We start from the raw sequence: 70,875 nt of genomic DNA, 5'->3' as shown, positions 1-70,875 counted from the left end.
CTTTAGTATGGCAATCTCTTGACTAAAGGCTCTTTCAGTAAGACTGGTGGGCAGCATCAGTGGGGGAGGGGACGCTGCAGACCCCGAGACAGTGAACAGACAGAGGAGCCTACCTGCTCATCACCTCCCATCCTTTTAGTCCCCAGCCCACCACTGCCATATCTGGTCCTCCTCCCACCTGAGACTCTGTGCTTGGCCCTTATTCATCAGCCCTGTGGTCTGCCTTTACTTTGAGCTTGACCTTTACTGCTTTGTGTACTGAAGGCCTTCAGCCCAGATTTTCCTGGGCCATGTGATTTTTGACTAGGAAACTATGATGGGGCCTCCCCACTGCCCCTGTCCTCCCAGATAGTGAAATTCAGTTAGGGCATAATTTTAGAAAAAAAAATGAGAGGTGGGGAAATGAAGTGGGAGTGGGGTGGTGACATTGTCTTTGGAGCAATTGAGCAGCACAAGGAAGAGTTTAAAAGGTATCTGAAAGGGGCTGTGGTTGTAGCTCAGTGGCAGAGAACTTGCCTAGCATGTGTGAGGCACTGAGTTTGATCCTCAGCACCCCATACAAATTAAAAAAAAAAATAATAAGGTCTATCAACAACTAAAAAATATTTTTTTTAAAAAGGGGGGTGTGTGGAAGGATGAGGTAAGAGGACAGGTGTGGCCAATGGAGACAGAACAAGGATCTTGCACAGGGAGGCACAGGATGATGAGGAGCCCTGAGAAGGCAGGAGAAAGGAGTGCAGTGTCAGCACTGTCTGCGGAGAGCTGCTCACAAGTGGGTCAAGGGAGGTCACTCTTCCTAGGAGCATAGGAAGGCAGGAGGCCCTGGGTCACTCTTGGGCTCCCCTGCCCTTAGAATCTTGCTCCAGGCCTGGGCTGAGCCCTGGCTAAGCTGACTGACTTAGGAGGAGTCACTGGGAGATGGCCTTGCCCAGTCCTGCTGATTCTGAGCTCCTCTTCCCATCCCCATCTCCCTCCAGGACAAATCACTCCGGAACAACAACCCCTTCGACCAGGGCTGTGCCAACAACTGGTATTTGACCATTTGTATGCCAGTGGGACCCAAGTGAGTTGGTAAACTGAAGGCTCAAGTGGTGGATCTCTGGGGCTGGTGGGAGTGGGGTGAGATAAAGCTGGGTTTTATTCTTTGGTCCCTGACCCCAGCTCCCAGGCCCTGTCACCCATTGTCCTTTCCTTTGGGGTTTTCTCCAGGGCACTCTGGGAGCCTCTGGGAACGTCCCTATTCATTGCCCTTCTAGGTTCTTGCCCTAAGAAATGGAGTAGAGGGGAAATGCAGCCTGGATGAGACTCCTGGCTGGGAACCCTGGGCTCTGTGCTTTCCAAGCTGAGGGTGAGGGTGGTCAGGGGGACCAGGCCAAGGTGGGTAGTGACTCCCTGCATTTGGTCTATCACGCCCCAGGTACATGTCTGCAGCTACTTGGATGCAGCAGGCGGAAGGCATGGAGTGGGACCCTGAGCAAGTGGACCCAGTGCACACACGGTTCTCGCCACAATATTCCCGTCAACACCGTCCCACAGAGCCCCCTGGCCCACATCTCCAACACATGGGCAGGGCCCCCCAGGGAGTGGCGAGGCTGCAGCTTTACAGGAGGTGAGGAATAGTGGGTGTGCATTGGGAGAAGAATGTCTGTGGGTCACACATGTGTTGGGGGAGGCTCCTGAGGTTGGGCTGGCCCTGAAGCTGAAGCACATGGAGCTTAAGGAACGGAAATATGAACCTGAGTGTGCGGGTTCCAGGTTTCAGAGTACTCCCAGGTGTTGCTGAATAGCAAAGAGAAAAGACTGCACCACTAATTTGCTAGTTGGCCTTGGCCAGTCCCTTACCTTTCTAGGCCTCAGTTTCCTCAGTTATTAATGAGGACTGAGACTAGTAATTTATGTTTTAAAGGAGATTCTTTTTTGTGGGGGAGGGGGACAGGGAATTGAACTCAGGGCACTCGACCCCTGAGCCACATCCCCAGCCCTATTTTGTATTTTATTTAGAGACAGGTTCTCACTAAGTTACTAAGTGCCTCACTTTTGCTGAGGCTGGCTTTGAACTTGTGATCCTCCTGCCTCAGCCTCCCAGGCCACTAGAATTATAGTCATGTGCCACTGTGCCTGGCCCTTTATTTATTTTTTTTTATGGAAATTTGTACTTGAAATCCCATGTGAAATGTATGAAGTGGAGCATTAGGAGTGCAGTAGGGTAGATAACCCATGGTGCCCCCAAAGGGCCCTTGCATTACTTGGGGTACCAGCCCTCTCCTTTGTCCTGTCTCCTGGGGCCCAGAGCCATGACTGTGAACTGCAGGGTAGAAGCTAGAAAGAACACCCATGTATTGACTCATGTGTTTAGATTTCCATCAGCCCGATGCCGCCACAAAAAGCCCACAGAGAAGACTTGGCCTCCCATCCACGAGCCTCTCACTCACCCATTCACACTGCTGGATACCAGGACATCTGAACTTCACCTTTTGAGCCTCCATGTGGAGGCCTCTCGTAGCTGAGCCCTCAATCACTCCCCTATTGGGAGTGCTAAGACTTCCATTCCTGTTGTACATTTGTAAATAGTTTTTACTTCTTCCTATGGCTGCTCTGTCTGTTTGTTCTAGGTTTAGAGAAGCGGTGTTTCCTGGGGATGTAGGGAGGCTCTGAGGGGTTGGAACAAAGCCCTCTTGGAAGGGAAAGATCCTTGCTCTCTGAGAACCCAAGCTAGGGAACCAACATTGTCTAGCTCATTGACCTTGAGCAAGACACTTGTCATTTCTCTCATCCTTAAAATGTGGCAACAGTAATAATCACAGTGACTGACCTGGCTGGCTTCCTGGCAAGGGCTGGAGATGGGAGGAGAGAAAACCCCCAGCTAGCACTAGGGATGGAGCAAGCCCTGTCCTGCAGCATCCCTGTCTGACTACAGGGGGTGCCAGCTGCCCAGGAATTTGAAAACCAAGTCTGGCCCAGCCCTCTAGTGGGAGGTGAGCCAGCCTGAGTCAGTCTGGAGCCCCCTCCTGGGCGCCTCCTCCCCAGATGTGGGAGGGTGGGGGCATTCATCCTGCATCTCTCCTGCAACTGTGTCCCACCCTGGTCCCTTCCCCCTGGGGTGCATCAGGTGCTGGTTCTGGTCCTGTCCCTGGGGTAGACTCAGGAATTTTGAGTCTGCAGGCCCCAGAGTGTTGGGCATGGGGCACATCAAACCGTGTGTCTATTAGTCTCCAGAGTGTGATCTTGGGACTGGGAATAATATCACCTTCTTAGTAGGTTGTTGGAGGAGGAGGTGAGGTGTTTCATCTAGTGCACAGCAGGCAAGCAATGGATGCAGCTGGAATGATTTATGGTTATTTTCTCCACTAGTTGGGCGACCCAACCATGTCAGAATTTCCAGAGTACTATTAGTGGTTGTGGGGCTCTCTGAATTTGTATCAAGGACCCCATATCATCTTGCCACATGAAGCATCAGGACAGACAAACTATACTGCTTCTTTCCATACTAGTATCTGGGTGAAACCATCTTGTGTGATAAAGGTGGAGGCAAAAGGATGTCACCCAAGGGGTCAGATGCATGTCCCTAGGGTGTGTGTGTGTGTGTGTGTGTGTGTGTGTGTGTGTGTGTGTGAGAGAGAGAGAGAGAGAGAGAGAGAGAGAGAGAGAGAGAGAGAGAGAGTATGCACATGTTTGGTATGAGTTCATCCTCGGGGGTGTGTTGGCCCAGCCCCTTATCCTTTCTGACCAACTTTAGGAGGTCGGTGACCTATGATGCAGGATGTGTCTCCAAGTCTCCAGACCACAAAGTCCCACGACAAGACTGCTCTTCCCTCTTCCTTTCCTCCTCAACCTCTCCTGGGAAGCCCAGGCCCAGCCCCACCCACCTGCCCTGGCTTGAACTCCAACACTTCTCATCCCCTTTCCCTGTCCCAATATCTATCTCCCTGGGCTCAAGTCCTTTTGGGGCTTAAGGCTTTTCTCAAATCTTATTCCTGCTCACTTCCTCTGTCTGGGAAGCCCAAGTTCATGGGCACATGGCAGAGAAAGATGGGAGGAGTCCCTGTGCCCAGGTTTTAGTGCCTGTGAACCTGTGTGTGCAGTAGGGATGGCTCAACCCTGCTGACCAACAGGGGGAAAGGCCGAGTGGGGAAGCCAGATGCTCCCAAGCTCATTCCCAAAGGACAGCCCTCCAAATAAACTGGATCTGAGTGAGGGAGGAGAGAGGTGGTCCAGGAGCCTGGGCCAAGGCCTGGATGTGCATCATGGAACTGCCTGGGTGGGGGAGTGCTGGAGGGAGTCCAGCTCCAAGCGGGGCCCAGAAGGCCAGGCCCCAGTCTCTGAGGAGTTCATGCTGCCTCCTCCAGCCCCGCTGGCTATCCCCCTGCCATCCTGCCTATCCCCCTGCCATCCTGCCTGGTTCAGGTCTGCACTCATTGGCTCCCTGCCTTCAGGTATACAGGGCCTCACTCATTCTCAGGCAAGGGCCTTTTAAGTCCTAAGCTAGATGTGACACATCTCCTTGACAATCTGGTCCTCAGTTTCCCCACTAGAAAAGGATGTAATTTCCCTCAGATTCTCAAAAGAGGACATGGCCTTTCCAAAGGCAAAGACTTCCTGCTCTGGGATGAAGATTTTAGGTGTGTCCGCGCCCTGCCCCCAGCCTAGGATTCCTAGGATTTCCTTAAGAAAGACCCTTGGATCAGGCTCATTGCTTCTTGAGCATTAAGTGGGACATAGAACATTACTTCCTTTGACGTCCTCCACCATACCCTCTACCCTAAGCCTTGGGCCAGTCTTGTGACTCCTTGCCAAGTTGAGAGGACCCAACTGGGCTGCACCCCCTTCCCTTTTTGCCCCCTTCTCATTTCTGCTGAATGTGCCCTTGATTCTCAGACATGCCCCACCCAATCCTTGGCCCATGGATAAGGCAAGGGGTGTTATAGGGGACCAGTTATGGGGCCCACTCTCCACCTACCCAGGAAACTCTGCCATCCCTGGGCCAGAGCCAAGAAATGGCCCCCACGCCTGCAGGGCTACCAGGTGCCCACAAGCTCCTAGAACCGTAATGCCAGATTCGTGGGACCCCATTAGACCTCCAGGAGCCGAATCTGATGCAATTACACAAGAGTCTTTATTGCAGGCTCGCGCCTGGACTCTCAACCATTTACAATACAGCGGTCCTGAGTAGTGAGTCCCAACCCTTAGTTAGTGAGAATTTATAGGTTTTGGGGGGATACACTATGCATCACAACATCACACAGAAAATCATTTTATAACACGGGAAAATCAAACAACAATTCTTAACATTGATGAGCACATTCACTGGCCGGAACAAGTTGGGTAAGGGTAGTGGGTGAATTCAAATGGTGGATATATTTGAACTGATTGGTTTAGACCCGGAAGGGTTGCAAGAGTCTCTATGCCAAACTGCAGGGTTGCCTAATCATGTTATACATCACGGAAACTACTGGGAGGTCACCAGACATTTCAGATATTTTTCCTGTCTCCTGCTGATTGGTGGTTGCTAGGGGGTTGCTATGGGTCCTCACCTAGCTTAACTGAGTCAGGGTCACCTAGCACCACAGATCCCTTTTGTTAAACAACTCAGCAGGGTGGGTATGTGCCTAAGAACCTTCTGTGGGTTTTTCCAAGGACAAGAGTCATGCCCCCTCCCTCTGGACAGGCCTTGAGGTAGAAGCTGATTTCTCAAAAATGGAGTCACATCAGTTTCTCAGAACCTGGGATGGAGAGCCTAGCATCTCCAGACCTTTCCTCATGGGCCTCTTGGGAAGTCAGGGCATATAGGATGAGACTCAACCTAGTCACCCAGCTCTGCCGCCAACTAATGTGCCACAGGAGCATCCGTCTTCCCTTTGCTAAAATTTGGAGTCCTCAAGGTAATCATAGATATCACACTGAGGGTCACAGACTCTTAAGTCTTTAGGGAGGGTAGGGACTCAGGGATACCTCATCCACCTGTCTGCCACCCCCAGTTTTGCAGATGGGGCTCTTAGGTCCTGCAGAGGGAAGAGTTTGCCCAAGATAACCTGGTGGCATCAGCCTGATGGCTTTCTCTGGTTCCCAGGGGACCACTCTCATTCCTGCTTCCAGGGCCATTCCAGCAGGGGAAGGGCTTGGACAGTGACCACAGGGCCCCACTCTCGAGGCAAACTTAGAGCTGGCAGTGAAGTTCAGCACAGGGCTGTCTACTGAAAAGGCGGCCAGTTTGAACCCCTCTCCAACCCTGCACTGTGCCCATAGTGCTCCTGCTGCCTCTGGCTCAGCCCTGTCCTGCTCTGCCCTGAGGGCCCCACCCAAGAAGGCCTGCAAGTGGCTGAGGGTGAGGCAAGGCTAGGACCCCTGGGGCAGAGGAGCTGGTTGTCTGAGGAAGTGGGGGTGTCCTGCCCCTTTTACACACTTTAGAATTCCTTTGTTCTCATGCCTTCACTTCCTCACAACCTGCTTACTTGACCTAAAAGATGGAGTGATCCAAGGGTCAGAAGGAAGTGGATCAGGGGTCCTGGCAAGAAGGGAGCAGCCTAGGAGGCATTCATTAACAGCCCCTACAACTCCCTGCAGGGAGGAATAATCCCTGGAGGCTGGTAACCTTGGCAACAGGTGGAAAAGGGGAAGTGCTCTAGAGGTATTAACATTTTATTACTTTTCCTTTCAAACCAGCCTCCATCTTTCTGATCTGACCCATTATTTATTACTTGCACTGTCCTTTTGTCCCCACCAACAACACTTTCTGAATATGTGTCCTATGAAGACAATGAAATTTGATTCCACGTGTACAGACCACTGATTACTTCAATTTTCCTTACTTCCAATCACCTCTCCCCGTACCTTCGACCTCCCTGCTTCGTTATCATAAATATCCCTAAACCTTATGGGGGAGAGATCTGAGACTTGATCTGTCTTCTGGCTTGGCTGCCTCCTAAATAAACCTTTTCTCCTTTGCAAAACTGGTCATTTTGAGAAAGTAATTTGGGAAGACAGAGAGACATACTAAGTGTCAAAAGCAGCGCCATAAACCGCTAAATGTGAAAGGCTCCATCCAACACTTGCAACTTTGAGGGCAATGTGCAAAGGAGGGTGTAAAATTGTATAGCTCTACCCTGCCTCCACCTCTAGACCAGCCCCTATCTATCCTCCCTCTGCAAATACTAACACCCCATACCAACAGGTTGCTGTCTGTCTCTCTGGAGATAGCCTGCTTTTCCCCAAAGGGGTCTCTCTCTTAAGATAAGCCCCCATTCTTCCTTGAATATGTATCTACTTCACAAATAAACCTCTGTCTCTGCCTTTGACTGGTGCATGGTAAAATTCTTTTCTGTCATGTCTGCAAGAACCCTGCTGGCCCTGAGTCAAGTTCTCCCTTTCTCTGGAAACTTCTCAGACCATTCTTCAGAGAAATATCTTCTCCTGTGACAGGTTCAGTGATTGGCATGCCATCTATGGGAGGCGGGTGGCCAGGACCATGCCTAATTCAGTAACTGACTGTCATGGAGAAGAGATCTCTTCCAAGAAGGGCAGCAAGGAATTTCAGCATGAGTCTGGCAAAGGCAGAGACAAAGGTTTATTTAGAAAGTAGATACACATTTAAGGGAGAATGCCATCTGTCTCAAGAGTGAGAAGCCCCTCCTTGAGTTGGAGGTCCAACATTTGTAGAAGGGCCATAGTCAGGGACAGGACTGAGGTGGAGACAGGGTGGAGCTGCACAATTGTAAGCTCAGTTTTCCCTGAGTTTATGTATTTCCCTCATTTTACAAGGACATGAGCCAAGAGCCTGTCAAGATTTTAACACAGTGACTCCCACTGCTTGCCTGTCCTCAAGCTTGTCTCTTTTGTCTAAAGAAAACACAGAGACCAAGCTAGAATTTCATAGGACCAAGCAAATGGGGAAAGGGCCGAGAAAGGAGTGCAGGTTTGGGGTTTGGGGAGGGAATACTGAGAAGATAGCTCTGGCTGTCTCCCTATTCATTCGTACCTACTCCCTTTCTTGCAGTTTTGGAGAGAATACAGGTATGGGGGGAAGGCTGCAAAAGGGGTGGGGGGAGGCTTTCTTTTTGCCCCAGTGGTATCTGAAGAGCCAAAGTGGGCAGCAGGACAGAAGCTGACTCTCTTGCCTAGCTGACTCACAGTTTTTATTATGTGATTGCTTGTTTTCTTTTGGCTGACTATACCTACCCTCAATTTTGCCTAAACACACACACTGGCTCATTAATTTAGAGGCATATGCTGAATACCCACCAGTGACAAGAGTAAGATGTGACCCCGTGCTCATTGTTCACAGACCTAGAAAGGGAGATGGACACTTAAAGAGTTAGTAAAAAAGATGAAAAGTGCCAAAACAAGTAGGACTGTCTGTGAATGTATTAATCATACCTTTATATTCTGCTTTTTGTTGTTATTGTTGTAGTTTTTAAATAAGGGACTGCTTCTTTGGGGTTATCCATTTCCTACAGACAGTAAAAAACTGCCTAAGGCACACCTCTTATATGCATACCAACCACTGGGGGTGGGGGCTATACTTCTAGCCTCTTCTTTTAGCAAGCTCTTAATGTTCCCTTTACCTAATTGCCCCAGGGCCACGTACCAGATTGCAAGAGACATTCCTAAATGCTGCAGCCTGTTGGAGTTAGTCAAACCAAACAATTCAAAACTTATGCTCCTTTACCCAGTCCTTCCCTTTAAAACCACAATAAAAGCTCTGACCTTGAATTCTGACTGACCTGGTATTTCCCTGTGTGCTCCCCATTCACAGCCTGCAGTGCCTTCTCTTTGTAGGGATCAGTAGTATAAGTCCCTTCTTCCTTCATGACAGTACTTTCTTTGTCTATGTGACTTAACACACATTTCAAACAATCCTGGGATTGGGTATAATGGTGCATACCAGTAATCCCAGCAGTTCAGTAGGCTGAGACAGGAAGATAACAAGTTCAAAGCCACCTCAGCAATTTAGCAAGGCCCTGTCTCAAAATGAAAAATAAAAAAAAAGGCTGGGGATGTATGATATACTCAATGATTAAGTGCCCTTGGGCTCAATCCATGGTGTCCAAACAACCAAGGAAAAAAAAAAACAACCACCACCATTTCTGGTTACACTTAAAACAGTGAATACCTATATCTCCCCTACTATTTTGTTTAGTATAAACAAACATAACTAGATAAGAGTTTGTTCCCCACATGGGTTCTGTTTCATCATTCTCATAGCAAAGAGTCTACGTATTTGTTTATGAACTACCTTAGTATTCCTGGGATGCTAAAATAAAAAATAACAAATTTATTCCTCACAGTTCTGGGGACTGGAAAATGTAAGGTCATGGTACCAGCTTTCCTGATTCATGAATAACTTCCTGCTGTGTCCTCACTTACTGAAAGGGGCAGATAAGCGTCCTTGGCTTATTTTGAAGAACACTATCCCATTTTTAATGATAGTAATCTCTGGCAATAGGCATGCACTGTATACAGGAATATAGGGCTCTGCCCTCATGACTTCATCATCTCCCATAGGTCCCACTTCCTGATGCCATCCCCTTGGAGGCTTAGAAATTCAACATATGAATTTGGGGGTTGGAAGTAGGAATACAAACATTCAGACCATAGCAAGAATTTTTGTTTAAGAAACTGGGTGGGGGCCTGGGGCTGAAGCTCAGTGGTAGAGCGCTTGCCTCACCCGTGTGAGGCACTGGATTTGAACCTCAGCACCACATTAAAAAATAAATTCATAAAAAAAATATTGTGTCCATCAACCACTAAAAAAAAAGAAAGAAAGAAAAAGGGGCTGGGCATGTGGCTCAAGTGGTAGCGTGCTCACCTGGCATGCTCGGTGCCCTGGGTTCGATCCTCAGCACCACATACAAATTAAAGATGTTTTGTCCGCTCAAAAAAAAACTATAAAATAAATATCAAAAAATTTTCTCTCTCTCTCTCTCTCTCTCTCTCTCTCTCTCTCTCTCTCTCTCTCTCTTTAAAAAAAGAAAGAAAGAAACTGGGTGGGATTTGGAGGCGGTTGCTGGGGAATTTTGAGGAATTAGGAATATTCTATATGTAATGAATTCTTAGTAAGTTTCAAACAAAAACCAGGTAGTCTGACAACTTCTGAATATCAAAGAAAACTATCCATTTCTAGAACTTCAATTGTCAGGCTCCTCTGTTTTTGCAAAGTATCTTTATAGCTAATCTGTCATTACTCACATTACTGATAATAGTTGAGAGATGCTATAAGACTCACTTGGCTTGAAATACCTTGGCCAATAACCTGGGTTTCCTCCTACTCTATTTGGTATAAATTGCCTAGTTATAGCCTCTATCAAAGGGTAATTTAAGTTATCTTTCAAGGGAGAAATGTCTCTCTTTGATGATTTGCAGCTGTTGAAGATTTCTAGTAACTAGCTTGACATAGAAATGTGGGGATGTTTCTCTAGAAATATCAGCTTAGAGGGCTGGGGTTGTGGCTCAGTGTAAAGTGCTCGCCTAGCATGCAGAAGGCACTGGGTTCCATCTTCAGCACCACATAAGTGTAAAATGAAGATATTGTGTCCACTTAAAACTAAGAAATAAACATTTTTTTTTTAAAAAAGAAATATCAGCTTAGGGTTTAATTCTGCTAATTCTGGGTATTCTTAGATGACCCCTAAAGCTCAAGTGTTGAAGAGTTGGTCCCCAATGCAGCAGTGTTCAAAGATGGGGGTCTTTGAGAACAGATTAAATCACAAGGACTCTGACTTCAACAATGCATTCATTCATTTATGGTTCAGAGTTTACTGGGTTTTGAGTGAGAGGCTTTGTTATAAAAGCAAATTCTCCTTTGCTTCCTAGGCACCACGAGGTCAATAGCTTTGGTCTACCACATGCTCCCTCAGTGATGTTCTGCCTCACTATAGGCCTAAAAGCAACAGAATCAGCTAATCAGAGAATGAAACCTCTGAAACTATAACCCAAATATAAATATTTTCTCTTTTCTAGTTGTATATCTTAAGTATTTTGTCAGTGACACAAAGCTGATCAACAAACTGAATTCCAATCTTTTCCTTGGACATATTACCACAAATCAGTTTGGATAATCACTTTGGCAGACACTGAGACTGACTGGGGCAGGATAGGTGTTCAATAAAATTTATTGCATATTCAGTTGAATGAATGGAAGCTTTACTGCATCAGTTCCAGCTGTGATTTGCATAGAACAGGGTCCAACTCTAGTTATACAAAGCAAATAGAGAAATTCCTGGAAGGGTATCAGGAGTTCATAGAATTAAGGCAGTTATCTGGATTGTGGCAGATTGCAGAATCAAGGCAGTTCCAGGGAGCTGGCACAAATCCACAGGTTCATGAATAATCTGTCCCTAGAATTGCCATTAGCCCCACCTCCAGCATCCCTTCTGATCCAGGATTCAAATTCCTGGGACTTCAATGGTCTAAATTACCTGTTTGAAATAATTAACCCAAAGGAGATAAAAGAAGGGTCTTCAACTCCCAAGATGGGAGGCTGCAATGGAAGACACATACTAAGAATTGTTCCAATAAAGCCTTCACACAATAAGAAAAATTTCAAAAAAGAATATGGTGGTAACAGAAGAGGGGAATTAGATATTGCACTGTGAAGAAAGACAAATGTCATTCACATTGATACTAAAAGAGAGATGGGCTGGGTGGGGGGGGGGGCGGCAGTTACTGGTAAAGTAGGAAATATAAGGGTGTAGTTTCAGAAGAAGAAAAAAGTGACCATCACAGTCCTCATGTAGCTGGCCAGACAGCTACAAGAACCTGGACAATGGGGTACAGAAAATAAGTATTTCATGGAGTTCCCAGGCTAACATAGGAGCTGAACAAATATTTGTTCATTGAATTCACAAGAAAATGGAAACCTAAAACATGCTATTTAGATACAAGGAACTGAGTTTCCTTCTGTTAGCTCAGTGGGGAATGTGTCCCCATAGACAGTGACTCATCCTTAGAACCAGTTGAGACTTCCCATTTACTCTTAGGCCCTTATCAAAGATACTGGGTTATCTTTTGCCTTCTGTGTCAGAAGTATGGGGTCTCCATGAAGTTAGTCTTGGGCTTTCCCAGACTTCAGCTACACTGGAATGACTGCTTGCATGCTCCCAAGAGACATGCTTCTCTTTCTGGGTTTTCAGATAAAGAATCAGCCCTTAACCAGGTGAATGAGAAGTAAAACTCTATTTATACATGTTGTGTCAAAATGCATTCTACTGTCATGTAGAATAGAACAATTAAAAAAAAAATAATCAGCCGTTAATTCCTGGCAATTATTTATCTCTTTTTCTATAAGAATCTCTTTTCTAGCCAATCGCAGTGGTGCACAGCCAGTAATCCCAGTGGCTCGGGAGTCTGAGACAGGAGGATCGTGAGTTCAAAGCCAGCCTCAGCAATGGCGAGGTGCTAAGCAACTCGTGAGACCCTGTGTCTAAAGAAAATACAAAAAAGGGCTGGGAATGTGACTCTGTGGTCAAGTGCCCTGAGTTCAATCCACAGACCCCCTCAAAAAAAGAATCTTCTCTGCTGCACGCTGCCCAGTCATCTGGCCCAGCTGACGGTGACCTGTGGACTCTCTGACAGAAGAGTCACCTGGCCCTCGATTGCACCATGTCTTGTTCCTCCAGCGTTGACACTATGAAGAAGGTGGTTCAGCAGCTCTGGCTGGAGGCCGGACTCAACCACATGAAGGTTTCCCAGGCAGTTGCTGACTTGAAAAAATTTTGTCTGCAGAATGCTCACCATGATCCCCTACTGACTGGAGTATCTTCATGTACAAGTTCCTTCAGACCCCAGAAAGTCTATTCCTTTTTGTAGTCATCTTTCTGAGGTTTCCCAAACCCACTGCTCAAGAACCGGTGAATATTCAAGAGAGCTTAATTTGAAGCCTGTACAAAAAATTTCCCTGTAACACATGTACCAAAATACAATCTTCTACTTTTGTCAATCCTTAACATCTACCTCTCTGAATTTTCATGAATTTCTATTTCACAATGGTAATTATTTTATATACACTGGCAGCAACATACAATAAAATATTTATTTATTTTTTAGTACCGGGGATTGAACCCAAGGGCATTCAACCACTGAGCCACATCCCCAGCCCTATTTTGTGTTTTTATTTAGAGACAGGATCTCACTGAGTTGTTTAGTGCCTTGCTTTTGCTGAGGCTGGCTTTGAACTCTCGTTCTCCTGTCTCAGTCTCCCCAGCTGCTAGGATTACAAGCACGTGCCACTACACCTGGCTCAAAATACTTGGGATTAAAAAGAAAAAAAAAAAAACAACTTTCTTCTTCCTCTTGCAGAGAAGCCACATAACCCAGATATTGAATCCTGGTGTACTATAAATCTGAATTTCAATCTTAGGTCTTTCCCATATTTGCTGGTTGTCTCATCTTGTTGAATATGACCAGAGCCAGTTCATTACTCTGCGAAACTCCTGTCCTACAGGAATTTTGAGTGAAAATATACTTAAAGTTCCATACACATAAAATACTGGATTTCTCATGATACCCAGCCATTAGGTCGTGTCCAAAAGATAGACCTATTAAAAATAATGCTCAAGGGCTGGGGATGTACCTCAGTGATAAATTGGTTGCTTGCATGAGGCCCTGGGTTCAATTCCCAGCATTTAAAACAAAAGAAAAGTTCAAGATACCACCTCCCTTCACTCCAAAAGAATATGTTAGACAGGTGTGGTGGCACCTGTGATCCCAGTGGCTTTGGAGGATGAGGCAGGAGAACTGTGGGTTCAAAGCCAGCCTTAGCAACTTAGTGAGGCCTTAAGAAACTCAGTGAGACTCTATCTCTAAATAAAATACAAAAACATGCTGGGGATGTTGCTCAGTGGCTAAGCACCCCTGGGTTCAATTCCCAGTACCAAAAAAAAAAAAAAAAAAAAGAATATGTTAGCTGGAACATGAGACTGATCAAATTATGTGCATGCAAGGACATGGTATAATGAATCCCAGTATTATGTAAAATTTTACTAATAAAAATAAATAAATAGATTGCAATTTTTTACTTTGGGGAAAAAAAGCAATGTATTTTCTTATCAACAACCCCAGAGTAAATCTGTAAATCAGATGGCTGGCATCATAAGTGTATCTGGTGGGTACAAATAATCATTTTCTAGAAACCCATTATTTTGTCAAAAAGCAACATTTCATTAGGTACTATCAGAGCTTGAATAAAATTTCCCAGTAAAATCTCTCCATTCTGGTCCAACGGTGTCATTCAGTGATGGAGCAATTGCCTAGCTCATGTGAGGCTCTGGGTTTGATCCACAGCACAGGGATCTCCCAAATCCTTTAAAGAAACAAGTGGTTCGGTACACAAAGATGTTTGTTAGATAGAAGGAAGGTCACCACAGTGTAAAGGTAAGGTGTAAAGCTTGAAATTACTACAGAGAATTAAATAAATTATAATATAAATTATAATAATTTGTTATAGATTTTTATGTAGCCATCGTTAAGAGATTCTGCAGAAATATATTTACTCACAAGTGGCTTTCTGAGGTAGTAGCATGCAGTGAGAGTGGTCTGTCAGAGATTCCACCACGGGTATGGTCGGGCCAATTCACAGAAGGCAATGGTGCAGCCCATCACCCTCTTCTTCAGATGCTTGCAAAATAGGTGCCAATTTCAGGGGTGGTTCTATGAGCAAATGAATATAATGATAAGAGCTGTATCATTGGTTTTGATGAGTACATGAGCATTGTATCAGATGATGAGAACAGATTTATTTTAAAACAGTCAAGAAAACAACTGGGTTGGATCATACTAAAAGAAGATAATATTGGGCTGGGTACAGTGGCGCCTGCCTGTAATCCCTGCAGCTTGGGAGGCTAAGACAGGAGGATCTCAGATTCAAAGCCAGCCTCAGTAAAATCAAGGTGCTAAGCAACTCAGTGAGACCCTGTCTCTAAAATAAAATACCAAATAGTTCTGGGGATATGGGCTCAGTGGTCAAGTGTCATGAGTTCAATCCCCAGTACCACCCCACCCAGAAAAAGAGATAATATTATTCTGTCACAAAGTGCCTCCAACTAGAAATGATAACTGAAAGGCTGGGACTGTAGCTCAGTGGTAGAGCACCCGAATCACACATGTGAGGCACTGGGTTTGATCCTCAGTACCACATAAAAATAAATAAAGACATTGGGGCCAACTACAACTAATATATATATATATATATATATATATATATATATATATATATATATATATATATATATATATATACATATATTTGGGGGAAACATTTTTTTCATATAGTTTTTGTTACCTTTTTGATATTATCAGATACAATGCTGTGGGGTTGATTTTATTTTGAAAAGTTCTGGGCCAGGACAGTGGCACATGCCTAAATTCAGGAGGCTGAGACAAGACTATCACAAGTTGAAGGCTAGCCTTAGCAACTTAATGAAAAGTAAAAAGAAATGATCATTGCATCCTTTTTGCCTTGATATTAGCCTCTTCAAGGACCCCATTTTTTGGTACAGGGGATTGAAATAGGGGCTTTCACATGCTAGGCAAGTGCTCTACTAACGAGCACCATACCCAGCCAATCCCCCTTGATTTTAGACAGGGTCCACCTGATTTGCCCAAGCTGGCATCAAATTTGCCATCTTCCTGCCTCAGCCTTTTGCGTAGTGGGGATGAGGAGACATGTCCTGCAATGACTGGCTGAGACTAGATTTTTCAAAAAACTTTTTCTCAAGGATATCTCTTAAGAAGATACAGGAACAAAACTGTGTCCAGAAAAACAATTTAAAATGTATATTGAAGGCATGTCTCCCACATGAGCTTTTGGAGGACACACAATATCAAACCATGATACACTGGGTAGAGGATTATAGGCTGGTGGGTTTTCCTTTCAACACTTCAAAATTTCACTCAACTCTCTTTCTCTAGCACATTTTAGGAGAAGTCCACTAAGATTCTTATCTTGGCTCCTGTATGAGTAAGATGATTTCTTTAAATACCATCTCTTTGGCTTTGATTTTCAGCAATTTGAAAGATGGTAGGTGTAGATTTTGGGTATTTGCCTTGTTTGATGTTCTCAGAACTCCCTGTATCTATTACTTCATAAAAGTTTTCTGTGATTATTACTCGAAGTCTTTCCTCAACTCTCTTCTATTTTGCTTCTCCTCCTCCTATTCCAACTGCACGTGTGTTTATCTTTTGCAATTGCCCCGTTGTTCTTAAATTTTCTGTTTCAATTTTTCTTTTCTCTTTGCAATTTTGCCTGAGAAATTTCTTCTGACCTATCTGCAAGTTCACTAATATTCTCCCCAGTCATGTCCAGGGTACTAGTGAGCCCATCAAAGGTGTTAAGCATTCATCTTAGTCATTTTATCTCCAGTCTTTCCTTTTTTCTCTTGTTTACCATTTCCATCATCAGCTTACATTATCTATCTTTTCTTGAATATTCTTGTTCAGCTCTAACCCTCTATAACCCTTAGGATCTCAATCATAGTTGTTTCAAATCCCTGTCTGATAATTCCCACAGCCTCATCATTTGAGGGTCTCATTCGAATGCTTGCTTTATGTCCTTTCTTCTTGCTTTTTAGTATGTATACCTTATAATGATTTTTGATTGAAAGCTAGACAGTGTACTGAATAATAGGAACTGAGGTAAATAGGCCATTTATTTGGTGAGATTTTGTGCTCATCTGTCTAGAAGTTCAGTCATGTTTAGTGTTTTCTGTTGCCAAAGAGGCCAGAAACTTTCAGATTCCTATAATGTGCTTATTTTCATTTCTTGCCCAGAAAGAATTTGTGTCTTCAACTCTTTCATCTCTAATTCTCTAAAGTTGTGCGGAGGCTTTTTGGTATAGTGGCACAGTAGAGAGGAAGGAAGGATTCTGTGGTCTATGATTAGATCATGGTGTTGAGTGAGCCTGTATTGCTGGGGTGTGACTTTCACTGGTGTTTCCTACTTTTCCACCACCACTAGCACCTTGCAGGAGATAAGAGCCTGGAGTAGGAGAAACGCCTTCCCCCTTGAGGGACAAGGCTCTGGTGAAATCCTTGTACTTGGAGAGTAGGTTTCTGTTCTGGAGAATGGTTGCTCTTTTCACAATGGTTACCTCCATGTCCAGGATCACTATTCTCAAGGGACCTAAATGCGGTCTGCCCTCTGGGATTCACCAATCAGGGCTCCTTTCCATTATTGGCAGCACCCATCTCAGGCACTGATCCCATGCTCCAACTTCATTCCCTTTCTACTCAGCCCCCTGACTGCAACTCCTCCTGGAGTCACTTGCTTGGTGGTTGGTGGCAAGGACTCTGGAGCCAGACCTCATAAGTCCGAATCACAGCTCTACAACTGTCCAGCAGGGAGACCTTGGGTAGCACTTAGCACCTGGTCACTCAATTTCCCTATCTGTAAAACAAGGAATTGTGGGTTAATTCATGTAAACCACATAGAACAGTGGTTGTGCCACAAAGTGCCCTGTGTGCTGAAGACAGACCACGATATATGCTGATGTAGAAGGGGAAAAGGTACACTCATACACTGCTGGTGGGACTGCAAATTGGTGCAACCCAATCTGGAAAGCAGTATGGAGATTCCTTAGAAAACTTGGAATAGAACCACCATTTGACCCAGCTATCCCTCTCTTAGGTCTATACCTAAATGACTTAAAATCAGCATATTACAGGGACACAGTCACATCAATGTTTATAGCAGCTCAATTCACAATTGCTAAACTGTGGAAACAGCCTGGATGCCCGTCAATAGATGAATGGATAGAGAAACTGTGGTATATATACCTAATGGAATATTACTCAGCATTAAAAGAGAATAAAATTACGACATGTAATGAATGGAGTTAGAGAATATCATGCTAAATCAAGTAAGCCAATCCCAAAAATCCAAAGGCTGAATGTTCTCTCTGATAAGGAAAAATGGAGGAACTTTGATGGGGCAAACGGGAGGCAGAGGTGAGGAGGGGGCATGGGGGTAGGAAAGATGGTGGAATGAGATGGACATCATTACCCTAGGTACATGTATGAATGCACATATGGTGTGAACGCTACATCAGGTACAACCAAAGAAATGTAAATTTGTGCTGCAGTTGTGTACAATGAATTAAAATGCATGGTGCTGTCATATATATCTAATGAAAAATACAAAACAAAAAGAGAAACCCTAAGGCTAGCATGGTCTGCTCCAAAGCTCAATAGACCTGGTAGTTATGATTCTAGTACCACTGCTAACCTTTTTCCATGACCCAATGCATGTCATCCCTTCTTCTTGTGCTACAACAGAAATTGACATAAAACTTGGTGGTAGACTGTGACCCAAGCATCACTTCATTCTCAGTAGAAACACAACTGACCAAGAGAAATCTGAAAAAAAAATATTCAACATTACTAATCACTAGAGAAATGCAATTAAAATCATAATGGGATACCCTCTCGCACCTATTAGAATGGTTATTATCAAAAAGACAAAAGAACCAGTGGCACATGCCTTAATCTCAGGAACTCAGGAGGCTGAGGCAGGAGGATTATAAAGTCAAGGTAAACCTCAGCAACTCAGTGAGACCTGATCTCAAAATAAAAAGTAAAAAGGTCTCCAGATGGCTATCAGGGTTAAAGTCCCCCTGGGTTCAACCCCCATCATAAATAAAAGAAAAAGAAAGACAAAAGACTTTAAGTACTGGTCAGGATGTGGAGAAACTAGAATTCTTGTACTATGTTTGGGGGAATGTAAATTAGTACAGTCATTATGGAAATTAGTATGGGAAGTTTCTTTAAAACTTAAAAATAGAGCTCAGTTGGGAGAGTGCTTGCCTTGCATGGACAAGGCCCTGGGTTCAATCTCCAGCACCAAAAAAAAACAAAAACAAAAAACAAAAAACTACCCTATGGTCCAGCCAATCGGTGCATGAATGGATACAGAAAATGTGGTTTAGAAATATAAGGGGATAATCTTTAGTCTTTAAAAAAAATATAAGGAAATTCTGTCATTTATGACAAATGAATGAGGCCAAAGGACGTTTTATTGGGGGAAATAGCCACGCACAGGGCAACAATCACATGATCTCACCTACATGTGGAATCTATAAAAGTTGAACTCATAGAAACAGAGAGCAGAATGGTGACTGCCAGGGGCCCAGGAGTGGCTGGGCTGTGGAGGGGGAAGATGCTGGTCCCAGGAGAACAAATTACACTTAGATGAGAGGGATGAGTTTAAGGGATCTATTGTGCAATATAATGACTACAGTTAATAATAACATACAACAGAATGAGTACAGTTGATAATGTTATCTACACTAAAAATGACTCAAAGAGTAGATTTTAAGGGTCCTCACCACAAATAAGAATATGAAGTAATGTATATGTTAAAAAGCTTGACTCAGACGTTCTTCAATGTAACATTTTTCAAATTATGTTATATGCCATAAATATGTACAAATTATTATTAGTATTGTTATTATCATCATCATCAGGGATTGAACCTAGGATTGTTTAACCATTGAGTCACATCCCCAGCTCATTTTATTTTTGAGAGAGAATTAGATCATAAATCCCACCATGGAAGTGAGTAAACTGGGAAGATATTTAATTGGTAGATTTCTACCTCCTTCCCCAAACTGGAGCTCTGTTACAACAAAAAGGAAGAAGTGGAGCTAGGATGAGCAATGAGCACTGTTGACTCCAATTAGCACTGGGCCTGAAAGGGGGATGACCATCACCAAACTTCTCCCCATGCCATCTTCACATAATTTATGGCCTCTGTATTAGCCTGCTTTCTGTTGCTCTAACAAAATACCCGAGAACAGATAATTTATAAGGAGGTAAGTTTTATTTAACTCAGTATCCAAGATTTGGCAGCTCCTGCAAGTGATCTCTGGTGAGGGTGTTCACCAGATTGTGTGTCAGAAAACAGGGAGGGACCAATCTGGCTCTTTTGATAACAACTCCCTCTTACAGGAGCAAATGGGGGCCCATGAGAAGTCCATTACTCCCTTGAGAGGGCATCTTGCAGAGTGACTGAGTTACCTCCCACTAGGCCCACCTCTTTCAGGTTCTACCACCTCATCACTGAGGACCAACCCTCCAGCCTTTGAACATTTGGGACAAACCACATCATATCATCACAAGCTCCAACAAAGCTACCATCATAAGAGCAGGATGTCCCAGTCTACAACATGTGCGTATGTGGGGGATGGGGAAGGTTGATCTCACAAGTCACTGGAAGCAGCCAGAGCCCCCATTCCAGAACCTCTGTGATGTCACTTCTGTTGTCGTGGCAGTCTGGGTGCCAACCCAGAAGAGTTCGTTGGTGGCTTCAGTCTGTGAGACTTGGTGGTCTAGCCATGGCCTCTTCACAGAGTATCACGCCCCCAAATGAACCTCCGATCGAATCCTCATGGCTGAAACCAAGCCTGTTTCCAGCTTTTAATGCAATGCTTCTTATTACAATAAGTGGCATCTTCTTCGCCTTTCCGTGAGTCTCCCATGGAAGGTGTCAGTGCCTTAGACACAGAAGAGAAAATAGACAAGGACAGTACAGAGGCAGGGAGGGAAGTGGAGAGAGAGGGTCAGCAGGGGAAGGAGGATATAGAGTTAGAGGGAACCCAATGTGAAAGCACAGAGGTCTGGAGTGCCTGACGCATTTAGGGAACTATGAGAGACTGCTAATGCTGGTGACATTTTGTGGAGTCTCCATGGTCTGTCTCTAACCTGGATATTTAGATCAGTCCTTAAGGCGAGTGAGTCCTACCTCAGGTGAACTAGGCCTTGTGGGGAGCTCTGGATTTCCCCAGACTAGGACTGAGTCTGGCTCTGGTTTCAGGTGCCGGTGGTTGGCTCAGAATGGGCAGTGGGAATTTGCCGTGGTTTCGGGCCTATTCTTTATACTGTCCTTCTGCAGCCTCATTTTCCTCAACGGGTCAGACCCAGGCATTTTGCACAAAGGTAAGGCCTCAGACCCCTGGAGAAGGAGGTGGTATCCCAAGGGCTGATGCCTATAGGGGTGATTTCAAACATGCTAACCCCCCTCAACCCCACCCCCCGCCCCCGTGGCCTCAGGAGCCCTTCCCTCCATGTCATCATTACTTGGGCCCTGGCACTTCATTTCCCAAGCCACTGAAGTGCGAAAAAACAGAATCCTGGAGGTGTTCCAGCTGCTTTCGAAGCAAGGACTGGGCAGGCTGGCAAGAGAGGCCAGCAGGCCCTTCCAAACCACGCAGTTCACTCCTCCTCCTTCCCATTTTACACACGACTTCAAGCACTGATCACTATTCCAAAAGGGGAGAGCTCTGTATAGAGCTCCTGTGGCTGGACAGCCCTTTCTCTCTGACTGCCGCCCATCTGAGTGGTCAGCTTGCTCAACAGGGACCGGGATTCCCCTGCCCTCCTCCTCCCCACCCTTCTTGTTGCCCAATGATGCTATGGGGCGGCCCCAAGCAGTAGAGTGGTGGAAGGGCCTCCTGCCACTGCCCAAATCTCTTCCCCTGCCAGGCTCCTTAGAAGAGGACCCCAACATTCAATACATAGCACGAGTGAACAACAGGGCCTTTCGCCTGCAGTGGTGCTCGAAGTGTTCTTTCCATCGTCCACCCCGGACCCACCACTGTCCCTTCTGTAATATCTGTGTGGAGGTAAGTACTCCTCCTTCCTGTCCACTCACCAACCCATCCCAGGGCACCTGGCCAGGACCAGGAACTTCACATCATATGTGGTCCAGGGGTGGGTATGAGATCATCTTCCCACACTGCTACAAGTGGCTCTCAGCCACTCTTGGTCACTTATATATGTTATTGCCTCCAGTTCTGCACTTGTCCTGAGACGCTGGCCTTGCTTGCACAGGTGCTGACATGCAAAGGGCACCATCTGTGCTGAGCCTGGTGGAGTCAAGGGGAGGAAAGGCAGTGACTGTCCCACTAGCTTGCTGATACTAGATACCCATAACTTTAGGCCGGCTGCTGCCCTGTTCTGGGTATTGTTGCCTGTCCACCTCTGGGTGTCCAATTGAGGGTTTCCTGGGTTCCGAGTGCTCTTCTCTCATGTGCACACCTTGCACGGGTTTCCAAGTACAGAAGGCTGGCTGGGCTAGAAATTCTTCTCATCCTTACCCAGTATCTGAAAAAATACAGCTTCACAGCTTTTCTGTATCCTGCTCAAAGTGACACCAGGCAGGTCTTGTCTGTAAAGACCTCACTCATGACAAACGACCTGATGAGCCATGGCGTCCTAACTGTGCTCTATCCATGGACGTGCTGGTTTCACCCTGGAGATGGGAGCTCACGTGCAGGGCCAAGAGCAGGAGGTCTAGGGGCTGGTTTGAGGGGGGGCCTCAAGATTTGGGGGTATTGGGCTAAGCCAAATAGACCCTCAAGGTCTGCCTTCTCTCCCCTAGGACTTTGACCACCACTGCCTGTGGGTAAACAATTGTGTAGGTCAAAGAAATTTCCGCGTATTCGTGCTGCTGCTGGTGTCCCTGTGCCTTTATCTGTTTGTTCTTCTGGCTACCAGTGTGCTTTTTCTCATTCGTACAAGACACATGCCCTTGTCGCTGGACTCAGCCATGGCGTATCCACCCAGTCCCAAGGGCCCACACTGGGAAGAGAATGGGTTGTGGGGAGGGACGGACAGCCAAGGGGCAGGACAGCCAAGAGGTGGGGTTAACCGAGGGAGGGCTGATGTTGTGGGCAGGGCTAAAGGGAGAAGCTACTTGGGAGGACCTATGAAGGACAGATTGAAGGCGAGTAGGGTCAGGGAGATGGGCGTGGTAGGATGGACTATGGAGTTAAGAATCTAGGGAGGCCAAGAAGTGGGGTAATGAAGGTTGAAAAGGGTCAAGTGGGAGGCCAGCATGGTGGGGTGAGGTTTCTCTTGGGTGTGCTGGATTAATTGTCCAGTCCAGGGAGGAAAAAGTGGGTGGGCGGGGCCAGCCAGGGCGGGGCTAATGAGGGCTGTGGGTCGTTGGGCGGGGCCAGGAGAGAACAGTTTGTCTGTTCTTCTTAGCTTGTGTATGCACAGCATCGCAGTAGCTGTATCCGTCTTGGTACTCCTGCTGCCTGTCATTCTGCTCCTGATGATACAGACTGTGTCGGTGAGCAAGGTAAGCGAGTACTGCAATACCAGATGGTGCGGAGGCATCTTGCAACTTTGGGAATCCGGCACTTTCGGCTGATCTTCACTGCCCTTGGTCCTGATGGTGCCTCATGAGTCCTTCCAGACCCACCCTTAAGATGCAGCTCAGATCTTTCCTCCCCCTGGAGCTCAGTGGTCATTCTTCCTCGTGGGTGCATTGCATGGAGAGCCTGTTATTTGAGGGATGGGTGCATCCTGCGCTTGTGTTGATAAGAACCCTGCGATCAGAATAACACCAGCAGACACCTAGGGAAACGCTTGAGATGGGCGTCGGTCCTGAGTGGTGTAGCAGCCTGCAAGAAACTGAGTTTGGCGAGGCCAGCATTGTAGAGGAGGACATGCCACTCTTCCTGTCCTAGGTGTGATTTTGCAAAGGTGGAAGACAGGAGGGTGTTGTCTGTGAGAGGCACACCTTTGCAAAAAGGCAGAGAAACCCGAATGTAGGATGTTAAGGAAATGAGGAAGGAACGATTCTAAATCAAACCCAAGGTGCCAGATAATTTATAAGGAGGAGTCAAGATTAAAAAGCCCCTAAAAGTTGAGCGTGAAATTTAGTTTTGATGAAGTGGAAACCTGGGAGCCATGGTGGGATTTAAAAAAAAAAAACAACAAAAACTCATTTATTGAGGAATAAATTAAAACTGCAAAATTCATCCTTTTAGTCTAGGATACGGGATTTTGACAACTGGATACTGTCCTGCATTCTCCAGCATGATCAAGTTTAGGCAGTTTCTTTACTCCAGAATATCCTTTCATTCACCTGTTGTTGTCAGTCTCTCTCCCTATGTCCTTCAGGTTTTTCTTTTTTTCCAGGATCACATGTAAATGGAGTCATTGCCTTCTTTTCTCTGGCTTTATTTATTTAGGACAATGTATTTGAGATTCATCCATGTTGTCGCTCATATCAGTATTTTATTTCTTTTATTGCTGTGTAGAAGCGTATGGATGCCCTATAGATTGTTTATACATTCATCAAACGAAGGATTTTTTACATTATGTCTAGTTTTTCCCAGTATTTTTGTTTGTTTTGTTTTGTTTGTTTCATACTAGAAATTGAACCGGGGGGTGTTTAATCACTGAGGCACATTCCTAGCACCCCTCAAATTATGTTTAAATTTTTTTTTTTTAATTTTGAGACAGGGTCTCACTAAGTTGCTTAGCGCATCACTAAGTTGCTGAGGCTGACTTTGAACTTGCCATCCTCTTGCTTCAGGCTCCCAAGCCTCTGGGATTATAGGTGTGGGCCACTATGCCTAGCTAGTTTGGGGTAGTTATAAATAAAGCTGCCCCAAACATTGATGCACAGGCATGTGAACATAAGTTTTCATTTTTGTTGAGTAAATTCTTAAGGGTGGCATTGCTGAGTCATAAGGTAAACACGTGTGGAACTTTGTAGGAAATTGCCAAATTTGTCTTCCAAAACAACTGTAAGGTTTCTAAATCCTACCAGCAATGTTGGGAATTCCAGTTGCTTCACATCCTCACCAACATTTCACACTTTTTTTTTTCAAATATATTTTAGGTATCAGTTGACCTTTTATTTATTTATATGCAGTGCTAAGAATCGAATTCACTGCCTCACACACACTAGGCAAGCATTGTACCACTGAGCCACAACCCCAGCCCCTCACACTGTCCTTTGTTATTTTGTTTTGTCTTTTAATCAAACCTGTCTTATTAAATGAGTCGTAGTATTTCATTAAGGTTCCAGGTTGTGTTTTCCTAATGAGTAATGATGTTGAGCCTATTTTCATGTCTGTTTGGCCTTCATTAGGTCTTTGGTAAAATGTTTACTCCTGGAAGGGCACAGTGGCGCACACCTGTAATCCCAGCAGCTTGGGAGGCTGAGACAGGAGGATTCCGAGTTCAAAGCCAGCCTCAGCAAAGCGAGGCACTAAGCAACTCTGTGAGAACCTGTCTCTAATAAAATACACACAAAAAAATGGACTGGGGATGATGCTCAGTGGTTGAGTGTCCCTATATTCAATCCGTGGTACCCACTCCCCCCAAAAGCGTTTACTCCAATCTTTTGCCCATTTGAAAAAACGGTTGTTTTCTTATTGAGTTTTAAGAGTTTTCTACATCAGATTCAGATCTAGGATTTGCACATCTCTTCTTGCAATCTATGACTTGTCATTCCATTTTCTTCATAGCATCTTCCCAAGAGCAGGAGTCCTTAGTGTTGTTTTTCTAGGACTAGGGTTGAGTCAGGGGTGCTCAACCACTGAGTTCTCCCTCAGCATTTTGTGGCTGTTGTACATTCTACATAGAAAATTGTCATCTGTGAAGAACAGTTTCATTACCTTCTTTCCAATCTGTGTATCTTTATTGCTTTTTCTTTTTAGTGTTGAATAGGAATGATAGGGGTGGGCATCTCTGCCCTGGGATTCCTTTAGTATGGCAATCTCTTGACTAAAGGCTCTTTCAGTAAGACTGGTGGGCAGCATCAGTGGGGGAGGGGATGCTGCAGACCCCGAGACAGTGAACAGACAGAGGAGCCTACCTGCTCATCACCTCCCATCCTTTTAGTCCCCAGCCCACCACTGCCATATCTGGTCCTCCTCCCACCTGAGACTCTGTGCTTGGCCCTTATTCATCAGCCCTGTGGTCTGCCTTTACTTTGAGCTTGACCTTTACTGCTTTGTGTACTGAAGGCCTTCAGCCCAGATTTTCCTGGGCCATGTGATTTTTGACTAGGAAACTATGATGGGGCCTCCCCACTGCCCCTGTCCTCCCAGATAGTGAAATTCAGTTAAGGCATAATTTTAGAAAAAAAATGAGAGGTGGGGAAATGAAGTGGGAGTGGGGTGGTGACATTGTCTTTGGAGCAATTGAGCAGCACAAGGAAGAGTTTAAAAGGTATCTGAAAGGGGCTGTGGTTGTCGCTCAGTGGCAGAGAACTTGCCTAGCATGTGTGAGGCACTGAGTTTGATCCTCAGCACCCCATACAAATTAAAAAAAAATAATAAGGTCTATCAACAACTAAAAAATATTTTTTTAAAAAAGGGGGGTGTGTGGAAGGATGAGGTAAGGGACAGGTGTGGCCAATGGAGACAGAACAAGGATCTTGCACAGGGAGGCACAGGATGATGAGGAGCCCTGAGAAGGCAGGAGAAAGGAGTGCAGTGTCAGCACTGTCTGCGGAGAGCTGCTCACAAGTGGGACAAGGGAGGTCACTCTTCCTAGGAGCATAGGAAGGCAGGAGGCCCTGGGTCACTCTTGGGCTCCCCTGCCCTTAGAATCTTGCTCCAGGCCTGGGCTGAGCCCTGGCTAAGCTGACTGACTTAGGAGGAGTCACTGGGAGATGGCCTTGCCCAGTCCTGCTGATTCTGAGCTCCTCTTCCCATCCCCATCTCCCTCCAGGACAAATCACTCCGGAACAACAACCCCTTCGACCAGGGCTGTGCCAACAACTGGTATTTGACCATTTGTATGCCAGTGGGACCCAAGTGAGTTGGTAAACTGAAGGCTCAAGTGGTGGATCTCTGGGGCTGGTGGGAGTGGGGTGAGATAAAGCTGGGTTTTATTCTTTGGTTCCTGACCCCAGCTCCCAGGCCCTGTCACCCATTGTCCTTTCCTTTGGGGTTTTCTCCAGGGCACTCTGGGAGCCTCTGGGAACGTCCCTATTCATTGCCCTTCTAGGTTCTTGCCCTAAGAAATGGAGTAGAGGGGAAATGCAGCCTGGATGAGACTCCTGGCTGGGAACCCTGGGCTCTGTGCTTTCCAAGCTGAGGGTGAGGGTGGTCAGGGGGACCAGGCCAAGGTGGGTAGTGACTCCCTGCATTTGGTCTATCACGCCCCAGGTACATGTCTGCAGCTACTTGGATGCAGCAGGCGGAAGGCATGGAGTGGGACCCTGAGCAAGGGGACCCAGTGCACACACGGTTCTCGCCACAATATTCCCGTCAACACCGTCCCACAGAGCTCCCTGGGCCCACATCTCCAACACATGGACAGGGCCCCCCAGGGAGTGGCAAGGCTGCAGCTTTACAGGAGGTGAGGAATAGTGGGTGTGCATTGGGAGAAGGATGTCTGTGGGTCACACATGTGTTTGGGGAGGCTCCTGAGGTTGGGCTGGCCCTGAAGCTGAAGCACATGGAGCTTAAGGAACGGAAATATGAACCTGAGTGTGCGGGTTCCAGGTTTCAGAGTACTCCCAGGGGTTGCTGAATAGACAAAGAGAAAAGACTGCACCACTAATTTGCTAGTTGGCCTTGGCCAGTCCATTATCTTTCTAGGCCTCAGTTTCCTCAGTTATTAATGAGGACTGAGACTAGTAATTTATGTTTTAAAGGAGATTCTTCTTTGGGGGGGAGGGGGACAGGGAATTGAACTCAGGGCACTCGACCCCTGAGCCACATCCCCAGCCCTATTTTGTATTTTATTTAGAGACAGGTTCTCACTAAGTTACTTAGTGCCTCACTTTTGCTGAGGCTGGCTTTGAACTTGTGATCCTCCTGCCTCAGCCTCCCAGGCCACTAGAATTAAGTCATGGGCCACTGTGCCTGGCTCTTTTTTTGTGTGGAAATTTGTACTTGAAATCCCATGTGAAATATATGAAGTGGAGCATTAGGAGTGCAGTAGGGTAGATAACCCATGGTGCCCACCAAGGGCCCTTGCATTACTTGGGGTACCAGCCCTCTCCTTTGTCCTGTCTCCTGGGGCCCAGAGCCATGACTGTGAACTGCAGGGTAGAAGCTAGAAAGAACACCCATGTATTGACTTATGTGTTTAGATTTCCATCAGCCCGATGACGCAGCAAAAAGCCCACAGAGAAAACTTGGCCTCCCATCCACGAGCCTCTCACTCACCCATTCACACTGCTGGATACCAGGACATCTGAACTTCATCTTTTGAGCCTCCATGTGGAGGCCTCTTGTAGCTGAGCCCTCAATCACTCCCCTATTGGGAGTGCTAAGACTTCCATTCCTGTTGTACATTTGTAAATAGTTTTTACTTCTTCCTATGGCTGCTCTGTCTGTTTGTTCTAGGTTTAGAGAAGCGGTGTTTCCTGGGGATGTAGGGAGGCTCTGAGGGGTTGGAGCAAAGCCCTCTTGGAAGGGAAAGATCCTTGCTCTCTGAGAACCCAAGCTAGGGAACCAACATTGTCTAGCTCATTGACCTTGAGCAAGACACTTGTCATTTCTCTCATCCTTAAAATGTGGCAACAGTAATAATCACAGTGACTGACCTGGCTGGCTTCCTGGCAAGGGCTGGAGATGGGAGGAGAGAAAACCCCCAGCTAGCACTAGGGATGGAGCAAGCCCTGTCCTGCAGCATCCCTGTCTGACTACAGGGGGTGCCAGCTGCCCAGGAATTTGAAAACCAAGTCTGGCCCAGCCCTCTAGTGGGAGGTGAGCCAGCCTGAGTCAGTCTGGAGCCCCCTCCTGGGCGCCTCCTCCCCAGATGTGGGAGGGTGGGGGCATTCATCCTGCATCTCTCCTGCAACTGTGTCCCACCCTGGTCCCTTCCCCCTGGGGTGCATCAGGTGCTGGTTCTGGTCCTGTCCCTGGGGTAGACTCAGGAATTTTGAGTCTGCAGGCCCCAGAGTGTTGGGCAGGGGGCACATCAAACCGTGTGTCTGTTAGTCTCCAGAGTGTGATCTTGGGACTGGGAATAATATCACCTTCGTAGTAGGTTGTTGGAGGAGGAGGTGAGGTGTTTCATCTAGTGCACAGCAGGCAAGCAATGGATGCAGCTGGAATGATTTATGGTTATTTTCTCCACTAGTTGGGCGACCCAACCATGTCAGAATTTCCAGAGTACTATTAGTGGTTGTGGGGCTCTCTGAATTTGTATCAAGGACCCCATATCATCTTGCCACATGAAGCATCAGGACAGACAAACTATACTGCTTCTTTCCATACTTGTATCTGGGTGAAACCATCTTGTGTGATAAAGGTGGAGGCAAAAGGATGTCACCCAAGGGGTCAGATGCATGTCCCTAGGGTGTGTGTGTGTGTGTGTGTGTGTGTGTGTGTGTGTGTGAGAGAGAGAGAGAGAGAGAGAGAGAGAGAGAGAGAGAGAGAGAGAAGGAGAGAGAGAGAGAGAGAGAGTATGCACATGTTTGGTATGAGCTCATTCTCGGGGGTGTGTTCGCCCAGCCCCTTATCCTTTCTGACCAACTTTAGGAGGTCGGTGACCTATGATGCAGGATGTGTCTCCAAGTCTCCAGACCACAAAGTCCCACGACAAGACTGCTCTTCCCTCTTCCTTTCCTCCTCAACCTCTCCTGGGAAGCCCAGGCCCAGCCCCACCCGCCTGCCCTGGCTTGAACTCCAACACTTCTCATCCCCTTTCCCTGTCCCAATATCTATCTCCCTGGGCTCAAGTCCTTTTGGGGCTTAAGGCTTTTCTCAAATCTTATTCCTGCTCACTTCCTCTGTCTGGGAAGCCCAAGTTCATGGGCACATGGCAGAGAAAAAGGGGAGGAGTCCCTGTGCCCAGGTTTTAGTGCCTGTGAACCTGTGTGTGCAGTAGGGATGGCTCAACCCTGCTGACCAACAGGGGGAAAGGCCGAGTGGGGAAGCCAGAGGCTCCCAAGCTCATTCCCAAAGGACAGCCCTCCCAATAAACTGGATCTGAGTGAGGGAGGAGAGAGGTGGTCCAGGAGCCTGGGCCAAGGCCTGGATGTGCATCATGGAACTGCCTGGGTGGGGGAGTGCTGGAGGGAGTCCAGCTCCAAGCGGGGCCCAGAAGGCCAGGCCCCAGTCTCTGAGGAGTTCATGCTGCCTCCTCCAGCCCCGCTGGCTGTCCCCCTGCCATCCTGCCTATCCCCGTGCCATCCTGCCTGGTTCAGGTCTACACTCATTGGCTCCCTGCCTTCAGGTATACAGGGCCTCACTCAGTCTCAGGCAAGGGCCTTTTAAGTCCTAAGCTAGATGTGACACATCTCCTTGACTATCTGGTCCTCAGTTTCCCCACTAGAAAAGGATGTAATTTCCCTCAGATTCTCAAAAGAGGACATGGCCTTTCCAAAGGCAAAGACTTCCTGCTCTGGGATGAAGATTTTAGGTGTGTCCGCCCCCTGCCCCCAGCCTAGGATTCCTAAGAATTCCTTAAGAAAGACCCTTGGATCAGGCTCATTGCTTCTTGAGCATTAAGTGGGACATAGAACATTCCTTCCTTTGACGTCCTCCACCATACCCTCTACCCTAAGCCTTGGGCCAGTCTTGTGACTCCTTGCCAAGTTGAGAGGACCCAACTGGGCTGCACCCCCTTCCCTTTTTGCCCCCTTCTCATTTCTGCTGAATGTGCCCTTGATTCTCAGACATGCCCCAACCAATCCTTGGCCCATGGATAAGGCAAGGGGTGTTATAGGGGACCAGTTATGCGGCCCACTCTCCACCTACCCAGGAAACTCTGCCATCCCTGGGCCAGAGCCAAGAAATGGCCCCCAAGCCTGCAGGGCTACCAGGTGCCCACAAGCTCCTAGAACCGTAATGCCAGATTCGTGGGACCCCAATAGACCTCCAGGAGCCGAAACTGATGCAATTACACAAGAGTCTTTATTGCAGGCTCGCACCTGGACTCTCAACCGTTTGCAATACAGCGGTCCTGAGTAGTGAGTCCCAACCCTTAGTTAGTGAGAATTTATAGGTTTTGGGGGGATACACTATGCATCACAACATCACACAGAAAATCATTTTATACCGCGGGAAAATCAAACAACAATTCTTAACATTGATGAGCACATTCACTGGCCAGAACAAGTTGGGTAAGGGTAGTGGGTGAATTCAAAAGGTGGATATATTTGAACTGATTGGTTTAGGCCCGGAAGGGTTGCAAGAGTCTCTATGCCAAACTGCAGGGTTGCCTGATCATGTTATACATCACGGAAACTACTGGGAGGTCACCTGACATTTCAGATATTTTTCCTGTCTCCTGCAGATTGGTGGTTGCTAGGGGGTTGCTATGGGTCCTCACCTAGCTTAACTGAGTCAGGGTCACCTAGCACCACAGATCCCTTTTGTTAAACAACTCAGCAGGGTGGGTATGTGCCTAAGAACCTTCTGTGGGTTTTTCCAAGGACAACAGTCATGCCCCCTCCCTCTGGACAGGCCTTGAGGTAGAAGCTGATTTCTCAAAAATGGAGTCACATCAGTTTCTCAGAACCTGGGATGGAGAGCCTAGCATCTCCAGACCTTTCCTCATGGGCCTCTTGGGAAGTCAGGGCATATAGGATGAGACTCAACCTAGTCACCCAGCTCTGCCGCCAACTAATGTGCCACAGGAGAATCTGTCTTCCCTTTGCTAAAACTTGGAGTCCTCAAGGTAATCATAGATATCACACTGAGGGTCACAGACTCTTAAGTCTTTAGGGAGGGTAGGGACTCAGGGATACCTCATCCAGCTGTCTGCCACCCCCAGTTTTGCAGATGGGGCTCTTAGGTCCTGCAGAGGGAAGAGTTTGCCCAAGATAACCTGGTGGCATCAGCCTGATGGCTTTCTCTGGTTCCCAGGGGACCACTCTCATTCCTGCTTCCAGGGCCATTCCAGCAGGGGAAGGGCTTGGACAGTGACCACAGGGCCCCACTCTCGAGGCAAACTTAGAGCTGGCAGTGAAGTTCAGCACAGGGCTGTCTACTGAAAAGGCGGCCAGTTTGAACCCCTCTCCAACCCTGCACTGTGCCCATAGTGCTCCTGCTGCCTCTGGCTCAGCCCTGTCCTGCTCTGCCCTGAGGGCCCCACCCAAGAAGGCCTGCAAGTGGCTGAGGGTGAGGCAAGGCTAGGACCCCTGGGGCAGAGGAGCTGGTTGTCTGAGGAAGTGGGGGTGTCCTGCCCCTTTTACACACTTTAGAATTCCTTTGTTCTCATGCCTTCACTTCCTCACAACCTGCTTACTTGACCTAAAAGATGGAGTGATCCAAGGGTCAGAAGGAAGTGGATCAGGGGTCCTGGCAAGAAGGGAGCAGCCTAGGAGGCATTCATTAACAGCCCCTACAACTCCCTGCAGGGAGGAATAATCCCTGGAGGCTGGTAACCTTGGCAACAGGTGGAAAAGGGGAAGTGCTCTAGAGGTATTAACATTTTATTACTTTTCCTTTCAAACCAGCCTCCATCTTTCTGATCTGACCCATTATTTATTACTTGCACTGTCCTTTTGTCCCCACCAACAACACTTTCTGAATATGTGTCCTATGAAGACAATGAAATTTGATTCCACGTGTACAGACCACTGATTACTTCAATTTTCCTTACTTCCAATCACCTCTCCCCGTACCTTCGACCTCCCTGCTTCGTTATCATAAATATCCCTAAACCTTATGGGGGAGAGATCTGAGACTTGATCTGTCTTCTGGCTTGGCTGCCTCCTAAATAAACCTTTTCTCGTTTGCAAAACTGGTCATTTTGAGATAGTAATTTGGGAAGACAGAGAGACATACTAAGTGTCAAAAGCAGCGCCATAAACCGCTAAATGTGAAAGGCTCCCTCCAACACTTGCAACTTTGAGAGCAATGTGCAAAGGAGGTTGTAAAATTGTGTAGCTCTACCCTGCCTCCACCTCTAGACCAGCCCCTAGCTATCCTCCCTCTGCAAATACTAACACCCCATACCAACAGGTTGCTGTCTGTCTCTCTGGAGATAGCCTGCTTTTCCCCAAAGGGGTCTCTCTCTTAAGATAAGCCCCCATTCTTCCTTGAATATGTATCTACTTCACAAATAAACCTCTGTCTCTGCCTTTGACTGGTGCATGGTAAAATTCTTTTCTGTCATGTCTGCAAGAACCCTGCTGGCCCTGAGTCAAGTTCTCCCTTTCTCTGGAAACTTCTCAGACCATTCTTCAGAGAAATATCTTCTCCTGTGACAGGTTCAGTGATTGGCATGCCATCTATGGGAGGCGGGTGGCCAGGACCATGCCTAATTCAGTAACTGACTGTCATGGAGAAGAGATCTCTTCCAAGAAGGGCAGCAAGGAATTTCAGCATGAGTCTGCCAAAGGCAGAGACAAAGGTTTATTTAGAAAGTAGATACACATTTAAGGGAGAATGCCATCTGTCTCAAGAGTGAGAAGCCCCTCCTTGAGTTGGAGGTCCAACATATGTAGAAGGGCCATAGTCAGGGACAGGACTGAGGTGGAGACAGGGTGGAGCTGCACAATTGTAAGCTCAGTTTTCCCTGAGTTTATGTATTTCCCTCATTTTACAAGGACATGAGCCAAGAGCCTGTCAAGATTTTAACACAGTGACTCCCACTGCTTGCCTGTCCTCAAGCTTGTCTCTTTTGTCTAAAGAAAACACAGAGACCAAGCTAGAATTTCATAGGACCAAGCAAATGGGGAAAGGGTCGAGAAAGGAGTGCAGGTTTGGGGTTTGGGGAGGGAATACTGAGAAGATAGCTCTGGCTGTCTCCCTATTCATTCGTACCTACTCCCTTTCTTGCAGTTTTGGAGAGAATACAGGTATGGGGGGAAGGCTGCAAAAGGGGTGGGGGGAGGCTTTCTTTTTGCCCCAGTGGTATCTGAAGAGCCAAAGTGGGCAGCAGGACAGAAGCTGACTCTCTTGCCTAGCTGACTCACAGTTTTTATTATTTGATTGCTTGTTTTCTTTTGGCTGACTATACCTACCCTCAATTTTGCCTAAACACACACACTGGCTCATTAATTTAGAGGCATATGCTGAATACCCACCAGTGACAAGAGTAAGATGTGACCCCGTGCTCATTGTTCACAGACCTAGAAAGGGAGATGGACACTTAAAGAGTTAGTAAAAAAGATGAAAAGTGCCAAAACAAGTAGGACTGTCTGTGAATGTATTAATCATACCTTTATATTCTGCTTTTTGTTGTTATTGTTGTAGTTTTTAAATAAGGGACTGCTTCTTTGGGGTTATCCATTTCCTAAAGACAGTAAAAAACTGCCTAAGGCACACCTCTTATATGCATACCAACCACTGGGGGTGGGGGCTATACTTCTAACCTCTTCTTTTAGCAAGCTCTTAATGTTCCCTTTACCTAATTGCCCCAGGGCCAGGTACCAGATTGCAAGAGACATTCCTAAATGCTGCAGCCTGTTGGAGTTAGCCAAACCAAACAATTCAAAACTTATGCTCCTTTACCCAGTCCTTCCCTTAAAAACCACAATAAAGGCTCTGACCTTGTTTTCTGACTGACCTGGTATTTCCTGTGTGCTCCCCATTCACAGCCTGCAGTGCCTTCTCTTTGTAGGGATCAGTAGTATAAGTCCCTTCTTCCTTCATGACAGTACTTTCTTTGTCTATGTGACTTAACACACATTTCAAACAATCCTGGGATTGGGTATGATGGTGCATACCAGTAATCCCAGCAGTTCAGTAGGCTGAGACAGGAAGATAACAAGTTCAAAGCCACCTCAGCAATTTAGCAAGGCCCTGTCTCAAAATGAAAAATAAAAAAAAAAGGCTGGGGATGTATGATATACTCAATGATTAAGTGCCCTTGGGCTCAATCCATGGTGTCCAAACAACCAAGGGGAAAAAAAAAAACAACCACCACCATTTCTGGTTACACTTAAGACAGTGAATACCTATATCTCCCCTACTATTTTGTTTAGTATAAACAAACATAACTAGATAAGAGTTTGTTCCCCACATGGGTTCTGTTTCATCATTCTCAGAGCAAAGAGTCTACTTATTTGTTTATGAACTACCTTAGTATTCCTGGGATGCTAAAATAAAAAAATAACAAATTTATTCCTCACAGTTCTGGGGACTGGAAAATGTAAGGTCATGGTACCAGCTTTCCTGATTCATAAATAACTTCCTGCTGTGTCCTCACTTACTGAAAGGGGCAGATAAGCCCCCTTGGCTTATTTTGAAGAACACTATCCCATTTTTAAAGATAGTAATCTCTGGCAATAGGCATGCACTGTATACAGGAATATAGGGCTCTGCCCTCATGACTTCATCATCTCCCATAGGTCCCACTTCCTGATGCCATGCCCTTGGAGGCTTAGAAATTCAACATATGAATTTGGGGGTTGGAAGTAGGAATACAAACATTCAGACCATAGCAAGAATTTTTGTTTAAGAAACTGGGTGGGGGCCTGGGGCTGAAGCTCAGTGGTAGAGCGCTTGCCTCACCCGTGTGAGGCACTGGATTTGATCCTCAGCACCACATTAAAAAATAAATTCATAAACAAAAATATTGTCTCCATCAACAACTAAAAAAAAAAGAAAGAAAGAAAGAGGGGCTGTGGATGTGGCTCAAGTGGTAGCGTGCTCACCTGGCATGCTCGGTGCCCTGGGTTCGATCCTCAGCACCACATGCAAATTAAAGATGTTGTGTCCGCTCAAAAAAAAACTATAAAATAAATATCAAAAAATTCTCTCTCTCTCTCTCTCTCTCTCTCTCTCTCTCTCTCTCTCTTTAAAAAAGAAAGAAAGAAACTGGCTGGGATTTGCAGGCGGTTGCTGGGGAATTTTGAGGAATTAGGAATATCCTATATGTAATGAATTCTTAGTAAGTTTCAAACAAAAACCAGGTAGTCTGACAACTTCTGAATATCAAAGAAAACTATCCATTTCTAGAACTTCAATTGCCAGGCTCCTCTGTGTTTGCAAAGTATCTTTATAGCTAATCTGTCATTACTCACATTACTGATAATAGTTGAGAGATGCTATAAGACTCACTTGGCTTGAAATACCTTGGCCAATAACCTGGGTTTCCTCCTACTCTATTTGGTATAAATTGCCTAGTTATAGCCTCTATCAAAGGGTAATTTAAGTTATCTGGCAGGGGAGAAATGTCTCTCTTTGATGATTTGCAGCTGTTGAAGATTTCTAGTAACTAGCTTGACATAGAAATGTGGGGATGTTTCTCAAGAAATATCAGCTTAGAGGGCTGGGTTTGTGGCTCAGTGGTAAAGTGCTCACCTAGCATGCAGAAGGCACTGGGTTCCATCTTCAGCATCACATAAGTGTAAAATGAAGATATTGTGTCCACCTAAAACAAAGAAATAAACATTTTTTTTTAAAAAAAAGAAATATCAGCTTAGGGTTTAATTCTGCTAATTCTGGGGATTCTTAGATGACCCCTAAAGCTCAAGTGTTGAAGAGTTGGTCCCCAATGCAGCAGTGTTCAAAGATGGGGGTCTTTGAGAACAGATTAAATCACAAGGACTCGGACTTCAACAATGCATTCATTCATTTATGGTTCAGAGTTTACTGGGTTTTGAGTGAGAGGCTTTGTTATAAAAGCAAATTCTGCTTTGCTTCCTAGGCACCACGAGGTCAATAGCTTTGGTCTACCACATGCTCCCTCAGTGATGTTCTGCCTCACTATAGGCCTAAAAGCAACAGAATCAGCTAATCATATAATGAAACCTCTGAAACTATAACCCAAATATAAATATTTTCTCTTTTCTAGTTGTATATCTTAAGTATTTTGTCAGTGACACAAAGCTGATCAACAAACTGAATTCCAATCTTTTCCTTGGACATATTACCACAAATCAGTTTGGATAATCACTTTGGCAGACACTGAGACTGACTGGGGCAGGATAGGTGTTCAATAAAATTTATTGCATATTCAGTTGAATGAATGGAAGCTTTACTGCATCAGTTCCAGCTGTGATTTGCATAGAACAGGGTCCAACTCTAGTTATACAAAGCAAATAGAGAAATTCCTGGAAGGGTATCAGGAGTTCATAGAATTAAGGCAGTTATCTGGATTGTGGCAGATTGCAGAATCAAGGCAGTTCCAGGGAGCTGGCACAAATCCACAGGTTCATGAATAATCTGTCCCTAGAATTGCCATTAGCCCCACCTCCAGCATCCCTTCTGATCCAGGATTCAAATTCCTGGGACTTCAATGGTCTAAATTACCTGTTTGAAATAATTAACCCAAAGGAGATAAAAGAAGGGTCTTCAACTCCCAAGATGGGAGGCTGCAATGGAAGACACATACTTAGAATTGTTCCAATAAAGCCTTCACACAATAAGAAAAATTTCAAAAAAGAATATGGTGGTAATAGAAGAGGGGAATTAGATATTGCACTGTGAAGAAAGACAAATGTCATTCACATTGATACTAAAAGAGAGATGGGCTGGGTGGGGGGGGCGGCAGTTACTGGTAAAGTAGGAAATATAAGGGTGTAGTTTCAGAAGAAGAAAAAAGTGACCATCACAGTCCTCATGTAGCTGGCCAGACAGCTACAAGAACCTGGACAATGGGGTACAGAAAATAAGTATTTCATGGAGTTCCCAGGCTAACATAGGAGCTGAACAAATATTTGTTCATTGAATTCACAAGAAAATGGAAACCTAAAACATGCTATTTAGATACAAGGAACTGAGTTTCCTTCTGTTAGCTCAGTGGGGAATGTGTCCCCATAGACAGTGACTCATCCTTAGAACCAGTTGAGACTTCCCATTTACTCTTAGGCCCTTATCAAAGATACTGGGTTATCTTTTGCCTTCTGTGTCAGAAGTATGGGGTCTCCATGAAGTTAGTCTTGGGCTTTCCCAGACTTCAGCTACACTGGAATGACTGCTTGCATGCTCCCAAGAGACATGCTTCTCTTTCTGGGTTTTCAGATAAATAATCAGCCCTTAACCAGGTGAATGAGAAGTAAAACTCTATTTATACATGTTGTGTCAAAATGCATTCTACTGTCATGTAGAATAGAACAATTAAAAAAAAATAATCAGCTGTTAATTCCTGGCAATTATTTATCTCTTTTTCTATAAGAATCTCTTTTCTAGCCAATCGCAGTGGTGCACAGCCAGTAATCCCAGTGGCTCGGGAGTCTGAGACAGGAGGATCGTGAGTTGAAAGCCAGCCTCAGCAATGGCGAGGTGCTAAGCAACTCGTGAGACCCTGTGTCTAAAGAAAATACAAAAAAGGGCTGGGAATGTGACTCTGCGGTCAAGTGCCCTGAGTTCAATCCACAGACCCCCTCAAAAAAAGAATCTTCTCTGCTGCACGCTGCCCAGTCATCTGGCCCAGCTGACGGTGACCTGTGGACTCTCTGACAGAAGAGTCACCTGGCCCTCGATTGCACCATGTCTTGTTCCTCCAGCGTTGACACTATGAAGAAGGTGGTTCAGCAGCTCTGGCTGGAGGCCGGACTCAACCACATGAAGGTTTCCCAGGCAGTTGCTGACTTGAAAAAATTTTGTCTGCAGAATGCTCACCATGATCCCCTACTGACTGGAGTATCTTCATGTACAAGTTCCTTCAGACCCCAGAAAGTCTATTCCTTTTTGTAGTCATCTTTCTGAGGTTTCCCAAACCCACTGCTCAAGAACCAGTGAATATTCAAGAGAGCTTAATTTGAAGCCTGTACAAAAAATTTCCCTGTAACACATGTACCAAAATACAATCTTCTACTTTTGTCAATCCTTAACATCTACCTCTCTGAATTTTCATGAATTTCTATTTCACAATGGTAATTATTTTATATACACTGGCAGCAACATACAATAAAATATTTATTTATTTTTTAGTACCGGGGATTGAACCCAAGGGCATTCAACCACTGAGCCACATCCCCAGCCCTATTTTGTGTTTTTATTTAGAGACAGGATCTCACTGAGTTGTTTAGTGCCTTGCTTTTGCTGAGGCTGGCTTTGAACTCTCGTTCTCCTGTCTCAGTCTCCCCAGCTGCTAGGATTACAAGCACGTGCCACTACACCTGGCTCAAAATACTTGGGATTAAAAAGAAAAAAAAAAAAAAAACAACTTTCTTCTTCCTCTTGCAGAGAAGCCACATAACCCAGATATTGAATCCTGGTGTACTATAAATCTGAATTTCAATCTTAGGTCTTTCCCATATTTGCTGGTTGTCTCATCTTGTTGAATATGACCAGAGCCAGTTCATTACTCTGCGAAACTCCTGTCCTACAGGAATTTTGAGTGAAAATATACTTAAAGTTCCAGACACATAAAATACTGGATTTCTCATGAAACCCGCCATTAGGTCGTGTCCAAAAGATAGACCTATTAAAAATAATGCTCAAGGGCTGGGGATGTACCTCAGTGATAAATTGGTTGCTTGCATGAGGCCCTGGGTTCAATTCCCAGCATTTAAAACCAAAGAAAAGTTCAAGATACCACCTCCCCTCACTCCAAAAGAATATGTTAGACAGGTGTGGTGGCACCTGTGATCCCAGTGGCTTTGGAGGATGAGGCAGGAGAACTGTGGGTTCAAAGCCAGCCTTAGCAACTTAGTGAGGCCTTAAGAAACTCAGTGAGACTCTATCTCTAAATAAAATACAAAAACATGCTGGGGATGTTGCTCAGTGGCTAAGCACCCCTGGGTTCAATTCCCAGTACCAAAAAAAAAAAAAAAAAAAAGAATATGTTAGCTGGAACATGAGACTGATCAAATTATGTGCATGCAAGGATATGGTATAATGAATCCCAGTATTATGTAAAATTTTACTAATAAAAATAAATAAATAGATTGCAATTTTTTGTAAACCACATAGAACAGTGGTTGGGCCCAAATGCCCTGTGTGCTGAAGACAGACCACGATATATGCTGATGTAGAAGGGGAAAAGGTATACTCATACACTGCTGGTGGGACTGCAAATTGGTGCAACCCAATCTGGAAAGCAGTATGGGGATTCCTTAGAAAACTTGGAATAGAACCACCATTTGACCCAGCTATCCCTCTCTTAGGTCTATACCTAAATGACTTAAAATCAGCATATTACAGGGACACAGTCACATCAATGTTTATAGCAGCTCAATTCACAATTGCTAAACTGTGGAAACAGCCTGGATGCCCGTCAATAGATGAATGGATAGAGAAACTGTGGTATATATACCTAATGGAATATTACTCAGCATTAAAAGAGAATAAAATAACGACATGTAATGAATGGAGTTAGAGAATATCATGCTAAATCAAGTAAGCCAATCCCAAAAATCCAAAGGCTGAATGTTCTCTCTGATAAGAAAAAATGGAGGAACTTTGATGGGGCAAAGGGGAGGCAGAGGTGAGGAGGGGGCATGGGGGTAGGAAAGATGGTGGAATGAGATGGACATCATTACCCTAGGTACATGTATGAATGCACATATGGTGTGAACGCTACATCAGGTACAACCATAGAAATGTAAATTTGTGCTGCAGTTGTGTACAATGAATTAAAATGCATGGTGCTGTCATATATATCTAATGAAAAATACAAAACGAAAACAGAAACCCTAAGGCTAGCATGGTCTGCTCCAAAGCTCAATAGACCTGGTAGTTATGATTCTAGTACCACTGCTAACCTTTTTCCATGACCCAATGCATGTCATCCCTTCTTCTTGTGCTACAACAGAAATTGACATAAAACTTGGTGGTAGACTGTGACCCAAACATCACTTCATTCTCAGTAGAAACCCAACTGACCAAGAGAAATCTGAAAAAAAATATTCAACATTACTAATCACTAGAGAAATGCAATTAAAATCATAATGGGATACCCTCTCGCACCTATTAGAATGGTTATTATCAAAAAGACAAAAGAACCAGTGGCACATGCCTTAATCTCAGGAACTCAGGAGGCTGAGGCAGGAGGATTATAAAGTCAAGGTAAACCTCAGCAACTCAGTGAGACCTGATCTCAAAATAAAAAGTAAAAAGGTCTCCAGATGGCTATCAGGGTTAAAGTCCCCCTGGGTTCAACCCCCATCATAAATAAAAGAAAAAGAAAGACAAAAGATTTTAAGTACTGGTCAGGATGTGGAGAAACTAGAATTCTTGTACTATGTTTGGGGGAATGTAAATTAGTACAGTCATTATGGAAATTAGTATGGGAAGTTTCTTTAAAACTTAAAAATAGAGCTCAGTTGGGAGAGTGCTTGCCTTGCATGGACAAGGCCCTGGGTTCAATCCCCAGCACCAAAAAAAACAAAAAACAAAAAACAAAAAACTACCCTATGGTCCAGCCAATCGGTGCATGAATGGATACAGAAAATGTGGTTTAGAAATATAAGGGGATACTCTTTAGTCTTTAAAAAAAATATAAGGAAATTCTGTCATTTATGACAAATGAATGAGGCCAAAGGACGTTTTATTGGGGGAAATAGCCACGCACAGGGCAACAATCACATGATCTCACCTACATGTGGAATCTATAAAAGTTGAACTCATAGAAACAGAGAGCAGAATGGTGACTGCCAGGGGTCCAGGAGTGGCTGGGCTGTGGAGGGGGAAGATGCTGGTCCCAGGAGAACAAATTACACTTAGATGAGAGGGATGAGTTTAAGGGATCTATTGTGCAATATAATGACTACAGTTAATAATAACATACAACAGAATGAGTACAGTTGATAATGTTATCTACACTAAAAATGACTCAAAGAGTAGATTTTAAGGGTCCTCACCACAAATAAGAATATGAAGTAATGTATATGTTAAAAAGCTTGACTCAGACGTTCTTCAATGTAACATTTTTCAAATTATGTTATATGCCATAAATATGTACAAATTATTATTAGTATTGTTATTATCATCATCATCAGGGATTGAACCTAGGATTGTTTAACCATTGAGTCACATCCCCAGCTCATTTTATTTTTGAGAGAGAATTACATCATAAATCCCACCATGGAAGTGAGTAAACTGGGAAGATATTTAATTGGTAGATTTCTACCTCCTTCCCCAAACTGGAGCTCTGTTACAACAAAAAGGAAGAAGTGGAGCTAGGATGAGCAATGAGCACTGTTGACTCCAATTAGCACTGGGCCTGAAAGGGGGATGACCATCACCAAACTTCTCCCCATGCCATCTTCACATAATTTATGGCCTCTGTATTAGCCTGCTTTCTGTTGCTCTAACAAAATACCCGAGAACAGATAATTTATAAGGAGGTAAGTTTTATTTAACTCAGTATCCAAGATTTGGCAGCTCCTGCAAGTGATCTCTGGTGAGGGTGTTCACCAGATTGTGTGTCAGAAAACAGGGAGGGACCAATCTGGCTCTTTTGATAACAACTCCCTCTTACAGGAGCAAATGGGGGCCCATGAGAAGTCCATTACTCCCTTGAGAGGGCATCTTGCAGAGTGACTGAATTACCTCCCACTAGGCCCACCTCTTTCAGGTTCTACCACCTCATCACTGAGGACCAACCCTCCAGCCTTTGAACCTTTGGGACAAACCACATCATATCATCACAAGCTCCAACAAAGCTACCATCATAAGAGCAGGATGTCCCAGTCTACAACACGTGCGTATGTGGGGGATGGGGAAGGTTGATCTCACAAGTCACTGGAAGCAGCCAGAGCCCCCATTCCAGAACCTCTGTGATGTCACTTCTGTTGTCATGGCAGTCTGGGTGCCAACCCAGAAGAGTTCGTTGGTGGCTTCACTCTGTGAGATTTGGTGGTCTAGCCATGGCCTCTTCACAGAGTATCACGCCCCCAAATGAACCTCCGATCGAATCCTCATGGCTGAAACCAAGCCTGTTTCCAGCTTTTAATGCAATGCTTCTTATTACAATAAGTGGCATCTTCTTCGCCTTTCCGTGAGTCTCCCATGGAAGGTGTCAGTGTCTTAGACACAGAAGAGAAAATAGACAAGGACAGTACAGAGGCAGGGAGGGAAGTGGAGAGAGAGGGTCAGCAGGGGAAGGAGGATATAGAGTTAGAGGGAACCCAATGTGAAAGCACAGAGGTCTGGAGTGCCTGACGCATTTAGGGAACTATGAGAGACTGCTAATGCTGGTGACATTTTGTGGAGTCTCCATGGTCTGTCTCTAACCTGGATATTTAGATCAGTCCTTAAGGCGAGTGAGTCCTACCTCAGGTGAACTAGGCCTTGTGGGGAGCTCTGGGTTTCCCCAGACTAGGACTGAGTCTGGCTCTGGTTTCAGGTGCTGGTGGTTGGCTCAGAATGGGCAGTGGGAATTTGCCGTGGTTTCGGGCCTATTCTTTATACTGTCCTTCTGCAGCCTCATTTTCCTCAACGGGTCAGACCCAGGCATTTTGCACAAAGGTAAGGCCTCAGACCCCTGGAGAAGGAGGTGGTATCCCAAGGGCTGATGCCTATAGGGGTGATTTCAAACATGCTAACCCCCCTCAACCCCACCCCCCGCCCCCGTGGCCTCAGGAGCCCTTCCCTCCATGTCATCATTACTTGGGTCCTGGCACTTCATTTCCCAAGCCACTGAAGTGCGAAAAAACAGAATCCTGGAGGTGTTCCAGCTGCTTTCGAAGCAAGGACTGGGCAGGCTGGCAAGAGAGGCCAGCAGGCCCTTCCAAACCATGCAGTTCACTCCTCCTCCTTCCCATTTTACACACGACTTCAAGCACTGATCACTATTCCAAAAGGGGAGAGCTCTGTATAGAGCTCCTGTGGCTGGACAGCCCTTTCTCTCTGACTGCCGCCCATCTGAGTGGTCAGCTTGCTCAACAGGGACCGGGATTCCCCTGCCCTCCTCCTCCCCACCCTTCTTGTTGCCCAATGATGCTATGGGGCGGCCCCAAGCAGTAGAGTGGTGGAAGGGCCTCCTGCCACTGCCCAAATCTCTTCCCCTGCCAGGCTCCTTAGAAGAGGACCCCAACATTCAATACATAGCACGAGTGAACAACACGGCCTTTCGCCTGCAGTGGTGCTCGAAGTGTTCTTTCCATCGTCCACCCCGGACCCACCACTGTCCCTTCTGTAATATCTGTGTGGAGGTAAGTACTCCTCCTTCCTGTCCACTCACCAACCCATCCCAGGGCACCTGGCCAGGACCAGGAACCTCACATCATATGTGGTCCAGGGGTGGGTATGAGATCATCTTCCCACACTGCTACAAGTGGCTCTCAGCCACTCTTGGTCACTTATATATGTTATTGCCTCCAGTTCTGCACTTGTCCTGAGACGCTGGCCTTGCTTGCACAGGTGCTGACATGCAAAGGGCACCATCTGTGCTGAGCCTGGTGGAGTCAAGGGGAGGAAAGGCAGTGACTGTCCCACTAGCTTGCTGATACTAGATACCCATAACTTTAGGCCGGCTGCTGCCCTGTTCTGGGTATTGTTGCCTGTCCACCTCTGGGTGTCCAATTGAGGGTTTCCTGGGTTCCGAGTGCTCTTCTCTCATGTGCACACCTTGCACGGGTTTCCAAGTACAGAAGGCTGGCTGGGCTAGAAATTCTTCTCATCCTTACCCAGTATCTGAAAAAATACAGCTTCACAGCTTTTCTGTATCCTGCTCAAAGTGACACCAGGCAGGTCTTGTCTGTAAAGACCTCACTCATGACAAACGACCTGATGAGCCATGGCGTCCTAACTGTGCTCTATCCATGGACGTGCTGGTTTCACCCTGGAGATGGGAGCTTACGTGCAGGGCCAAGAGCAGGAGTTCTAGGGGCTGGGTTGAGGGGGGGCCTCAAGATTTGGGGGTATTGGGCTAAGGCAAATAGACCCTCAAGTCTGCCTTCTCTCCCCTAGGACTTTGACCACCACTGCCTGTGGGTAAACAATTGTGTAGGTCAAAGAAATTTCCGCGTATTCGTGCTGCTGCTGGTGTCCCTGTGCCTTTATCTGGTTGTTCTTCTGGCTACCAGTGTGCTTTTTCTCATTCGTACAAGACACATGCCCTTGTCCCTGGACTCAGCCATGGCGTATCTACCCTGTCCCAAGGGCCCACACTGGGAAGAGAATGGGTTGTGGGGAGAGACAGACAGCCAAGGGGCAGGACAGCCAAGAGGTGGGGTTAACCGAGGGAGGGCTGATGTTGTGGGCAGGGCTAAAGGGAGAAGCTACTTGGGAGGACCTATGAAGGACAGATTGAAGGCGAGTGGGGTCAGGGAGATGGGCGTGGTAGGATGGACTATGGAGTTAAGAATCTAGGGAGGCCAAGAAGTGGGGTAATGAAGGTTGAAAAGGGTCAAGTGGGAGGCCAGCATGGTGGGGTGAGGTTTCTCTTGGGTGTGCTGGATTAATTGTCCAGTCCAGGGAGGCAAAAGTGGGTGGGCGGGGCCAGCCAGGGCGGGGCTAATGAGGGCTGTCGGTCGTTGGGCGGGGCCAGGAGAGAACAGTTTGTCTGTTCTTCTTAGCTTGTGTATGCACAGCATCGCAGTAGCTGTACCCGTCTTGGTACTCCTGCTGCCTGTCATTCTGCTCCTGATGATACAGGCTGTGTCGGTGAGCAAGGTAAGCGAGTACTGCAATACCAGACGGTGCGGAGGCATCTTGCATCTTTGGGAATCCGGCACTTTCGGCTGATCTTCACTGCCCTTGGTCCTGATGGTGCCTCATGAGTCCTTCCAGACCCACCCTTTAAGATGCAGCTCAGATCTTTCCTCCCCCTGGAGCTCAGTGGTCATTCTTCCTCGTGGGTGCATTGCATGGAGAGCCTGTTATTTGAGGGATGGGTGCATCCTGCGCTTGTGTTGATAAGAACCCTGCGATCAGAATAACACCAGCAGACACCTAGGGAAACGCTTGAGACGGGGGTCGGTCCTGAGTGGTGTAGCAGCCTGCAAGAAACTGAGTTTGGCGAGGCCAGCATTGTAGAGGAGGACGTGCCACTCTTCCTGTCCTAGGTGTGATTTTGCAAAGGTGGAAGACAGGAGGGTGTTGTCTGTGAGAGGCACACCTTTGCAAAAAGGCAGAGAAACCCGAATGTAGGATGTTAAGGAAATGAGGAAGGAACGATTCTAAATCAAACCCAAGGTGCCAGATAATTTATAAGGAGGAGTCAAGATTAAAAAGCCCCTAAAAGTTGAGCGTGAAATTTAGTTTTGATGAAGTGGAAACCTGGGAGCCATGGTGGGATTTAAAAAAAAAAAAACAACAAAAACTCATTTATTGAGGAATAAATTAAAACTGCCAAATTCACCCTTTTAGTCTAGGATACGGGATTTTGACAACTGGATACTGTCCTGCATTCTCCAGCATGATCAAGATTAGGCAGTTTCTTTACTCCAGAATATCCTTTCATTCACCTGTTGTTGTCAGTCTCTCTCCCTATGTCCTTCTGGTTTTTCTTTTTTTCCAGGATCACATGTAAATGGAGTCATTGCCTTCTTTTCTCTGGCTTTATTTATTTAGGACAATGTATTTGAGATTCATCCACGTTGTCGCTCATATCAGTATTTTATTTCTTTTATTGCTGTGTAGAAGCGTATGGATGCCCTATAGATTGTTTATACATTCATCAAACGAAGGATTTTTTACATAATGTCTAGTTTTTGCCAGTATTTTTGTTTGTTTTGTTTTGTTTGTTTCATACTAGAAATTGAACCGCGGGGTGTTTAATCACTGAGGCACATTCCTAGCACCCCTCAAATTATGTTTAAATTTTTTTTTTAATTTTGAGACAGGGTCTCACTAAGTTGCTTAGCGCATCACTAAGTTGCTGAGGCTGACTTTGAACTTGCCATCCTCTTGCTTCAGGCTCCCAAGCCTCTGGGATTATAGGTGTGGGCCACTATGCCTAGCTAGTTTGGGATAGTTATAAATAAAGCTGCCCCAAACATTGATGCACAGGCATGTGAACATAAGTTTTCATTTTTGTTGAATAAATTCTTAAGGGTGGCATTGCTGAGTCATAAGGTAAACACGTGTGGAACTTTGTAGGAAATTGCCAAATTTGTCTTCCAAAACAACTGTAAGGTTTCTAAATTCTACCAGCAATGTTGGGAATTCCAGTTGCTTCACATCCTCACCAACATTTCACACTTTTTTTTTCAAATATATTTTAGGTATCAGTTGACCTTTTATTTATTTATATGCAGTGCTAAGAATCGAATTCAGTGCCTCACACACACTAGGCAAGCATTGTACCACTGAGCCACAACCCCAGCCCCTCACACTGTCCTTTGTTATTTTGTTTTGTCTTTTAATCAAACCTGTCTTATTAAATGAGTCGTAGTATTTCATTAAGGTTCCAGGTTGTGTTTTCCTAATGAGTAATGATGTTGAGCCTATTTTCATGTCTGTTTGGCCTTCATTAGGTCTTTGGTAAAATGTTTACTCCTGGCAGGGCACAGTGGCGCACACCTGTAATCCCAGCAGCTTGGGAGGCTGAGACAGGTGGATTCTGAGTTCAAAGCCAGCCTCAGCAAAGCGAGGCACTAAGCAACTCTGTGAGAACCTGTCTCTTATAAAATACAAAAAATAAAAATGGACTGGGGATGTGGCTCAGTGGTTGAGTGTCCCTATATTCAATCCGTGGTACCCACTCCCCCCAAAAGCGTTTACTCCAATCTTTTGCCCATTTGAAAAAACGGTTGTTTTCTTATTGAGTTTTAAGAGTTTTCTACATCAGATTCAGATCTAGGTTTTGCACATCTCTTTTTGCAATCTGTGTCTTGTCATTCCATTTTCTTCATAGCATCTTCCCAAGAGCAGGAGTCCTTAGTGTTGTTTTTCTAGGAAAAGGGGTTGAATCAGGGGTGCTCAACCACTGAGTTCTCCCTCAGCATTTTGTGGCTGTTGTACATTCTACATAGAAAATTGTCATCTGTGAAGAACAGTTTCATTACCTTCTTTCCAATCTGTGTATCTTTATTGCTTTTTCTTTTTAGTGTTGAATAGGAATGATAGGGGTGGGCATCTCTGCCCTGGGATTCCTTTAGTATGGCAATCTCTTGACTAAAGGCTCTTTCAGTAAGACTGGTGGGCAGCATCAGTGGGGGAGGGGACGCTGCAGACCCCGAGACAGTGAACAGACAGAGGAGCCTACCTGCTCATCACCTCCCATCCTTTTAGTCCCCAGCCCACCACTGCCATATCTGGTCCTCCTCCCACCTGAGACTCTGTGCTTGGCCCTTATTCATCAGCCCTGTGGTCTGCCTTTACTTTGAGCTTGACCTTTACTGCTTTGTGTACTGAAGGCCTTCAGCCCAGATTTTCCTGGGCCATGTGATTTTTGACTAGGAAACTATGATGGGGCCTCCCCACTGCCCCTGTCCTCCCAGATAGTGAAATTCAGTTAAGGCATAATTTAAAAAAAAAAAAATGAGAGGTGGGGAAATGAAGTGGGAGTGGGGTGGTGACATTGTCTTTGGAGCAATTGAGCAGCACAAGGAAGAGTTTAAAAGGTATCTGAAAGGGGCTGTGGTTGTCACTCAGTGGCAGAGAACTTGCCTAGCATGTGTGAGGCACTGAGTTTGATCCTCAGCACCCCATACAAATTAAAAAAAAATAATAAGGTCTGTCAACAACTAAAAAATATTTTTTTAAAAAAGGGGGGTGTGTGGAAGGATGAGGTAAGAGGACAGGTGTGGCCAATGGAGACAGAGCAAGGATCTTGCACAGGGAGGCACAGGATGATGAGGAGCCCTGAGAAGGCAGGAGAAAGGAGTGCAGTGTCAGCACTGTCTGCGGAGAGCTGCTCACAAGTGGGTCAAGGGAGGTCACTCTTCCTAGGAGCATAGGAAGGCAGGAGGCCCTGGGTCACTCTCGGGCTCCCCTGCCCTTAGAATCTTGCTCCAGGCCTGGGCTGAGCCCTGGCTAAGCTGACTGACTTAGGAGGAGTCACTGGGAGATGGCCTTGCCCAGTCCTGCTGATTCTGAGCTCCTCTTCCCATCCCCATCTCCCTCCAGGGCAAATCACTCCGGAACAACAACCCCTTCGACCAGGGCTGTGCCAACAACTGGTATTTGACCATTTATATGCCAGTGGGACCCAAGTGAGTTGGTAAACTGAAGGCTCAAGTGGTGGATCTCTGGGGCTGGTGGGAATGGGGTGAGATAAAGCTGGGTTTTCTTCTTTGGTCCCTGACCCCAGCTCCCAGGCCCTGTCACCCATTGTCCTTTCCTTTGGGGTTTTCTCCAGGGCACTCTGGGAGCCTCTGGGAACGTCCGTATTCATTGCCCTTCTAGGTTCTTGCCCTAAGAAATGGAGTAGAGGGGAAATGCAGCCTGGATGAGACTCCTGGCTGGGAACCCTGGGCTCTGTGCTTTCCAAGCTGAGGGTGAGGGTGGTCAGGGGGACCAGGCCAAGGTGGGTAGTGACTCCCTGCATTTGGTCTATCACGCCCCAGGTACATGTCTGAAGCTACTTGGATGCAGCAGGCGGAAGGCACGGAGTGGGACCCCGAGCAAGGGGACCCAGTGCACACACGGTTCTCGCCACAATATTCCCGTCAACACCGTCCCACAGAGCTCCCTGGGCCCACATCTCCAACACATGGGCAGGGCCCCCCAGGGAGTGGCGAGGCTGCAGCTTTACAGGAGGTGAGGAATAGTGGGTGTGCATTGGGAGAAGGATGTCTGTGGGTCACACATGTGTTGGGGGAGGCTCCTGAGGTTGGGCTGGCCCTGAAACTGAAGCACATGGAGCTTAAGGAACGGAAATATGAACCTGAGTGTGCGGGTTCCAGGTTTCAGAGTACTCCCAGGTGTTGCTGAATAGACAAAGAGAAAAGACTGCACCACTAATTTGCTAGTTGGCCTTGGCCAGTCCCTTACCTTTCTAGGCCTCAGTTTCCTCAGTTATTAATGAGGACTGAGACTAGTAATTTATGTTTTAAAGGAGATTCTTTTTTGGGGGGGAGGGGGACAGGGAATTGAACTCAGGGCACTCGACCCCTGAGCCACATCCCCAGCCCTATTTTGTATTTTATTTAGAGACAGGTTCTCACTAAGTTACTTAGTGGCTCACTTTTGCTGAGGCTGGCTTTGAACTTGTGATCCTCCTGCCTCAGCCTCCCAGGCCACTAAAATTATAGTCATGTGCCACTGTGCCTGGCTCTTTATTTTTTTTTTTTTATGGAAATTTGTACTTGAAATCCCATGTGAAATGTATGAAGTGGAGCATTAGGAGTGCAGTAGGGTAGATAACCCGTGGTGCCCACCAAGGGCCCTTGCATTACTTGGGGTACCAGCCCTCTCCTTTGTCCCGTCTCCTGGGGCCCAGAGCCATGACTGTGAACTGCAGGGTAGAAGCTAGAAAGAACACCCATGTATTGACTTATGTGTTTAGATTTCCATCAGCCCGATGCCGCAGCAAAAAGCCCACAGAGAAGACTTGGCCTCCCATCCACGAGCCTCTCACTCACCCATTCACACTGCTGGATACCAGGACATCTGAACTTCATCTTTTGAGCCTCCATGTGGAGGCCTCTCGTAGCTGAGCCCTCAATCACTCCCCTATTGGGAGTGCTAAGACTTCCATTCCTGTTGTACATTTGTAAATAGTTTTTACTTCTTCTTATGGCTGCTCTGTCTGTTTGTTCTAGGTTTAGAGAAGCGGTGTTTCCTGGGGATGTAGGGAGGCTCTGAGGGGTTGGAACAAAGCCCTCTTGGAAGGGAAAGATCCTTGCTCTCTGAGAACCCAAGCTAGGGAACCAACATTGTCTAGCTCATTGACCTTGAGCAAGACACTTGTCATTTCTCTCATCCTTAAAATGTGGCAACAGTAATAATCACAGTGACTGACCTGGCTGGCTTCCTGGCAAGGGCTGGAGATGGGAGGAGAGAAAACCCCCAGCTAGCACTAGGGATGGAGCAAGCCCTGTCCTGCAGCATCCCTGTCTGACTACAGGGGGTGCCAGCTGCCCAGGAATTTGAAAACCAAGTCTGGCCCAGCCCTCTAGTGGGAGGTGAGCCAGCCTGAGTCAGTCTGGAGCCCCCTCCTGGGCGCCTCCTCCCCAGATGTGGGAGGGTGGGGGCATTCATCCTGCATCTCTCCTGCAACTGTGTCCCACCCTGGTCCCTTCCCCCTGGGGTGCATCAGGTGCTGGTTCTGGTCCTGTCCCTGGGGTAGACTCAGGAATTTTGAGTCTGCAGGCCCCAGAGTGTTGGGCAGGGGGCACATCAAACCGTGTGTCTGTTAGTCTCCAGAGTGTGATCTTGGGACTGGGAATAATATCACCTTCTTAGTAGGTTGTTGGAGGAGGAGGTGAGGTGTTTCATCTAGTGCACAGCAGGCAAGCAATGGATGCAGCTGGAATGATTTATGGTTATTTTCTCCACTAGTTGGGCGACCCAACCATGTCAGAATTTCCAGAGTACTATTAGTGGTTGTGGGGCTCTCTGAATTTGTATCAAGGACCCTATATCATCTTGCCACATGAAGCATCAGGACAGACAAACTATACTGCTTCTTTCCATACTTGTATCTGGGTGAAACCATCTTGTGTGATAAAGGTGGAGGCAAAAGGATGTCACCCAAGGGGTCAGATGCATGTCCCTAGGGTGTGTGTGTGTGTGTGTGTGTGTGTGTGTGTGTGTGTGAGAGAGAGAGAGAGAGAGAGAGAGAGAGAGAGAGAGAGAGAGAGAGAGAGAGAGTATGCACATGTTTGGTATGAGTTCATCCTCGGGGGTGTGTTCGCCCAGCCCCTTATCCTTTCTGACCAAATTTAGGAGGTCGGTGACCTATGATGCAGGATGTGTCTCCAAGTCTCCAGACCACAAAGTCCCACGACAAGACTGCTCTTCCCTCTTCCTTTCCTCCTCAACCTCTCCTGGGAAGCCCAGGCCCAGCCCCACCCGCCTGCCCTGGCTTGAACTCCAACACTTCTCATCCCCTTTCCCTGTCCCAATATCTATCTCCCTGGGCTCAAGTCCTTTTGGGGCTTAAGGCTTTTCTCAAATCTTATTCCTGCTCACTTCCTCTGTCTGGGAAGCCCAAGTTCATGGGCACATGGCAGAGAAAGAGGGGAGGAGTCCCTGTGCCCAGGTTTTAGTGCCTGTGAACCTGTGTGTGCAGTAGGGATGGCTCAACCCTGCTGACCAACAGGGGGAAAGGACGAGTGGGGAAGCCAGAGGCTCCCAAGCTCATTCCCAAAGGACAGCCCTCCCAATAAACTGGATCTGAGTGAGGGAGGAGAGAGGTGGTCCAGGAGCCTGGGCCAAGGCCTGGATGTGCATCATGGAACTGCCTGGGTGGGGGAGTGCTGAAGGGAGTCCAGCTCCAAGCGGGGCCCAGAAGGCCAGGCCCCAGTCTCTGAGGAGTTCATGCTGCCTCCTCCAGCCCCGCTGGCTGTCCCCCTGCCATCCTGCCTATCCCCCTGCCATCCTGCCTGGTTCAGGTCTGCACTCATTGGCTCCCTGCCTTCAGGTATACAGGGCCTCACTCATTCTCAGGCAAGGGCCTTTTAAGTCCTAAGCTAGATGTGACACATCTCCTTGACAATCTGGTCCTCAGTTTCCCCACTAGAAAAGGATGTAATTTCCCTCAGATTCTCAAAAGAGGACATGGCCTTTCCAAAGGCAAAGACTTCCTGCTCTGGGATGAAGATTTTAGGTGTGTCCGCCCCCTGCCCCCAGCCTAGGATTCCTAGGATTTCCTTAAGAAAGACCCTTGGATCAGGCTCATTGCTTCTTGAGCATTAAGTGGGACATAGAACATTCCTTCATTTGACGTCCTCCACCATACACTCTACCCTAAGCCTTGGGCCAGTCTTGTGACTCCTTGCCAAGTTGAGAGGACCCAACTGGGCTGCACCCCCTTCCCTTTTTGCCCCCTTCTCATTTCTGCTGAATGTGCCCTTGTTTCTCAGACATGCCCCACCCAATCCTTGGCCCATGGATAAGGCAAGGGGTGTTATAGGGGACCAGTTATGGGGCCCACTGTCCACCTACCCAGGAAACTCTGCCATCCCTGGGCCAGAGCCAAGAAATGGCCCCCACGCCTGCAGGGCTACCAGGTGCCCACAAGCTCCTAGAACCGTAATGCCAGATTCGTGGGACCCCAATAGACCACCAGGAGCCGAATCTGATGCAATTACACAAGAGTCTTTATTGCAGGCTCGCACCTGGACTCTCAACCGTTTGCAATACAGCGGTCCTGAGTAGTGAGTCCCAACCCTTAGTTAGTGAGAATTTATAGGTTTTGGGGGGATACACTATGCATCACAACATCACACAGAAAATCATTTTATACCGTGGGAAAATCAAACAACAATTCTTAACATTGATGAGCACATTCACTGGCCAGAACAAGTTGGGTAAGGGTAGTGGGTGAATTCAAATGGTGGATATATTTGAACTGATTGGTTTAGGCCCGGAAGGGTTGCAAGAGTCTCTATGCCAAACTGCAGGGATGCCTAATCATGTTATACATCACGGAAACTACTGGGAGGTCACCTGACATTTCAGATATTTTTCCTGTCTCCTGCTGATTGGTGGTTGCTGGGGGTTGCTATGGGTCCTCACCTAGCTTAACTGAGTCAGGGTCACCTAGCACCACAGATCCCTTTTGTTAAACAACTCAGCAGGGTGGGTATGTGCCTAAGAACCTTCTGTGGGTTTTTCCAAGGACAAGAGTCATGCCCCCTCCCTCTGGACAGGCCTTGAGGTAGAAGCTGATTTCTCAAAAATGGAGTCACATCAGTTTCTCAGAACCTGGGATGGAGAGCCTAGCATCTCCAGACCTTTCCTCATGGGCCTCTTGGGAAGTCAGGGCATATAGGATGAGACTCAACCTAGTCACCCAGCTCTGCCGCCAACTAATGTGCCACAGGAGAATCTGTCTTCCCTTTGCTAAAACTTGGAGTCCTCAAGGTAATCATAGATATCACACTGAGGGTCACAGACTCTTAAGTCTTTAGGGAGGGTAGGGACTCAGGGATACCTCATCCAGCTGTCTGCCACCCCCAGTTTTGCAGATGGGGCTCTTAGGTCCTGCAGAGGGAAGAGTTTGCCCAAGATAACCTGGTGGCATCAGCCTGATGGCTTTCTCTGGTTCCCAGGGGACCACTCTCATTCCTGCTTCCAGGGCCATTCCAGCAGGGGAAGGGCTTGGACAGTGACCACAGGGCCCCACTCTCGAGGCAAACTTAGAGCTGGCAGTGAAGTTCAGCACAGGGCTGTCTACTGAAAAGGCGGCCAGTTTGAACCCCTCTCCAACCCTGCACTGTGCCCATAGTGCTCCTGCTGCCTCTGGCTCAGCCCTGTCCTGCTCTGGCCTGAGGGCCCCACCCAAGAAGGCCTGCAAGTGGCTGAGGGTGAGGCAAGGCTAGGACCCCTGGGGCAGAGGAGCTGGTTGTCTGAGGAAGTGGGGGTGTCCTGCCCCTTTTACACACTTTAGAATTCCTTTGTTCTCATGCCTTCACTTCCTCACAACCTGCTTACTTGACCTAAAAGATGGAGTGATCCAAGGGCCAGAAGGAAGTGGATCAGGGGTCCTGGCAAGAAGGGAGCAGTCTAGGAGGCATTCATTAACAGCCCCTACAACTCCCTGCAGGGAGGAATAATCCCTGGAGGCTGGTAACCTTGGCAACAGGTGGAAAAGGGGAAGTGCTCTAGAGGTATTAACATTTTATTACTTTTCCTTTCAAACCAGCCTCCATATTTCTGATCTGACCCATTATTTATTACTTGCACTGTCCTTTTGTCCCCACCAACAACACTTTCTGAATATGTGTTCTATGAAGACAATGAAATTTGATTCCAGTGTACAGACCACTGATTACTTCAATTTTCCTTACTTCCAATCACCTCTCCCCGTACCTTCGACCTCCCTGCTTCGTTATCATAAATATCCCTAAACCTTATGGGGGAGAGATCTGAGACTTGATCTGTCTTCTGGCTTGGCTGCCTCCTAAAGAAACCTTTTCTCGTTTGCAAAACTGGTCATTTTGAGATAGTAATTTGGGAAGACAGAGAGACATACTAAGTGTCAAAAGCAGCGCCATAAACCGCTAAATGTGAAAGGCTCCCTCCAACACTTGCAACTTTGAGGGCAATGTGCAAAGCAGGGTGTAAAATTGTGTAGCTCTACCCTGCCTCCACCTCTAGACCAGCCCCTAGCTATCCTCCCTCTGCAAATACTAACACCCCATACCAACAGGTTGCTGTCTGTCTCTCTGGAGATAGCCTGCTTATCCGCAAAGGGGTCTCTCTCTTAAGATAAGCCCCCATTCTTCCTTGAATATGTATCTACTTCACAAATAAACCTCTGTCTCTGCCTTTGACTGGTGCATGGTAAAATTCTTTTCTGTCATGTCTGCAAGAACCCTGCTGGCCCTGAGTCAAGTTCTCCCTTTCTCTGGAAACTTCTCAGACCATTCTTCAGAGAAATATCTTCTGCTGTGACAGGTTCAGAGATTGGCATGCCATCTATGGGAGGCGGGTGGCCAGGACCATGCCTAATTCAGTAACTGACTGTCATGGAGAAGAGATCTCTTCCAGGAAGGGCAGCAAAGAATTTCAGCATGAGTCTGGCAAAGGCAGAGACAAAGGTTTATTTAGAAAGTAGATACACATTTAAGGGCGAATGCCATCTGTCTCAAGAGTGAGAAGCCCCTCCTTGAGTTGGAGGTCCAACATTTGTAAAAGGGCCATAGTCAGGGACAGGACTGAGGTGGAGACAGGGTGGAGCTGCACAATTGTAAGCTCAGTTTTCCCTGAGTTTATGTATTTCCCTCATTTTACAAGGACATGAGCCAAGAGCCTGTCAAGATTTTAACACAGTGACTCCCACTGCTTGCCTGTCCTCAAGCTTGTCTCTTTTGTCTAAAGAAAACACAGAGACCAAGCTAGAATTTCATAGGACCAAGCAAATGGGGAAAGGGCCGAGAAAGGAGTGCAGGTTTGGGGTTTGGGGAGGGAATACTGAGAAGATAGCTCTGGCTGTCTCCCTATTCATTCGTACCTACTCCCTTTCTTGCAGTTTTGGAGAGAATACAGGTATGGGGGGAAGGCTGCAAAAGGGGTGGGGGGAGGCTTTCTTTTTGCCCCAGTGGTATCTGAAGAGCCAAAGTGGGCAGCAGGACAGAAGCTGACTTTCTTGCCTAGCTGACTCACAGTTTTTATTATTTGATTGCTTGTTTTCTTTTGGCTGACTATACCTACCCTCAATTTTGCCTAAACACACACACTGGCTCATTAATTTAGAGGCATATGCTGAATACCCACCAGTGACAAGAGTAAGATGTGACCCCGTGCTCATTGTTCACAGACCTAGAAAGGGAGATGGACACTTAAAGAGTTAGTAAAAAAGATGAAAAGTGCCAAAACAAGTAGGACTGTCTGTGAATGTATTAATCATACCTTTATATTCTGCTTTTTGTTGTTATTGTTGTAGTTTTTAAATAAGGGACTGCTTCTTTGGGGTTATCCATTTCCTAAAGACAGTAAAAAACTGCCTAAGGCACACCTCTTATATGCATACCAACCACTGGTAGTGGGGGTATACTTCTAACCTCTTCTTTTAGCAAGCTCTTAATGTTCCCTTTACCTAATTGCCCCAGGGCCAGGTACCAGATTGCAAGAGACATTCCTAAATGCTGCAGCCTATTGGAGTTAGCCAAACCAAACAATTCAAAACTTATGCTCCTTTACCCAGTCCTTCCCTTAAAAACCACAATAAAGGCTCTGACCTTGTTTTCTGACTGACCTGGTATTTCCCTGTGTGCTCCCCATTCACAGCCTGCAGTGCCTTCTCTTTGTAGGGATCAGTAGTATAAGTCCCTTCTTCCTTCATGACAGTACTTTCTTTGTCTATGTGACTTAACACACATTTCAAACAATGCTGGGATTGGGTATGATGGTGCATACCAGTAATACCAGCAGTTCAGTAGGCTGATACAGGAAGATAACAAGTTCAAAGCCACCTCAGCAATTTAGCAAGGCCCTGTCTCAAAATGAAAAATAAAAAAAAAGGCTGGTGATGTATGATATACTCAATGATTAAGTGCCCTTGGGCTCAATCCATGGTGTCCAAACAACCAAGGAAAAAAAATAAACAACCACCACCATTTCTGGTTACACTTAAAACCGTGAATACCTATATCTCCCCTACTATTTTGTTTAGTATAAACAAACATATCTAGATAAGAGTTTGTTCCCCACATGGGTTCTGTTTCATCATTCTCAGAGCAAAGAGTCTACTTATTTGTTTATGAACTACCTTAGTATTCCTGGGATGCTAAAATAAAAAATAACAAATTTATTCCTCACAGTTCTGGGGACTGGAAAATGTAAGGTCATGGTACCAGCTTTCCTGATTCATGAATAACTTCCTGCTGTGTCCTCACTTACTGAAAGAGGCAGATAAGCCCTTTTGGCTTATTTTGAAGAACACTATCCCATTTTTAAAGATAGTAATCTCTGTCAATAGGCATGCACTGTATACAGGAATATAGGGCTCTGCCCTCATGACTTCATCATCTCCCATAGGTCCAACTTCCTGATGCCATCCCCTTGGAGGCTTAGAAATTCAACATATGAATTTGGGGGTTGGAAGTAGGAATACAAACATTCAGACCATAGCTAGAATTTTTGTTTAAGAAACTGGGTGGGGGCCTGGGGCTGAAGCTCAGTGGTAGAGCGCTTGCCTCACCCGTGTGAGGCACTGGATTTGATCCTCAGCACCACATTAAAAAATAAATTCATAAACAAATATATTGTCTCCATCAACAACTAAAAAAAAAGAAATAAAGAAAGAGGGGCTGGGGATGTGGCTCAAGTGGTAGCGTGCTCACGTGGCATGCTCGGTGCCCTGGGTTCGATCCTCAGCACCACATACAAATTAAAGATGTTGTGTCTGCTCAAAAAGAAACTATAAAATAAATATCAAAAAATTCTCTCTCTCTCTCTATCTCTCTTTAAAAAAAGAAAGAAAGAAACTGGGTGGGATTTGGAGGCGGTTGCTGGGGAATTTTGAGGAATTAGGAATATCCTATATGTAATGAATTCTTAGTAAGTTTCAAACAAAAACCAGGTAGTCTGACAACTTCTGAATATCAAAGAAAACTATCCATTTCTAGAACTTCAATTGCCAGGCTCCTCTGTGTTTGCAAAGTATCTTTATAGCTAATCTGTCATTACTCACATTACTGATAATAGTTGAGAGATGCTATAAGACTCACTTGGCTTGAAATACCTTGGCCAATAACCTGGGTTTCCTCCTACTCTATTTGGTATAAATTGCCTAGTTATAGCCTCTATCAAAGGGTAATTTAAGTTATCTGGCACGGGAGAAATGTCTCTCTTTGATGATTTGCAGCTGTTGAAGATTTCTAGTAACTAGCTTGACATAGAAATGTGGGGATGTTTCTCAAGAAATATCAGCTTAGAGGGCTTGGGTTGTGGCTCAGTGGTAAAGTGCTCGCCTAGCATGCAGAAGGCACTGGGTTCCATCTTCAGCACCACATAAGTGTAAAATGAAGATATTGTGTCCACCTAAAACTAAGAAATAAACATTTTATTAAAAAAAAAAAAGAAATATCAGCTTAGAATTTAATTCTGCTAATTCTGGGTATTCTTAGACGAACCCTAAATCTCAAATGTTGAAGAGTTGGTCCCCAATGCAGCAGTGTTCAAAGATGGGGGTCTTTGAGAACAGATTAAATCACAAGGACTCTGACTTCAACAATGCATTCATTCATTTATGGTTCAGAGTTTACTGGGTTTTGAGTGAGAGGCTTTGTTATACAAGCAATTTCTCCTTTGCTTCCTAGGCACCACGAGGTCAATAGCTTTGGTCTACCACATGTCCCTCAGTGAAGTTCTGCCTCACTATAGGCCTAAAAGCAACAGAATCAGCTAATCATGGAATGAAACCTCTGAAAGTATAACCCAAATATAAATCTTTTCTCCTTTCTAGTTGTATATCTTAAGTATTTTGTCAGTGACACAAAGCTGATCAACAAACTGAATTCCAATTTTTCCTTAGACATATTACCACAAATCAGTTTGGATAATCACTTTGGCAGACACTGAGACTGACTGGGGCAGGATAGGTGTTCAGTAAAATTTATTGCATATTCAGTTGAATGAATAGAAGCTTTACTGCATCAGTTCCAGCTGTGATTTGCCTAGAAAAGGGACCAACTCTAGTTATACAAAGCAAATAGAGAAATTCCTGGAAGGGTATCAGGAGTTCATAGAATTAAGGCAGTTATCTGGCTTGTGGCAGATTGCAGAGTCAAGGCATTTCCAGGGAGCTGGCACAAATCCACAGGTTCATGAATAATCTGTCCCTAGAATTGCCATTAGCCCCACCTCCAGCATCCCTTCTGATCCAGGATTCAAATTCCTGGGACTTTAATGGTCTAAATTACCTGTTTGAAATAATTAACCCAAAGGAGATAAAAGAAGGGTCTTCAACTCTCAAGATGGGAGGCTGCAATGGAAGACACATACTAAGAATTGTTCCAATAAAGCATTCACACAATAAGAAAAATTTCAAAAAAGAATATGGTGGTAATAGAAGAGGGGAATTAGATATTGCACTGTGAAGAAAGACAAATGTCATTCACATTGATACTAAAAGAGAGATGGGCTGGGTGGGGGGGCGTCAGTTACTGGTAAAGGAGAAAATATATGGGTGTAGTTTCAGAAGAAGGAGAAAGTGACCATCACAGTCCTCATGTAGCTGGCCAGACAACTACAAGAACCTGGACAATGGGATACAGAAAATAAGTATTTCATGGAGTTCCCAGGCTAACATAGGAGCTGAACAAATATTTGTTCATTGAATTCACAAGAAAATGGAAACCTAAAACATGCTATTTAGATACAAGGAACTGAGTTTCCTTCTGTTAGCTCAGTGGGGAATGTGTCCCCATAGACAGTGACTCATCCTTAGAACCAGTTGAGACTTCCCATTTACTCTCAGGCCCTTATCAAATATACTGGGTTATCTTTTGCCTTCTGTGTCAGAACTATGGGGTCTCCATGAAGTTAGTCTTGGGCTTTCCCACACTTCAGCTACACTGGAATGACTGTGTTCATGCTCCCAAGAGACATGCTTCTCTTCTTGGGTTATCAGATAAAGAATCAGCCCTTAACCAGGTGAATGAGAAGTAATACTCCATTTATACATGTTGTGTCAAATGCATTCTACTGTCATGTAGAATAGAACAATTTAAAAAAAAAAAGAATCAGCTCTTAATTCCTGGCAATTATTTATCTCTTTTTCTAGAAGAATGTCTTTTCTAGTCAATCTCAGTGGTGCACAGCCAGTAATCCCAGTGGCTCGGGAGTCTAAGACAAGAGGATCGTGAGTTCAAAGCCAGCCTCAGCAATGGCGAGGTGCTAAGCAACTCGTGAAACCCTTTCTCTAAAGAAAATACAAAAAAGGGCTGGGAATGTGACTCTGTGGTCAAGTGCCCTGAGTTCAATCCACAGACGCCCTCAAAAAAAGAATCTTCTCTGCTGCACGCTGCCCAGTCATCTGGCCCAGCTGACGGTGACCTGTGGACCCTATGACAGAAGAGTCACCTGGCCCTCGAATGCACCATGTCTTGTTCCTCCAGCGTTGACACTATGAAGAAGGTGGTTCAGCAGCTCTGGCTGGAGGCTGGACTCAACCACATGAGGTTTCCCAGGCAGGTGCAGACGAAAAAATTTTGTCTGCAGAATGCTCTCCATGATCCCCTCCTGACTGGAGTATCTTCATGTACAAGTTCCTTCAGACCCCAGAAAGTCTATTCCTTTTTGTAGTCATCTTTCTGAGGTTTCCCAAACCCACTGCTCAAGAACCAGTGAATATTCAAGAGAGCTTAATTTGAAGCCTGTACAAAAAATTTCCCTGTAACACATGTACCAAAATACAATCTTCTACTTTTGTCAATCCTTAACATCTACCTCTCTGAATTTTCATGAATTTCTATTTCACAAGGGTAATTATTTTATATACACTGGCAGCAACATACAATAAAATATTTATTTATTTTTTAGTACCAGGGATTGAACCCAAGGACATTCAACCACTGAGCCACATCCCCAGCCCTATTTTTTGTTTTTATTTAGAGATAGGATCACACTGAGTTGTTTAGTGCCTTGCTTTTGCTGAGGCTGGCTTTGAACTCTCGATTCTCCTGTCTCAGTCTCCCCGGCTCCTAGGATTACAGGCACGTGCCACTACACCTGGCTCAAAATACTTGGTATTAAAAAGAAAAACAAAACAAAACAAAAAAAAACTTTCTTCTTCCTCTTGCAGAGAAGCCACATAACCCAGATATTGAATCCTGGTGTACTATAAATCTGAATTTCAATCTTAGGACTTTCCCATATTTGCTGGTTGTCTGATCTTGTTGAATATGTCCAGAGCCAGTTCATTGCTCTGCGAAACTCCTGTGCTACAGGAATTTTGAGTGAAAATATACTTAAAGTTCCAGACACATAAAATACTGGATTTCTCATGATACCCAGCCATTAAGTCGTGTCCAAAAGATAGACCTATTAAAAATAATGCTCAAGGTCTTTGGATGTACCTCAGTGATAAATTGGTTGCTTGCATGAGGCCCTGGGTTCAATTCCCAGCATTTAAAACAAAAGAAAATTTCAAGATACCACCTCCCCTCACCCAAAAAGAATATGTTAGACAGGTGTGGTGGCACCTGTGATCCCAGTGGCTTTGGAGGATGAGGCAGGAGAACTGTGGGTTCAAAGCCAGCCTTAGCAACTTACTGAGGCCTTAAGAAACTCAGTGAGACTCTATCTCTAAATAAAATACAAAAATATGCTGGGGATGTTGCTCAGTGGCTAAGATTGAAATTCAGATTTATAGTACACCAGGATTCAATATCTGGATTATGTGGCTTCTCTGCAAGAGGAAGAAGAAAGTTTTTTTTTTTTTTTAATACCAAGTATTTTGAGCCAGGTGCAGTGGCACTACATGTAATCCTAGCAGCCGGGCAGACTGAGACATGAGAATCGAGAGTTCAAAGCCAGCCTCAGCAAAAGTAGGCACTAAACAACTCAGTGAGATCCTGTCTCTAAATAAAAACATAAAATAGGGCTGGGGATGTGGCCTAGTGGTTGAATGCCCTGGGTTCAATCCCAGGTACTAAAAAGTAAATAAATATTTTATTGTATGTTGCTGCCAGTGTATATAAAATAATTACCCTTGTGAAATAGAAATTCATGAAAATTCAGAGAGGTAGATGTTAAGGATTGACAAAAGTAGAAGATTGTATTTTGATACATGTGTTACAGGAAATTTTTTTGTACAGGCTTCAAATTAAGCTCTCTTGAATATTCACTGGTTCTTGAACAGTGGGTTTGGGAAACCTCAGAAAGATGACTACAAAAAGGAATAGACTTTCTGGGGTCTGAAGGAACTTGTACATGAAGATACTCCAGTCAGTAGGGGATCATGGTGAGCATTCTGCAGACAGAATTTTTTCAAGTCTGCAACTGCCTGGGAAACCTCATGTGGTTGAGTCTGGCCTCTAGCCAGAGCTGCTGAACCACCTTCTTCATAGTGTCAACGCTGGAGGAACAAGACATGGCGCATTCGAGGGCCAGGTGACTCTTCTGTCAGAGGGTCCACAGGTCACCGTCAGCTGGGCCAGATGACTGGGCAGCGTGCAGCAGAGAAGATTCTTTTTTTGAGGGGGTCTGTGGATTGAACTCAGGGCACTTGACCACAGAGTCACATTCCCAACCCTATTTTGTTTTTTTTAGAGACAGGGTCTCACGAGTTGCTTAGCACCTCGCCATTGCTGAGGCTGGCTTTGAACTCAGGATCCTCCTGTCTCAGACTCCCGAGCCACTGGGATTACTGGCTGTGCACCACTGCGATTGGCTAGAAAAGAGATTCTTATACAAAAAGATATACATAATTGCCAGGAATTAAGGGCTGATTCTTTTTTTTTTAATTGCTCTATTCTACATGACAGTAGAATGCATTTTGACACAACATGTATAAATAGAGTATTACTTCTCATTCACCTGGTTAAGGGCTGATTCTTTATCTGAAAACCCAGAAAGAGAAGCATGTCTCTTGGGAGCATGCAAGCAGTCATTCCAGTGTAGCTGAAGTCTGGGAAAGCCCAAGACTAACTTCATGGAGACCCCATACTTCTGACACAGAAGGCAAAAGATAACCCAGTATCTTTGATAAGGGCCTAAGAGTGAATGGGAAGTCTCAACTGATTCTAAGGATGAGTCACTGTCTATGGGGACACATTCCCCACTGAGCTAACAGAAGGAAACTCAGTTTCTTGTATCTAAATAGCATGTTTTAGGTTTCCATTTTGTTGTGAATTCAATGAACAAATATTTGTTCAGCTCCTATGTTAGCCTGGGAATTCCATGAAATACTTATTTTCTGTACCCCATTGTCTAGGTTCTTGTAGCTGTCTGGCCAGCTACATGAGGACTGAGATGGTCACTTTCTCCTTCTTCTGAAACTACACCGATATATTTTCTCCTTTACCAGTAACCGCCGCCCCTCCCACCCAGCCCATCTCTCTTTTAGTATCAATGTGAATGACATTTGTCTTTCATCACAGCGCAATATCTAATTCCCCTCTTCTATTACCACCATATTCTTTTTTGAAATTTTTCTTATTGTGTGAACGCTTTATTGGAACAATTCTTAGTATGTGTCTTCCATTGCAGCCTCCCATCTTGGGAGTTGAAGAACCTTCTTTTATCTCCTTTGGGTTAATTATTTCAAACAGGTAATTTAGACCATTAAAGTCCCAGGAATTTGAATCCTGGATCAGAAGGGATGCTGGAGGTGGGGCTAATGGCAATTCTAGGGACAGATTATTCATGAACCTGTGGATTTGTGCCAGCTTCCTGGAACTGCCTTGATTCTGCAATCTGCCACAAGCCAGATAACTGCCTTAATTCTATGAACTCCTGATACCCTTCCAGGAATTTCTCTATTTGCTTTGTATAACTAGAGTTGGTCCCTGTTCTATGCAAATCACAGCTGGAACTGATGCAGTAAAGCTTCTATTCATTCAACTGAATATGCAATAAATTTTATTGAACACCTATCCTGCCCCAGTCAGTCTCAGTGTCTGCCAAAGTGATTATTCAAACTGATTTGTGGTAATATGTCTAAGGAAAAGATTGGAATTCAGTTTGTTGATCAGCTTTGTGTCACTGACAAAATACTTAAGATATACAACTAGAAAGGAGAAAAGATTTATATTTGGGTTATACTTTCAGAGGTTTCATTCCATGATTAGCTGATTCTGTTGCTTTAAGGCCTATAGAGAGGCAGAACATCACTGAGGGAGCATGTGGTAGACCAAAGCTATTGACCTCGTGGTGCCTAGGAAGCAAAGGAGAAATTGCTTGTATAACAAAGCCTCTCACTCAAAACCCAGTAAACTCTGAACCATAAATGAATGAATGCATTGTTGAAGTCAGAGTCCTTGTGATTTAATCAGTTCTCAAAGACCCTCATCTTTGAACACTGCTGCATTGGGGACCAACTCTTCAACACTTGAGCTTTAGGGGTCATCTAAGAATACCCAGAATTAGCAGAATTAAACCCTAAGCTGATATTTCTTTTTTTTTTAAATGTTTATTTCTTAGTTTTAGGTGGACACAATATCTTCATTTTACACTTATGTGGTGCTGAAGATGAACCCAGTGACTTCTGCATGCTAGGCGAGCACTTTACCACTGAGCCACAACCCCAGCCCTCTAAGCTGATATTTCTTGAGAAACATCCCCACATTTCTATGTCAAGCTAGTTACTAGAAATCTTCAACAGCTGCAAATCATCAAAGAGAGACATTTCTCCCCTGCCAGATAACTTAAATTACCCTTTGATAGAGGCTATAACTAGGCAATTTATACCAAATAGAGTAGGAGGGAACCCAGGTTATTGGCCAAGGTATTTCAAGCCAAGTGAGTTTTATAGCATCTCTCAACTATTATCAGTAATGTGAGTAAGGACAGATTAGCTATAAAGATACTTTGCAAACACAGAGGAGGCTGGCAATTGAAGTTCTAGAAATGGATAGTTTTCTTTGATATTCAGAAGTTGTCAGACTACCTGGTTTTTGTTTGAAACTTACTAAGAATTCATTACATATAGGATATTCCTAATTCCTCAAAATTCCCCAGCAACCGCCTCCAAATCCCACCCAGTTTCTTTCTTTCTTTTTTTAAAGAGAGAGAGAGAGAGAGAGAGAGAGAGAGAGAGAGAGAGAGAGAGAGAATTTTTCGATATTTATTTTATAGTTTTTTTTGAGCGGACACAACATCTTTAATTTTTATGTGGTGCTGAGGATCGAACCCAGGTCAGTGCGCATGCCAGGTGAGCACGCTACCACTTGAGCCACATCCCCAGCCCCTCTTTCTTTCTTTTTTTTTTTTTTAGTTGTTGATGGACACAATATTTTTGTTTATGAATTTATTTTTTAATGTGGTGCTGAGGATCAAATCCAGTGCCTCACACGGGTGAGGCAAGCGCTCTACCACTGAGCTTCAGCCCCAGGTCCCCACCCAGTTTCTTAAACAAAAATTCTTGCTATGGTCTGAATGTTTGTATTCCTACTCCCAACCCCCAAATTCATATGTTGAATTTCTAAGCCTCCAAGGGGATGGCATCAGGAAGTTGGACCTATGGGAGATGATGAAGTCATGAGGGCAGAGCCCTATATTCCTGTATACAGTGCATGCCTATTGCCAGAGATTACTATCTTTAAAAATGGGATAGTGTTCTTCAAAATGAGCCAAGGGGGCTTATCTGCCCCTTTCAGTAAGTGAGGACACAGCAGGAAGTTATTAATGAATCAGGAAAGCTGGTACCATGACCTTACATTTTCCAGTCCCCAGAACTGTGAGGAATAAATTTGTTATTTATTATTTTAGCATCCTAGGAATACTAAGATAGTTCATAAACAAATAAGTAGACTCTTTGCTCTGGGAATGATGAAACAGAACCCATGTGGGGAACAAACTCTTATCTAGTTATGTTCGTTTATACTAAACAAAATAGTAGGGGAGGTATAGGTATTCACTGTTTTAAGTGTAACCAGAAATGGTGGTGGTTGTTTTTTTTTTTCCTTGGTTGTTTGGACACCATGGATTGAGCCCAAGGGCACTTAATCATTGAGTATATCATACATCCCCAGCCTTTTTTTTTATTTTTCATTTTGAGACAGGGCCTTGCTAAATTGCTGAGGTGGCTTTGATCTTGTTATCTTCCTGTCTCAGCCTACTGAACTGCTGGGATTACTGGTATGCACCATCATACCCAATCCCAGGATTGTTTGAAATGTGTGTTAAGTCACATAGACAAAGAAAGTACTGTCATGAAGGAAGAAGGGACTTATACTACTGATCCCTACAAACAGAAGGCACTGCAGGCTGTGAATGGGGAGCACACAGGGAAATACCAGGTCAGTCAGAAAACAAGGTCAGAGCCTTTATTGTGGTTTTTAAGGGAAGGACTGGGTAAAGGAGCATAAGTTTTGAATTGTTTGGTTTGGCTAACTCCAACAGGCTGCAGCATTTAGGAATGTCTCTTGCAATCTGGTACCTGGCCCTGGGGCAATTAGGTAAAGGGAACACTAAGAGCTTGCTAAAAGAAGAGGTTAGAAGTATAGCCCCCACCCCCCGTGTTGGTATGCATATAAGTGGTGTGCCTTAGGCAGTTTTTTACTGTCTTTAGGAAATGGATAACCCCAAAGAAGCAGTCCCTTATTTAAAAACTACAACAATAACAACAAAAAGCAGAATATAAAGGTATGATTAATACATTCCCAGACAGTCCTACTTGTTTTGGCACTTTTCATCTTTTTTACTAACTCTTTAAGAGTCCCTCTTTCTTTCTAGGTCTGTGAACAATGAGCACGGGGTCACATCTTACTCTTGTCACTGGTGGGTATTCAGCATATGCCTCTAAATTAATGAGCCAGTGTGTGTGTTTAGGCAAAATTGAGGATAGGTATAGTCAGCCAAAAGAAAACAAGCAATCAAATAATAAAAACTGTGAGTCAGCTAGGCAAGAGAGTCAGCTTCTGTCCTGCTGCCCACTTTGGCTCTTCAGATACCACTGGGGCAAAAAGAAAGCCTCCCCCCACCCCTTTTGCAGCCTTCCCCCCATACCTGTATTCTCTCCAAAACTGCAAGAAAGGGAGTAGGTACGAATGAATAGGGAGACAGCCAGAGCTATCTCCTCAGTATTCCCTCCCCAAACCCCAATCCTGCACTCCTTTCTCAGCTCTTTCCCCATGGGCTTGGTCCTATGAAATTTTAGCTTGGTCTCTGTGTTTTCTTTAGACAAAAGAGACAAGCTTGAGGACAGGCAAGCAGTGGGAGTCACTGTGTTAAAATCTTGACAGGCTCTTTGCTCATGTCCTTGTAAAATGAGGGAAATACATAAACTCAGGCAAAACTGAGCTAAAATTGTGCAGCTCCACCCTGTCTCCACCTCAGTCCTGTCCCTGACTATGGCCCTTCTACAAATGTTGGACCTCCAACTCCAGGAGGGGCTTCTCACTCTTGAGACAGATGGCATTCTCCCTTAAATGTGTATCTACTTTCTAAATAAACCTTTGTCTCTGCCTTTGCCAGACTCATGCTGAAATTCTTTGCTGCCCTTCCTGGGAGAGATCTCTGCTCCATGACAGTCAGTTACTGAATTAGGCATGGTCCTGGCCACCCGCCTCCCATAGATGGCATGCCAATCACTGAACCTGTCACAGGAGAAGATATTTCTCTGAAGAATGGTCTGAGAAGTTTCCAGAGAAAGGGAGAACTTGACTCAGGGCCAGCAGGGTTCTTGCAGACATGACAGAAAAGAATTTTACCATGCACCAGTCAAAGGCAGAGACAGAGGTTTATTTGTGGAGTAGATACATATTCAAGGAAGAATGGGGGCTTATCTTAAGAGAGAGACCCCTTTGCGGAAAAGCAGGCTATCTCCACAGAGACAGACAGCAACCTGTTGGTATGGGGTGTTAGTATTTGCAGAGGGAGGATAGCTAGGGGCTGGTCTAGAGGTGGAGGCAGGGTAGAGGTACACAATTTTACACTCTCCTTTGCACATTGCCCTCAAAGTTGCAAGTGTTGGAGGGAGCCTTTCACATTTAGTGGTTTATGGCACTGCTTTTGACACTTAGAATGTCTCTCTGTCTTCCCAAATTAATATCTCAAAATGACCAGTTTTGCAAACGAGAAAAGGTTTATTTAGGAGGCAGCCAAGCCAGAAGACAGATCAAGTCTCAGATCTCTCTCCCATAAGGTTTAGGGATATTTATGATAACAAAGCAGGGAGGTCAAAGTACGGGGAGAGGTGATTGGAAGTAAGGAAAATTGAAGTAATCAGTGGTCTGTACACGTGGAATCAAATTTCATTGACTTCATAGGACACATATTCAGAAAGTGTTGTTGGTGGGGACAAAAGGACAGTGCAAGTAATAAATAATGGGTCAGATCAGAAAGATGGAGGCTGGTTTGAAAGGAAAAGTAATAAAATGTTAATACCTCTAGAGCACTTCCCCTTTTCCACCTGTTGCCAAGGTTACCAGCCTCCAGGGATTATTCCTCCCTGCAGGAAGTTGTAGGGGCTGTTAATGAATGCCTCCTAGGCTGCTCCCTTCTTGCCAGGACCCCTGATCCACTTCCTCTGGCCCTTGGATCACTCCATCTTTTAGGTCAAGTAAGCAGGTTGTGAGGAAGTGAAGGCATGAGAACAAAGGAATTCTAAAGTGTGTAAAATGGGCAGGACACCCCCACTTCCTCAGACAACCAGCTCCTCTGCCCCAGGGGTTCTAGCCTTGCCTCACACTCAGCCAATTGCAGGCCTTCTTGGGTGGGACCCTCAGGGCAGAGCAGGACAGGGTTGAGCCAGAGGCAGCAGGAGCACTATGGGCACAGTGCAGGGTTGGAGAGGGGTTCAAACTGGCCGCCTTTTCAGTAGACAGTGCTGTGCTGAACTTCACTGCCAGCTCTAATTTTGCCTAGAGTGTGGGGCCCTGTGGTCACTGCCCAAGCCCTTCTTCTGCTGGAATGGCCCTGGAAGCAGGAATGAGAGTGGTCCCCTGGGAACCAGAGAAAGCCATCAGGCTGATGCCACCAGGTTATCTTGGGCAAACTCTTCCCTCTGCAGGACCTAAGAGCCCCATCTGCAAAACTGGGGGTGGCAGACAGCTGAATGAGGTAGCCCTGAGTCCCTACCCTCCCTAAAGACTTAAGAGTCTGTGACCCTCAGTGTGATATCTATGATTACCTTGAGGACTCCAAGTTTTAGCAAAGGGAAGACAGATTCTCCTGTGGCACATTAGTTGGCGGCAGAGCTGGGTGATTAGGTTGAGTCTCATCCTATATGCCCTGACTTCCCAAGAGGCCCATGAGGAAAGGTCTGGAGATGCTAGACTCTCCATCCCAGGTTCTGAGAAACTGATGTGACTCCGTTTTTGAGAAATCAGCTTCTACCTCAAGGCCTGTCCAGAGGGATGGGGCATGACTCTTGTCCTTGGAAAAACCCACAGATAGTTCTTAGGCACATACCCACCCTGCTGAGTTGTTTATAAAAGGGATCTGTGGTGCTAGGTGACCCTGACTAAGTTAAGCTAGATGAGGACCCATAGCAACCCCCTAGCAACCACCAATCAGCAGGAGACAGGAAAAATATCTGAAATGTCAGGTGACCTCCCAGTAGTTTCCGTGATGTATAACAAGATTAGGCAACCCTGCAGTTTGGCATAGAGACTCTTGCAACCCTTCCGGGCCTAAACCAATCAGTTCAAATATATCCACCATTTGAATTCACCCACTACCCTTACCCAACTTGTTCCCGCCAGTGAATGTGCTCATCAATGTTAAGAATTGTTGTTTGATTTTCCCACGGTATAAAATGATTTTCTGTGTGATGTTGTGATGCATAGTGTATCCCCCCAAAACCTATAAATTCTCACTAACTAAGGGTTGGGACTCACTACTCAGGACCGCTGTATTGCAAACGGTTGAGAGTCCAGGTGCGAGCCTGCAATAAAGACTCTTGTGTAATTGCATCAGATTCGGCTCCTGGTGGTCTATTGGGGTCCCACGAATCTGGCATTACGGTTCTAGGAGCTTGTGGGCACCTGGTAGCCCTGCAGGCGTGGGGGCCATTTCTTGGCTCTGGCCCAGGGATGGCAGAGTTTCCTGGGTAGGTGGACAGTGGGCCCCATAACTGGTCCCCTATAACACCCCTTGCCTTATCCATGGGCCAAGGATTGGGTGGGGCATGTCTGAGAAACAAGGGCACATTCAGCAGAAATGAGAAGGGGGCAAAAAGGGAAGGGGGTGCAGCCCAGTTGGGTCCTCTCAACTTGGCAAGGAGTCACAAGACTGGCCCAAGGCTTAGGGTAGAGTGTATGGTGGAGGACGTCAAATGAAGGAATGTTCTATGTCCCACTTAATGCTCAAGAAGCAATGAGCCTGATCCAAGGGTCTTTCTTAAGGAAATCCTAGGAATCCTAGGCTGGGGGCAGGGGGCGGACACACCTAAAATCTTCATCCCAGAGCAGGAAGTCTTTGCCTTTGGAAAGGCCATGTCCTCTTTTGAGAATCTGAGGGAAATTACATCCTTCCCTAGTGGGGAAAGTGAGGACCAGATTGTCAAGGAGATGTCTCACATCTAGCTTAGGACTTAAAGGCCCTTTCCTGAGACTGAGTGAGGCCCTGTATACCTGAAGGCAGGGAGCCAATGAGTGCAGACCTGAACCAGGCAGGATGGCAGGGTGATAGGCAGGATGGCAGGGGGACAGCCAGCGGGGCTGGAGGGGGCAACATGAACTCCTCAGAGACTGGGGCCTGGCCTTATGGGCCCCGCTTGGAGCTAGACTCCCTCCAGCACTCCCCCACCCAGGCAGTTCCATGTTGCACATCCAGGCCTTGGCCCAGGCTCCTGGACCACCTCTTTCCTCCCTCACTCAGATCCAGTTTATTGGGAGGGCTGTCCTTTGGGAATGAGCTTGGGAGCCTCTGGCTTCCCCACTCGGCCTTTCCCCCTGTTGGTCAGCAGGGTTGAGCCATCCCTACTGCACACACAGGTTCACAGGCACTAAAACCTGGGCACAGGGACTCCTCCCCTCCTTCTCTGCCATGTGCCCATGACTTGGGCTTCCCAGACAGAGGAAGTGAGCAGGAATAAGATTTGAGAAAAGCCTTAAGCCCCAAAAGGACTTGAGCCCAGGGAGATAGATATTGGGACAGGGAAAGGGGATGAGAAGTGTTGGAGTTCAAGCCAGGGCAGGCGGGTGGGGCTGGGCCTGGGCTTCCC

At 45.7% G+C, this 70,875-nt stretch overlaps 2 protein-coding genes and 3 pseudogenes across 2 annotated transcripts; 4 read left to right on the top strand and 1 right to left on the bottom strand.

Moving 5' to 3' along the window:
* Positions 1-12,594: 12,594 nt before the first annotated feature.
* Positions 12,595-12,801, top strand: LOC143640386 (guanine nucleotide-binding protein G(I)/G(S)/G(O) subunit gamma-5 pseudogene; annotated as a pseudogene).
* Positions 12,802-20,318: 7,517 nt separating this feature from the next.
* LOC143640381 (palmitoyltransferase ZDHHC19-like) lies at positions 20,319-23,140 on the top strand. The gene is made up of 5 exons (XM_077108216.1): positions 20,319-20,449; positions 20,798-20,919; positions 21,466-21,605; positions 22,364-22,536; positions 22,987-23,140. The coding sequence occupies exons 1-5, from the start codon at positions 20,319-20,321 to the stop codon at positions 23,138-23,140; spliced, it is 720 nt and encodes a 239-aa protein (XP_076964331.1).
* Positions 23,141-38,081: 14,941 nt separating this feature from the next.
* On the top strand, positions 38,082-38,288 carry LOC143640387 (guanine nucleotide-binding protein G(I)/G(S)/G(O) subunit gamma-5 pseudogene; annotated as a pseudogene).
* A 4,118-nt stretch (positions 38,289-42,406) lies between these two features.
* On the top strand, positions 42,407-45,227 carry LOC143386494 (palmitoyltransferase ZDHHC19-like). The gene is made up of 5 exons (XM_077108215.1): positions 42,407-42,537; positions 42,886-43,007; positions 43,554-43,693; positions 44,451-44,623; positions 45,074-45,227. Exons 1-5 carry the CDS (start codon positions 42,407-42,409, stop codon positions 45,225-45,227), a joined length of 720 nt encoding a protein of 239 aa, XP_076964330.1.
* A 16,705-nt stretch (positions 45,228-61,932) lies between these two features.
* On the bottom strand, positions 61,933-62,138 carry LOC143640378 (guanine nucleotide-binding protein G(I)/G(S)/G(O) subunit gamma-5 pseudogene; annotated as a pseudogene).
* Positions 62,139-70,875: the final 8,737 nt, after the last annotated feature.

The sequence above is a fragment of the Callospermophilus lateralis genome, unplaced genomic scaffold (genome assembly GCF_048772815.1).
Source record: "Callospermophilus lateralis isolate mCalLat2 unplaced genomic scaffold, mCalLat2.hap1 Scaffold_210, whole genome shotgun sequence".
Taxonomy (NCBI): domain Eukaryota; kingdom Metazoa; phylum Chordata; class Mammalia; order Rodentia; family Sciuridae; genus Callospermophilus; species Callospermophilus lateralis.
The sequence above is the reverse complement of the archived record's forward strand: the minus strand, read 5'-3'. Positions and strand labels throughout refer to the sequence as shown.

Bases quoted from the DNA above. Each gene is read 5' to 3' on its own strand.
- LOC143640381 (XM_077108216.1), top strand. From the start codon at position 20,319: ATGGCCTCTTCACAGAGTATCACGCCCCCAAATGAACCTCCGATCGAA. The intron at 20,450-20,797 runs GTGAGTCTCCCA...CTCTGGTTTCAG, and splicing joins GGCATCTTCTTCGCCTTTCC to GTGCCGGTGGTTGGCTCAGA. The intron at 22,537-22,986 runs GTATCCACCCAG...GTGTATGCACAG, and splicing joins TCGCTGGACTCAGCCATGGC to CATCGCAGTAGCTGTATCCG.
- LOC143386494 (XM_077108215.1), top strand. From the start codon at position 42,407: ATGGCCTCTTCACAGAGTATCACGCCCCCAAATGAACCTCCGATCGAA. The intron at 42,538-42,885 runs GTGAGTCTCCCA...CTCTGGTTTCAG, and splicing joins GGCATCTTCTTCGCCTTTCC to GTGCTGGTGGTTGGCTCAGA. The intron at 43,694-44,450 runs GTAAGTACTCCT...TCTCTCCCCTAG, and splicing joins TCTGTAATATCTGTGTGGAG to GACTTTGACCACCACTGCCT.